Here is a 72,089-nt window from a genome sequence, read left to right as displayed (position 1 = left end):
GAGATTTTCTTCGCAAATGGGAAGAGCTGGTGTGCTAGGCAATTTTTGTCATTTCGACTCTCTTGTGAAGGGCTACAGAAAATGTAGTTCGGTGTCACGAGACGTGGTGGCGTGGAAGGTGACCGGACCAGAACGGAGGCAGGAGGCATGAAGGGAGAACTCAAATGCGTTGACGATCCATAGGTTTTATTTAATAAAATAAAAGTCGCCCAATACTCCGAGGCAAAACAGAACAATACAGAGTTCCTCCGGCACGAACTCAACAGGACAAGGCATAACAGACTAAAACAGGACAAGGCATAACAGACCGGGATTGTGAATAATGAGTAGTAATGAACCCGCCCCCGCCAAACCCAAAATCCAGCCTTAAATAGCAGAACAGCAATCAGCTGATCTGCTTCAGCTTGAGTTCGGGGGCGTGGCATACTGGTCGTCATGGCGACCGTGACAGAGCCCCCCCTCTTAAGGGACAGCTCCCGAGGTCCCAAAAAAGAAAAAATTACTACCTCGCGCCCCGGAATGTTGACGATCGCGATTGGGGCAACCCTGCTCCCTCCTCCGAACACGCAGGAACGGGGAGAGGCAGGCGCCATCTGCGTCGGGCGGATCGGAATCGGCGCTCGGCAGGGGGGGGTCTGGTGGCCAACTGGACAGGGGATGACAGACAGGCAGAACCGACGAGAACAGGACAGATAAACAGGACAGGCAAAATCAGAACAGGTAAACAGGACAGGCCGATGCAGAAGAGTCGCACTCAGGACAGGCCGATGCAGAAGAGTCGCACTCAGGACAGGCCGATGCAGAAGAGTCGCACTCAGGACAGGCCGATGCAGAAGAGTCGCACTCAGGACAGGCCGATGCAGAAGAGTCGCACTCAGGACAGGCCGATGCAGAAGAGTCGCACTCAGGTCAGGCCGATGCAGAAGAGTCGCACTCAGGTCAGGCCGATGCAGAAGAGTCGCACTCAGGTCAGGCCGATGCAGAAGAGTCGCACTCAGGTCAGGCCGATGCAGAAGAGTCGCACTCAGGTCAGGCCGATGCAGAAGAGTCGCACTCAGGTCAGGCCGATGCAGAAGAGTCGCACTCAGGTCAGGCCGATGCAGAAGAGTCGCACTCAGGGGGGTCAGATTCAGAAGAGTCGCACTCAGGGGGGTCAGATTCAGAAGAGTCAGGCTCAGGGGTTCAGGTTCAGAAGTGGCGATTCAGACAGGACAGGCGGAATCAGAACAGGCAAGACATGAGAGGGTCAAAATCAGAACCGGCAAAACAGGAGGAGCGGAGTCGGGCTGGCAGGCAGCGGAGTCGGAGTCGATCCGACGGGCAGCAGAGTCGGAGTCGGGCTGGCACGCAGGGGGGACGGAATAGCAGGCAATCGGCACGGGAGTCGGGCAGGCAGGCATGAGAGTCGAACAGGCAGGCGTCAATTCTTCCCGGGACCCCATTCGAGGCACAGCAAGGGCCACGACGGGCGGGGCCGTGGTTCGAACGGGCAGGGAAGGCCAACTCAGTAGGCGCCTGCCGAACTGCGCTCTCCAGCTCTCCCCAAGTCGCGCTGGGATCGTTCGCTGAGTTCAATTGTTGGCGGGTTCATTCTGTCACGAGGCGTGGCGGCGTGGAAGGTGACCGGACCAGAACAGAGGCAGGAGGCATGAAGGGAGAACTCAAATGCGTTGACGATCCGTAAGTTTTATTTAATAAAATAAAAGTCGCCCAATACTCCGGGGCAAAACAGAACAATACAGAGTTCCTCCGGCACGAACTTAACGGGACATGGCATAACAGACTAAAACAGGACAAGGCATAACAGACTAAACAGGACAAGGCATAACAGACCAAAACAGGACAAGGCATAACAGACCGGGATTGTGAATAATGAGTAGTAATGAACCCGCAACCGCAGAGCCCACCATGCAGCCTTAAGTACAGACCCACCATTAGTGGAACTGCTTTCAGCTGTTGCCCAGGGGGCGGGGCAGACTGGTCACCAAGGCGACCGTGACAGTTCGGTAGCAGGGGTTGGGAACCTTTGTTGACCCAAAGATCCATAATTGTCATGAACCGGAACAGGATCAAGACCCAAATGCGTGACGTTTCTCACACAAGCCTTTTATTTAACGGTAAATGGGGAGTCATGCACGTTAGGCAGCAGTCTGGCGTGGAATGATAGGAAGCCGGAGGACGGGACAGACAGACAGGATAGATAATGAATCAGGATATCGAAAATAAACTGGACAGACTAGACGGGAACGAAAACTGGAGAAAATAATAAACAGGACGAAAATAGACGGACATAAAACTGGAAACTGAAATTAAAAAGGACAAAACGGGAACAATACCGGACATGAAATACCAACAGGAACAGGAGCAAGTCAAAACCCACGTCTTGCGGGGCAGAAGATCGTTGACAGGCTGACAAAAGGAGAGTGACAGGACTGGGTTTTAGCAGGGGAGCCAATCTGTCAACGAGCCGCAGCTGGCGGCACACGAAAGGGGCCAATTGGGCGCCATGGCAACCGTGACAATTTTGTATGTTTATGGGTTGTATACGTTTGTTTAAGGCTTGTATAAGTCACCTGTAATGTTTTGAACTATGAAAATAAACATTTCATAAAATTATATGCTCTATAAAGATAAATAAAGTTGAACTTACTTTTGGAAGATAAGCTTCAAGAGTTAGGCGACTTCCTCCCTCGTGGTAGAAAGTGAACGAAAAAAAAGCGATCCAAGCATTTTCTCAACCGCATCAAGCTTTATTATTCCACTTTAATTTCAAAAGAAATGGCTAAACTCTTCTTTACACTTTACACCAACCGTATTAGATGGATGCACGAGATATTAAACAATAAAAATGTCAACCTTCTTTGCGCGCTGGAGATACGGTATAGAATGTTTACACAAGAACTAGGAAGAGAAAGCGGATTTCTTCTTCTGGGGGGATGCTGGGTGACCTCTCACAGGGCCACACACCGGTAGCGGCGGAAAAAAGCATTACAGTACTGTCCTGTACTCAGAAAAAAGTGCACAATACAAAATCTAACTTACTTACTGGACATTTTTCGACATCCCAATTTTTTTTTTGTTTCTGGCGTTTTTCGTAAGTTGAATGGTTTTAAGTAAGTGAGCGTCTGTACCACTTTAAACTTGTCTCCCTCTTGAAGTTACTTAAGATCGTTGAGGCCAATTTTGACCTTTCATAAACAATGCTTTCAAAACTAAGTGCAGGCAGCATGTTTGACACCCCCGTTCTAATAGAATATGGTTGCTCTACAATGTTGTGGGAATTCATGAGTACAATCCCATAAACTTTGACCAATCTTTGTGCTACAATGTTGTCCTTTTATGTTTACAGCCAATGTTCCCTCTAAGCTGCGTGTGTGCGCAATTGCGCACTACCGAGAGATTTTCCGCGCACAAGAAAATCTAGCCAGCTCACAAAAATCAGGGCTCGAAATTGCTAATTAAGAAGCGAATTAAGTCAAAGTTACAGTGCATGAAGGTAAAAAAACACGGGTTCCCCTGACGCTGTGTTCTAAATGCGGTATTTTGAAGTCAAGGTCAAAGTAGAACGAAGTTGAGGAAAGTCAGTAGAGTTTTTCCAGAACCGGCTTCTTCGGCTCGGCTCACTAAAATGAACCGGCTCTTTCGGGTCCTAAACGGCTCTTCAGGTTGTTTTTGCTTCTTTCATCCCTATATGTCCAAATATTATGTAAAATTATGCACAAAATGACTTAAAGGAAGGGGGAATAGAACAAAAAAGAAAAAAAATACCAAAATGAAAAAGTAGTGAAAAGCTGAGAAAAAAAGAAACATAAGGAAGAGAAAAAAGAAGGAAACTTTCAGAAAAAAAGCCAGAAAAAAAAGAAAGAAACAAAGGAAAAAAAGTAAATAGAGGACAAAAAGAAAAAAAGTAACAGCTAGGAAAAAACAAACACGACGAGATTTTTTTAAAATAAATAAAAAAAAAAAGGGAAAAAAAAGAAAAAGTTTGTGTTGCATTCAAATACTTTCCAATTATACCAAGTCAATCTTAAATACAGTTGTGTATCGTGCCACCGACTGAATAAGCCTCCAAAAATGTTAGTATTATGCGACAAAAGATACCAGGAAAAAAAAGAAATGGAAATCTTGTGAAAGAATTGTTGTAAAAACAAATGACGTTTGTAGGCCGTACAACCTTTGCAATAATACATGAGTCAATTCATTCAAAAGTGAAAAAAATGTTTGCATTGCCGGAAACTCAGCAAAATGTAACTTGATGTCAAGTTTTGACATGTTTGATAATGACGTAGTTGCCACACTTGGGATTGCTGTTGCTCATTGTTGTTTCAAGCGTTGCTCACCGACTTTGTGTAAACGCTCAGACCCATGGAAAATTACAGGGAACATTGTTTACAGCACACTAGAATCTTAGATGTGGTCGCTCCACAATGTTGTGTGCGGTCAACTTTAACATGGTGCCTTCACATTGTCGGGTTGCTCCAAAATGTTGGGTTTTTATGTATGCATTCCACTACGACTTCACATGTGGTTGCTCCACAATGTTGAACAGGTTCCACTGTGACGTGTGGTCACTCCACAATGTTAGGTACACTAATATCTAGACTCAAGGATGCAGTTGCTCCCTAATGTTGTGTAGAGAGTATACTACGGTGTGTTGTCACTCCACAGTGTTAAAAAAGTCTACCGTATATACCGGACTATAAGCCTCTACTTTTTTCCCAAACGTTCAACCCTGCGGCTTATTCAGTGATGCGGCCAATTTATGTAGTTTTTCTAACAGCCGCCAGCGGCGCTCGAGTTCAAGGCACACGACGCAGCTTCCAAGCTAAACGCAATTGAGCAGTCCGATATAGAAGGAAACAGAGCTACTGCACGTAAACTTTACTTTGCGAGCGTGTTGCTAGCGTGTTTTGGAATAAGGGAGCGAGGGACGACGTCTATTTGACAAAGTCTCTTTCCCATACTGAAGGAAGACGACTCTGATGACGTCAGTTATAATTAGGAAGACGAGGACGGTTTACCGTGCTTTCTACACGCACGCTATGTTTTTTTAACAGTGCTGTTAACTGTGATGCGAGCGTGTTGCTAGTAGCGTTTTGCTACCCTTCACAGGCACGGTTTGGGATGAAAGTTATAATATTATTATTAAAGCTTTGAAAACTCTCTCGGTGTACCGTCTTTCTTTGTAAATATGTGTAACCATGTATAATATGTGGGCAGCACGGCGGCGCAGTGGATAGCGCGTGTGCGGCACAGTTCTAGGGTCTCGGGAACCTCCTGTGTGGGTTCAAATACAGCTATCGGACTACCTGTGCGGAGTTTGTATGTTCTCCCCGTGCTTGCGTGGGTTTCCTCCGGACACTCCAGTTTCCTCCCACATTCCAAAGACATGCATTTCAGGTGGATTGGCTGGTCCAAATTTTCCCTAGGTGTGAATGAGCGAGCGAGTTGTCTGTCCCTGTGTGCCCTGCGATTGGCTGGCAACCAGTTCAGGGTGTCCCCTGCCCGCTGCCCGATGATTGCTGGGATGGGCTCCAGCACCCCCGCGACCCTACTGAGGATAAGCGGTGCAGCTAATGAGATGAGAGATGAGATGAGATGTATAATATGTATTTGCAACTGTATATTTTTGTAATGTATTTATTTGTATTTATTTTGGACACTTATTCTGATAAGTCTTGCACTGACCAATTAAAAAGAAGGGGCGTAACAGACGTGGGGGATGACGGGAAGTGGGGACCGGTAAAGGTGAGTGTTTGTGGACACGGCAGACAATAGTGGATATATATTTTTCCCACCCTTACCTTTGGAAATATACACTTTTTTCCTTGGATTACTTTTAACGGGACCCAGACTCTGCAGGTCTGCATCATATCTTAACTACCGGTATCATTTTCCGTTTAATTTGCCGGCTGTGGTTTTTAAACTGGCTAGGACCTTGACTCAGCCTCTTGGCTGGGAGCAAGTGTCTCGGCCTCTTGGCTTTGTAGTGTATTATGATTTGACCGATAACGGATAATTGATCAAGAATATAAAACAATAAACCTCTGCAAAACCCCCCCTCATTCAAAATCGCGGGACTCAAAGTAGGGTTTGAGTTAATTTTATGATTGTGTTACTTGTTTTAATGTGCGCGGATGCGGCTTATATGCAGGTGCGGCTTGTGTAAGTACAGAAGCGGTTATCCTCTTAAAATGTGGTGGGTGCGCCTTATAATCAGGTGCGCTCTTTAGTCCGGAATTTACGGTAATCAAGTTTGCTCAAATTTGACTTGGAACAAGCGCTGACCTTCTGTGCTCAAGCGTTGTGGGTCAAGAACAATAGAACATGATCCTAGATACAAGTGGCTGCCATATTTCCCCCTGCTGCGCTTCAACATTGTGAGGAGCTAAGTGAAGTGGCCCAAGGCATCAGAGAAACATGCCCCCCTGAATGATCCAAAATCGTTGTGCAGAGTTTACTCTGACTTATGGTCTCTCCAGAATATTGTTCACCTTTGCAGTTGACTCCGACATTTAGTTCCTCCACAAAGTTGCGTGGAGTAGACTGACTTTTGCTTCAAGGGTGTCTAAATAATGTCGCCAGGGTTATTTGCAACCTGTGGCCCTCGGCACACAATATGATACTCACTCCTATGAAATTGAGTACAAATAGGTTGTCAATGTTTATAGCCTTCAATAGCAGTGAGTGAGTTCAACGCCCCAAAATGCAAATTAATTACTACAATGGCAGAAAAAAGACCTTATTATTATTCTTATTTGACTACATTCTAAACCAGTGGTGTCAAACAGGTGGTTTGTGGGCCAGATCAGGCCCGCTAAGGGATTGAATACGGCCCATGAGACAAAGGTCAGAGAAGCACAAGAGAGAAATGAGCTGCAGGTTGAAATATGTCCACTTGATGTTGCCAAAGTTAGGTGCCTCTCACAAACGCTGTACTTGTATTTCTCTTTCTCTCTTGTCCTCCCTTTTTCTCTCACTCTCTATCTCTCTCTCTTTTTGTCTTTCTTATTTCCTTTTCTCTCTTTCTCTTGCTTTCTCCTTCTGTCTTTCTCCCCTTCTTTCCTTTTCTCTCCTTCTCTCTTTCTCTTTGGATTTCATTCTTTCTCTCTCTTTCTTTCCCCCTTTCTCACTATTTCTCTTTTTATCTCTTTTGTTTCCCATGCTCTCTCTCTCTCTCTCTCTCTCTCTCTCTCTCTCTCTCTCTGTCCCTTTCTCTCTTTCTTTGTTCCACCCTCTCTACCCTTTTCCCCTTCTCTTCCTCTTATTTCTTTCTCTCTTTTTTCCTTTCTCTCTAATCTACTAGTCCAGCCCCCAAGAGATTGTTTGTTCTATCGTGTGGCCCCCGAATTAAAATGAGTTTGACACCCATGTTCTACCTTCTACTGAAACTAGAAAATAATACTGAACGTATTTATTTGTATATAAAATAAATAACCATTAAAAGTATAATTTTACTAAAAAATCACAATGATCCAGTACTGGTGAGATATTTTCTGAACAGGTCCACGGGCACCTTACCTGTTCATAGGGGAGTTTGTTTTAATTAGGCTACTTGAACTTTTTGCTTGTGGGCTCTGTCATACAATCGGCTCCACATCCACGTTTCATGATTGTGTGTGCACAGGTGAAGGTGTGGTTTCAGAACAGGCGGACCAAGTACAAGCGCCAGAAGCTGGAGGAAGATGGTCCGGATGCTCAGCAGAAGAAGAAAGGCAACCACCACATCAGCAGGTGGCGCGTGGCCACCAAGCAGACCAGCTCCGAGGACATCGACGTCACCTCCGAGGACTAAAAGATAAAAAAAAACAAAGAAAAACACTGCTGCCTCACGAGGACCAACAATACTATTTATTATCTATGTACGATGAAGTATAACGTAGATATTCTGGGAACCAGCAAGACTTTTGTGTGGACCAGGACAAGGTGGATGTCCCTATTGTGTTCTCATACTGTTGTCTCATTAAAGCTGCTGTGTAAATCATCCACTTGGGTTAACATTTCTCCATATTTATCTACAGCAGACCAAAACACGTTGTGACTCCACAATATTGTGAAAATTGTATTTTGACGTGGTTGTTTTTTAAGATATTTCTCACATTCTAGTTGTCCCCAACCTTTTAAGTACCACAACGGACCAGTCTAATGTCTTACACTATTCTAACGGCCTGGCCCAATAATAACATAGTGATAATACCATTAATAAAAATCCCAAATCCACTGTGTAATCACTAGAATATTCTGGATGTAGATGACATAAGAAAAGCCATTAGGTTTTATCTCCTCATCACACTTGGCACTTTAACTACCGCAACCCGGGTTCGATTCCTGTTGCATCTTATGTTGTGCAAACGTAGCAAGCAATATTTTTCAACTGATCAATCAGTGCTCAAATACCAGTAATGTTCAACCGTAAAATCTCAAGTATATTGCCACCCAAATTTAGAGGTATTTTGGGGATTTAAAAAAGTGTGTTGTTCATGTATAAATATAGTTTAAGTAGAAAATAAGGCAACCATTTTTTTCTTTTCCATGCGGGCCGGTACCAAAGAACCCACAGTCCGATGGTTGCAGATCACTGTTCTAGTACTGTACAGTGTTTCTCAACTGATCTGACTTCAAGACCCTCCAGATTCACATTGATTAAAAGCTGCGGCCAAAATCAAGAAAACAGAAGGTTTAATTTTCTTTTATTTTATTGTTTGTTGAGTTTTTATGATTATAAATTTGAGGAAAATTGTATGGAAAATTTGCATTTTATCAAAAAAACTGTTCAAAACAATTAACTATCTAGTTATCTGAATATTTATGTTCACGTCAAGTCGGTAACGATTGCGTATCTGAAATTCAGCTTTCTGAACAAACGTAGTTGTCACGACCGGAACAAACAGTGGAACCAAATGCGTAAAGTTTCACACAATGCTTTATTAAGGGATCGGGGAAGTCAGGGACAGGGGAAAAGACAGCGATCTGATGCTCGCTGAGCAGGAGGAGCAGGAAGCCCTCGCAAACGAAGCGAGGTCGAGGATGGGAGGAAAGTCGGGCAGCCGAGACGGGAGAACGGAGCGTGGTCGGAGATCGAAAGCAAGTCAGTTAACTGGAGGAGATCGGGAAGTCAGGGACAGACGAGAAGGATACAGGACAGGACAGACAGGAGCCAGACTCAAAAAGTGCTCGCCTTGCATGTGCTAAGGTTTGCTAATGGACTGACAAGGAATGAACAAGAATGACGTGTTTAAATAGGAGGAAGACAAATTAGGGAACGAGTGGCAGTTGGGGCTAAACGAGTGAGCGCAGATGAGGGCGATAGGCAAATCATGAGTAGTCCAACGTTTTCAAATGTATTCTTGTTTTCTTTTAGAAAAGATAATCACGAGCAAATCCAAAATGCCCTCAAGTAAAAATTTTCCTTTAAAGCGACAGTGTGTAATATTTAGCTTCTCCAATGGTAAAGTCTTAATTCTTAATTTAAAAAAACAAAACAAAAAAAAACAGAATCGATTCAAACAACAAGCAAAAATATGTAATACATATAAACCTGCATTTTTTCCATGTACTTGATGGTATAAAAATGTGCATTGATTTTACATGACATACAAAAAAGCTCCCAGGATGGCTTAGCAAAATATGAGAGGAAAAATTATGCAGTTTGGTCACTGATTTTCTGTACTTTGTATTCTTCCTTGGCCTTTTTAGCACTCATTTTCAGTTGCACTACACAGTACACTAAGGTACTTTAGTGCTCTATGAGCTGCATTTTGAATGAAATCCAAAATGTTTCACTTCAGGAGCTTTTTCTTCAACAAAATAAAATCCGGGCAGCACCGCGGCGCAGTGGTTAGCTCGTGTGCGGCACAGTTCTAAGGTCTTGGGAACCTCCTGTGTGGGTTCAAATCCAGCTACTGGACTTCCTGTGGGGAGTTTGTATGTTCTCCCCGTGCTTGCGTGGGTTTCCTCCGAGCACTTCTGTTCCCTCCTAATTCCAAAGACATGCATTTCAGGTGGATTGGCCGGTCCAAATTGTCCCTAGGTGTGAATGAGCGAGCGAGTTGTCTGTCCCTGTGTGCCCTGCGATTGGCTGCCAACCAGTTCAGGGTGTCCCCTGCCCACTGCCCGATGATTGCTGGGATAGGCTCCAGCACCCCCGCGACCCTACTGAGGATAAGCGGTGCAGCTAATGAGATGAGATAATAAAATCCATACCTCTGTTATTCTCCATGGCATGTATGTTTGGTTCATACTCAACACGTGTAAAACACACTTTTCCCGTCTTTTTCTGTAGTGAAACTGGTGGGTCTCATTTTGCATTTGCAGGGCAATATCGCCATCTACTGTTAAGGACCATAATTGAACCCCAGTTATATATTTATTTTCGTAGCATCAGTTTGCCAAGACAAAGGCCCGCGGCCCGCAGAAAAGGAGTTGGCAGCTCACTTTTGGGTCCCAACCCACTAGTTGAGAAACACTGTTCAGAAGACTTCGATAAACGACTATGTTGTGTGCAACTATCGTAATGTTTTATTGCACTCAATGCTCCACAGTGTTGCTGTATTTGAACCATATTCATCTCCTCAGTTTCAAAATTAATTTTCCCTTGACAGGATTTGTAATAGATCACGAAAAATCCAAATTAAATGCTCCCTTCTAATTTCACGTAACACCCCAGGCCACTATTGTTGTCAAGTTTTGTTATCTCCCTCACCTATCAAGGACGATCAAGGTCTTACCGCTTCCAAAACGTTTTGAAGAAATTGACAGGAGGAGACAAAACAACACAAACGTGGCAGGAAGTCCACCTTGTTGTCGGAAAGCGCCTATCCCGAGAAATGTGTCAGGAATGCGACCGGGCAGTTGCGCAGGTGTCAGGTGCGATACCCGAGTCGCCACGCACACAAACCAAACAGACGGAGAGGGAAAGTAGCCGGCCATTGTGAGGTGAAGTCTTCAGTAATCACCTGTCAAAAGAAACGGAAGGAATCTGTCGCTAATGACCGCCAGGCTTTGGCGATGAGCCGTGATGTCCGACCTTGATGTCTTGTTTTGTAAACAAAGAGGAGAGAAGGCGAGGAGGAGGTGGGTGGAGTGGGCAGTGGGATGTAAAAACATCCAGTCTTTTCAGTTTTCGGGACAAAGAAGACAAAACGTGTGTTTTCAGGGACTGTTTTGGCTTTGAGCCTAGCCCCATTTTACACGCACAAAGTCTAAAGTTTTGTTTTTCAGATAGATAACTTTGCAGGTGCTTTCTCACGCTCACCTGTAGAACCTCTGGTAGACATCTAAAGGGGTGGACACCAACCTTTTTGAAGCTGATAGCTAGTTTAACTGATTAGTGCAAAGGGCTACCAACTTAATTTGCATTCTTTAACTAACTTAATACTATGTGGTTACTGTGTTATTATTATTATGTTATTCATGGTTCACAGATCCCTTAACCACCTGGATCGTCGGGACACCAATGAGGACACAATCATGGACAGCTTTCTCTACTGTTGATAGTTCCTGCTGTGTTTTCTGAGTCGTGGCAAAGTTGGCACCAGTCCATCCCTAAATGTTGTTGGCTCAGTTCTTTTTCGGTCTTCTTCTCCTGCTCCCTTGGACTGTGCCCTAGGGGATTACCTTGGCTAGTCCTGATGTTCTTGTGACGTGACCATACCACTGAGGTTTTCGTTTGTGCACAATTGACAACAGCTCTTTGTAGAGTCCAATGTACACCCTGATGGTGTTGCACACCGTTTTGTTTGGGCTATGTAGCTGATGCCTAGAAGTTTCCTACAGCAACGGATCCCAATGACCTGTATTTTCTTCTCCAATTTTGCTCTGAGAGACCATGTTTCGTAAGCGTAGAGTTAGACGGATGTACCCAGCGCTTGCATGAGTCTCATATTTGATTTCACTGCTATGTTCTTGTCCCTCCAAATGGGTTTAAGTCTGGCAAGTGCGGCTGTGGTTTGAGATATCCTCGCCATGATTTCTGGTTCTGACCGCTCTCCTGATAGGACAGCTCCAAGATATTTATATTTGGTCACAGGTTCAAGCTCTTGGTGGTTGATGGTGATACATCTGGGGGTTGTTGGTCACTTCCTGTGCTGATTCTATCCCATACTGGGTTGATACTTTGTCGAGCGATCGACCAGATCTCTGAGTTCCTGTTCTTCTCCTGCCAATCCGGCAATATCATCAGGAAAACAGAGGTTAGTGACATTGTGTCCCCCAAAGCTGACTGTACCCTCATGGTGGTCCAGAGCTTTGGTTATGATCCTCTCCAGGAAGATGTTGAATAAAGTCTCCAATTGTGGTTTGAAACCACACTCCAATGGTATCATTAATCAGTATTAATAGGTTGTAATAATAAAAATCAGGGTTAAAATAGGCTCAATCAATGACTAAAATACCGCCTTGTGTAATAATTTACATATATACATTTTAGGATTGTTTACAAATGATTTTGGAGGAATTGATCATGTATTTAAAGTCACCAATCAAGTCAATAAGTTATTATTTCAGTAAGAAATCAAATAATAAGTTTCAACTTTCGTAGCCACTCTAAATGAAGACGAAGGACTTCAATGGATTTTGGACTTGCAAGAAGTACAGGGAGGGAAGCCTTTAAATAAGGAATTCCAACCCATTCTAAAGCCCTCCCTAGAGCCCTTTGTTTTTATTACATATCCTAGTTTACAAAAGCAGAGCTGCCTTAAAGCAACAACGATATAATAGTCAAAACAATAAACAACAGTGCGTCATTTAAGTAAGAATACTGAACTGGCATACTATGAAATCTTCTTTGCATGTGTCCAATGTTAAAACAGAAGAGACTAATCAATCACAATGACCCATCACTGGTCAGTTATTTTCAGAAACTGTCTGCGGGCTGTTTTTAGGGGTTACCAACATGGGTGAAAGGATTAATCGTATTTCAATATTCGGTTGGGTAGATTTAAACACTGTGTCATTGGTACAGTCAATGTAAAGCCCCATACATCCATATATGGACAATTCCTCTTGATCCAAAAATCAATACTATTGGTCTATCCCAAAATGGTCTTCTGATTTTATTATATTATTTAAGGGGAAATTGAACAAAAATATTGTAACACATTTTACTCAAATAAATACAGCCCTGTTTTTCCACAGGGGGCAACTGTTTTACCACTTTTTGTCCTGTAAAAAATATTCAATTCAAAACAGGGCAGTTGTAATTGCTGAATAATAAAATGTATACTGTATTAATATGTTTATTTTCAAATATTATTTTGTTGTTTTCTTTTATTGTAGGAGCCTTTAGTGAAAAAAAGGTATGTATTAGGGTAGATGACAGATAATTTAGCACAATCTAAGTATTATTGTCCTTCTTATGCTAAATATATTTCTTAAAATGATGAATGCAAATAGGATGTTGTTGCTCTTTTAGCTCAATTTGAGAGGTATTTTAATAAAAATAATAAATAATAAATGATTTCTTATAATAAATGCACGAACCTCCTGTGTGGAGTTTGCATGTTCTCCCCATGCTTGCGTGAGTTTCCTCCGGGCACTCCGGTTTCCTCCCACATTCCAAAAAAACAAGCATGTCAGGTTAGTTGGCCGGTCTGAATCGTGCCTAGGCGTGAATGAGCGAGTGAGTATTTTGTCCCTGTGTGACCTGCGACTGTCTGGCAACCAGTTCAGGGTGTCCCCTGCCAAGTGCCCGAAGATAGCTGGGATGGGCTCCAGCACCCCCGCGACCCTACTGAGGATAAGCAGTGCAGATAATGGATGGATGGATAATAAATGCAATCCTTAAAATTAATGATTTAAATAAGAAATTCAAAAAATATATCAGTAAATTTTAAATGTAAAGGTAGTTATATATTTTCCTACATTTGTGAAACGATACTTTTTTGTATTATCAGTCAACACAATTTACTTTATCAAAATTTTTCTTTGACAGTCTTAGATGGCCAGATTTTTTTCCCACTTAACTGAATAATCGAGCACATCTGCTAGTCTTTCATCGTAGTATTGTTTGCAGTTAATGGTCAAAATTAGGTTTAGCCTTTCCGAGGTGGAACTGGAAGAAATCTTCGACAGAGAGCCCTCGCTACGTCGCGCTTCAGTTATTGCTTGTTCATAGCTTCACAGATTTTGAATTGAATTGTCTTTATTGTCTTTGATATCAATGTATTGTACATTGGGTTTAGAACAGACAGCAGACAGCAAATGCGATTACTGGGGTGACTGTTTGCGTGCGTGACTGTCATAGGCTGGTGTATGGTCAAACAGCAGGGCGAGCGCACAAGTCAATGTGTCAACCAAACAAAACTAACTGGGAAGCATGGAAACAGTTAGCTTTTAGTGGCTAGTTACATTGAAAAGAAATTCATCTACTAAATCGGACTCTGAGGAAAGTCAGAGGAGTGCAAAGGAATTGTGATCATCAGCGTGTTCTCCGTGGATTGTAATCGGGTCTGGGAAGCAACTTAGGCAGCATCTGTCATGTCCTGCACGGTTGTCATGGCGCCCAGCTGGCCCCGCCCCTTGACTCCGGCTGAGACGCATTGGACTGATTGCTCTTGGGACTGCTCGTTGCCAGATCATTGTTTAACCCTTGTTGAAACCCTGTTCATGCCTGTTTGATACCTGTTTATTCTTGTTGTGCTTGTTGGACTTTGCTGCTTTTCGGTGTAACATTCTGAGAGATTCCTGCGAGTTCTGTTTAATCCCGTTAAATGCCTAGTCTGTAGTTTTCCCTGCATTTGAGCCTGCTTTGTTTTGTTTTTGGTCCGTTTGTGTGTTGGACAACTTTTCTTTCTCAATTAAAGTGACAGATCGTCTACGCAATTGAGTTCCAGCTTCCTGCTTCCCGGTCCGTTTCTTTATAGCATCAGGTGAAAAGCAATAGACTCGTTGGAAATGGCTACATTCGGGATGGTTGTATTATAATCATTGCAAAGACCTGGCTCAACAGGCAATCCCCTATGCTAGTGTGCAGCTAAGCAGCCGCTCTCTAAATAGCTTTTTTACACTGAAAGAACTTCAATTTTGTTCTACGTTGATATCATGACAACAAAGAACATCCAACTGCAATTCTGTGTTCTGTGTTTTTATTTGTATATCCATAGTTTTTATTTTATTAGAGTCGTATACTCTCAGTCGGTAAGGGAGTCATTCTCGAAGTATGTTTCACCCTCAGGGGCTTTTAAGAAGGTGTGATCTTCACTTTTTACAGGGGGTTTTGGTCCCCATTAACTGTGATAAACGAGGAATTACTCTACCTTTAATTTAAGATGTTTTAGGAATAAAGTTCTGAAATAGTAAAACACTTTAGCAGAAAATCAAACAACTCATGTCTTGTTCCTTGTGTCAGAAGTCACAAAGGAATTCTCAGCGAAAAACAAGAACTTGGGTATGTACCTTTCAATGCGAGACACCATGGCGGAAAGATGGAGAAAGTAAAATAACTGTTTTCTTTACCCGTCACTGGCAGAAAGCGTTAAAAAACAGATGCTATTTCCTTCCTCCGCTGTGACAAAACATCACCTCACCCGACAAACGTCACTTCGTGTCAGTCACACGACAATAAGTGCAATTAAAGTCGGATTGATCCCAGCATCGTATACAGACACTTTTTGGGATTATTGTGCTACGGAGAATTTAGTATATGATAAACAAGCACAACTCTGGTTAATTTGTTCAACACGGACTCATTCAGTATAACCTTTCTTTGTTCAACGTGATGATAATGATTTTTAGGATCTTTTGCTGCATGTGGCATCTTGTGCAGTGTTGCCATGGTAACCGTACACACACTACTGTTGGTAACAGGGGGGGGGGATGAAGTGCGAACACAAAGCAAAGGTAACTCTTCAATGTTGTCATTTGCAGGGCACCAAATATAAATAAATGTGGTACTTTAACTTTTTAAGCAGTTAGGTTCTTAGCTACCCAATTCCATTATCTGCACCGCTTATCCTCAGTAGGGTTGCTGGGGTGCTGGAGCCAATCCCAGCTATTTTCGGGTAGTGGGCAGGGGACACCCTGTACTGGTGGCAAGCCAGTCGCAGGGCACACAACTCACTCGCTCATTCACACCTAGGGACATCATGCATGTTTTTGCAATGTGGGAGCAAATCAAAGTGCCAGAAAGAAGGCCGCACAAGTACGGGGAGAACATGCAAACTCCGCAGAGGAAAGTTGGTAACTGGATTTGATCCAATGACCTCAGAACAGTGCCGCAAACGCGCTAACTACTCAACCGCCGCGTTGCCTCTTAGGTACTCCAGAATGCTAAAATTATGCTATTTGATGTCTAAATTAGGAGATCTATAGTTATAGCTAAAGCAGCTAACTCGGAGTTCAATGCTGCTCATTAAAGTAATTGCTCTAATATGTGGTTTACGTTTAGCTCTTATTTTGTGTACATTGTCTTAGCATCTAAGTAATCAGTCTTTTTGGACAGTTATGATTTTAATGGATGTTAAACAAGAAAAGCTAACACGATTTATTTATTTGAAGGGTATTATTTGTCTACTAGACACTGCTGTATGATGTAGTGCAACAAAAAAGAAGTACTTAAAAGGAAGACTGCAAACTATGGTTACTTAAATTGACCAGAATGCACCATTCGCATTTTTGAGCTTTTTAAATACTCGTAGCAGTGAGATGGCGGACAATTTGTCAGCTCCCTTTAGGTGAGGTTCATCTCATGTAAAATAAATGCCAATTTCTTTACCTACAATATTTTAAAAGCACATGTTTTGTCATGATCACTGATTCTTTTCACCTGTGCCCGCTCGTTTGGTGCCAGCCGCTGCGGGCTTTCTGATTGGTTCCCTGTCCTACCTAAGCTCCGTCCTTTCACCCGCCTGTCAGTCCGTCAGCGAACCTCTGTTTCTACAAGGCAAGCATTTTGACTCTGACTCCTGCTTTTTCACCCGTGTGTTCCTGATTTCCCCGTTTGTCTCCGACCACGTTTTGATCTCCCGTCCCGGCTATCGACTCCTTTTTTTCACCCCGTCCACGTTTTTCTCTCCCGTGCCGACTATCGACTGTTTTTTTCGTCTTCTACATGACGATCTCCCGCTGCGGATGATCCACTTCCACATTCGGAACACGTTCCAATTCTGTGAGGAGCTTGATTCCCGCGTCCTGCGAGCACTGGATCAGCCTTTTCTCTATACCTCAATAAACTAGTGGTTAACGTTGTGGGTCCTAATTCCGTACTGGTCGTGACAAGTTTTTATAATAGTTGTATGTTTGTGTATTGTTTAAATTAATATTTCTTACAAAGTTTTTTTAACACTACGTGGCACTAAACAGTACACACTGTATTTCAAAATGTTGTATTGAAAAACGATCAATAAAAATACCCGTAACTTGATTGAATGCCACAATTATTACTTAGTAACTATAGCCTGATAAATTTCCCCATCTTTGAGTGATCCCGAAATTATACCCCTTGACTTCACGTTTTTGCACATTTTTGAATAGATGATTTTTAAAGTGACTCATTAATCAAATTAATTGAATTAATCTCCCAGGCTTTGGTTCATTTATTTGCTTTGGATGAATTCAACCTCTCTCCAGCACCGCAGACACTCACTTACAGGTGTTATTGGAGCATCAGCTTGTTTCCACGGGGATTACAGCCTCCCTGACATTGACCCAAAGGTACGATGCAGGAAAAAAATAACAGTTAAAAGGCAAGATGTTAAAGCCTTACCAAATAAATTGTGCGAGCTTTAGACATTTTCAAACGTGCTGCTAATGTGCAAAAAAAATCAGAGACTTGGCACATTAAAAGTCTGAGTGGAGCTTTGCTAATAGTTGAAGCAGATGGCAGAACCTGAGGTGTGAGGTAGGGAAGCGGGACGATTGTGAAAGTGGGGCTGGTGTATTCAAGTGTCTCAAGGGGGGGTGGGTGAATTCTCTTATTTGCGAGAAAGTGCAAAATATGCTATTCCATTGAAACGGAAGGCGTCTATTCGGCACATATGTCTGGAGTTTGTCGCCATATGGTTGTGGGCGCTATTTCAAGTTGTAATTAAAACCTACGGCAAATAGAAAGACACAATTTGTGTCATTTGGCGAGTGTAAAACAGGGGAAGAACGCATGTGACAAAACCTTTTTTGGACAGACAAGACATATGTATAACACAAACAGGCCAATTAGGAGGGCTAATTTACTATAAAGCGCACTGGATTATAAGGTTCACACCTCAAAAATAGTATTTTGTGATATTTTTCATATATAAGGAATGGAATGGTCTGCATCTATATATATATTTTTAAGTCACTGAATACCTCCCAAAGCGCTTTACAATGTGCTTCACACTTTCCCTTTTACACGCACTAACTAACCGATAGCAGCGTCAGCCACCGGGAGCAGTAGGGATTCAGTGTCTTGCCCAAGGACACTTTGACATATAACACGGAGGAGCCGGGAATCAAACCTGCGACCTTTTGATGCTGAGCTACTGCCCACCAAGGCATACTGGAGTATAAGGTGCAAACAATTAGAACTACAGTAAGGGCTATGGTTGCACAAAAATAAAAAAGTATCATATTTGTGCATCAATTGCTCTGTCAGAACATGTCACTGATCCCAATTGCATAACAATTGATGCAACGGTAATCGAACCCGGATCGTGGCAGGGAGCAACAGCATATCCTATACACTACAGATGACACATTAAAAGGCTTTAGAATTCTCATCTCTCATTTCTTATCTCACTTTTTTAGTCATGGTGAAGAATTTTTGATGTTATAATTGGGCCGGACAGCGAGAATATCTTCAGACATTAAACCGGTTCATAGAACAGAAAAGGTTGGGGCACTCAAATACAACATTGTATCACCAACTCTTAAAGTCTTTACGAACCGCTCAAGATTCTGAACTGGATGAAAAGAAAGGCATTATGGGAAGTAGTTCAGTCATCCTGAAACATAGCCACACATATTTAAAACCTTTGTCACTTACAATGCTTAGTTTGAGATAATTTGATTCTGCTTTTTTAATCACTTTCTGTTTTCTCATTTCACTAACGTTTCGGGTGCTGTGACCTAATGCCGATTTATGTGTGGTCTGTGTCCTTAAATGTCTGGTGCAGGGGTTCCCACCCTTTTCTACATGTGATCTACCTACCATAAAAATGCAAAACATATTTTTGAAATGTAGCCCATAATGTTACTGTGTACTGTTTATTTGTGCTATATATGTTGAAACTTAGTACATCTTTTTTCATTTCTTTATTGTGATGACTTGTAATAAACGGAATCAGACAGGGATGCGTAGTCTGAATAATAGCCGCTGAACGCAAGCCTCAAACAAACTTCCAAATGACCATAGCCATGATAGAACGGTATTTGGACTTAATAATTTTCATGTGGGAAAAGGCTGATTCTCAGAAATAAGTTGAGCCAAATAATGCAGTCAAGTAGGTCGAGCATTTCCTCATGGTGGGGTACTTTTCCTCTCTTAGTAAGTCCCAGAACTGTATATGAGCCTTCGACTTTAGCTCAAAGTCAGGTTGTAATCTCAAAATCTTATCTTCCCCTCCAGAAAAATTCAGATGAAAAACTTCTTTTATTTTTGATGTCAGTGACTCAACCTCAGAATCATCCCTGAAAACAGTAGAACATGAATGTGGCGACTGGGTCCAGTAAAACAAAGTCTTGGAAGTGTTTTTCAAACTCTGACAGACAGTTCTCAATCTGATCTGTGTAGCATGCAGTGTCCAGTACTTATTTGAAGATTCCCAAATCAATTCGCTCCAACTTTGAGAAAAATGCAGAATTTTCATTTAAAAGAATTACCTGAGCTGATCATACAGATCACGTTCTTGTCTTTCCCTTTTCCCTTGCAGCTCTACGTTAAGATACTTGTTGTTCAGATTTGTTAAAAAGTCGAGCAGCCACAAACTGTCATGTAATTGGTTGTTTAGACTCACGGAAGATCTCCTTAATCTCCAGACAGAGCTCTCTATTTTTTTCACGCATCCATTTCACAATAGTGAATAGCAACAGCTCCGAGTGGTTGGAATCTGCCTTCCCCAGATGCAAACAAAATAGCTGTCTCTGAAGAGATCTGGCGTGAATGGAACAGTCGATATTTGTTGACACTTTCATTATCTGTATTATGTTGAGCATTGTTGCGCATCGCGGTTGCTGGCGTAGCATAGACTGCTCAGTAAGATTTTTGGCGGGGTTGCATGCCACAATGTGTGGTGACCCGTGCGTCTGAAATGGTCAGATGTTAGACTGGCTTCCCTGCAGATCAATCAAGTTACATATTTTATATTGAGGATATGATAGGCTGAGTACTATTTTGTTAGTGCTATGTGCCTCGAAAGGGTGCCCCAGAATCGGATGGGGCCAAGCTGCCAGACTTCTCCTGTGTCGTGCCGCACTTGCTTTGCTTCAGAGCTGTAGTCACATGGTAGTCATATTTTCCTCTGGAGGAGAACAATGTGTTTTGCTTTGATTGCGCGATGATTACTTAATACACCTCCATTATCTAAGCCGCTTATCTTAAGTAGCGTCGCGGGGGTGCGGGAGCCCATCCCAGCTCTCTTGTTGGTTGCCAGCCAGTTGCAGGACACACAGAGACAGACAATTTACTAGCTCATACATACCGAAGGACAATTTGGACCAGCCAATTAACCTGACATGCATGTTTTTGAAATGTGTGAGGAAACCGGAGTATTCGGAGGATATCCACTCAGGCACGGAGAGAACATGCAAACTCCGCAAAGGAGGGCTGGTAGCTGGGGTTGATCCCATGACCTTAGAACTGTCCCGCGGACGCTCTAACCACTCAGCCGCTGTGCCGCCCTCATTCCATCCAAGTACTTAATTGCCTCACGATCTACCCACATTGTCATCGTGATCAACTGGTAGATTGCGATCGACGGTGGATAGGATCTGGTGCACTCACTGCCATAATCTGGGTTTGATTCCCGTTTTAACAGTGTTTTTGCAATTGTAGGCAATAGTCCATGTCTCTTGTGGCCAGGTGGTTGTGTTGTGGTGCTCTTACCGATACTATCCGGTTCGATCCCCGTTGTCACCATTGTTACGCAATGTGGTCAGCGATGAAATTCATCAACTGATGGGGCGGCAGTAGCTCAGGAGGTAGAGTGCTCGTCTTGGGATCCCGAATCCCGGCTCGTCCGTGTTACATGTCGAAGTGTCCTAGGGTAAGACACTGAACCCCTAATGCCCCCAATAAGCAGGTTAGCGCCTTACATGGCTGCACGGCCGCTATTGGGAAATGTGAAGCACACTGTAAAGCGCTTTGGGAAGTCTTGACTTGAAAAGCGCTAAATAAAAGCAGATCATTTAATTTCATTTCATCAATAATTGCAGAAATATGCATTTCCAATTTTGGCTGCATACAAGGTGCCTATTCAAATTACTGACAAATCTGGGGTTTTCGGGTATGCCTTATAGTCCGGAAAATCTGGTAATTTAAGGATAAAAATGTGACTTAGTGTGAAAGGGAAAAACTACCAAAATGATGCGAACACACCAAGCATGTGCGCAAATCCACTTAAGCGACTTTGTCCAAACTCTGGCTGTCTCTTAGAGTGTGTTTTCTTCACCTGAACCGAAAAAGATTATGAAAAAATGGATAAAAAGAAAAATTCAAAAATAATACTTCCCCCCCATCATCTCCATATAGGGACGGCTAACGCAGCAGGAGTCCCTGAGAAGGCGCTCACTCCATCGCTCCTCCGCCTCCCTATCTAACGAGGAAGAACTGCTGCCTAATGAGGGAGCTCATTAACACGTCGGGCTGCCTTGTCTTAATTAAGCTGCTCACATACACATCTGAACCTGAGAAGAGGCGGTGTCTCAAAAGGTCAATGGCAGTGAGTCAGAAGAGGATTTTGTTGTACTAAGATGCTAATGTGCTAATTCTGGCGCTATTTGATTGACTGCATTGCATTTGGCATGTTATCAATGTGGGACGGGATGCCTGTCATGTAAGATTTAGTACGCTCATTAGCTAATGCTAGGTAACTTGCTAGCTTTGACTCTGAATCTAGACTATTATATGCGAGGTGTTGACTGGAGAAATATGTTTGATTTCACTACCAAAGGTGGCACTGTTGGCCATTTGAGCTCCTCTGTATGGATCTTTTTCCAATTTAGAATAATGACATCAAAATATGGAAGTAAACTCATGAAATATGGAGAAATATTTGTACACTTTCCAAATTACTTTTTACCACAATGAACTACCATCTACGATAGATTTTTTGTACTACTGCCACTAAGAGTAATCCCTTGCTGTATTGCGTTTTACTTATCGTGATTTTGCTACTTTGCCGATTTTCAGTGTCCATTGTTTTCTGCATTCTGATTGGCTGAACAGTTGTCCCACCCTTTTCTCTGTTTGTCTGCCTCCACGTCAGTGACTGTGCGATTTGAGTTGTACGTATATGTAAAACAGCAAAATGAACCTACACTATGTGCAAATCTTTTTCATTTTTACGTGTATCCGTCATATCAACAAAATGCTCTGTACCCACAAGGGCACCAAAAGGCAGTAAAAGATGCTTTCTATCACCAACAAAGTTAGACTTCTTGACCCGCTAAACTTGCTCTAGAGACAAAGCGGGTATTTGGTGCTCCCTGGCGCTTTTTCAAAACGTTTGATAATTGAAAAATATATGGTTTCTGTAGGACAGAACCGGATGGTAAATGCAGTTTTCCGTAACGTCCACATAATGGTGAAAAAAGTATCATGTCAAGTGGATTGTGTCCTTAATCCAAAAGGTTGTGCAGTAGAATGGCAAGACTATTTTTTAGAATACAACTTGACGATACAGGAATTTGTTGTAAAATTCTTTAAAGTGTACAATACTTTTACTTAAGCCTGTAAATTGGGTTTCTTCTTGAGTAATAAATAAATAAATTAATTAATAAATACATATTTCTGCTTAGCAAGTTTTGACTGTTGCAAGACATTTTTGGAATGCAACTGTGTACACTAATTATTACATACAATAAATTTATTGTATGTATCTTGCAATCCTACTTGTACTAACGCTTGATGACAATGAAGGCCATTCAATAATCAATTAATTCATTCATATCATAATAATTTTATCGCATTTTTGACAATTTAAAAAAAAACCTGTTTCAATTATTATTGAATTTTTGGTAGTACAACTTAAAGGTATTAATCTTTTGTTCTTAATGTTGGATAACGTTATACACATTGTAACTATACAATTGAACTGAACTGGAATAAATAATTACATAAATAATCGACTATCAAGTCATCGCTTTGTATCTTATTAGTCAATTCATTGTTAAAATACCTTTTTGGATCAGATTTTCTCCAAGCCCTCAGAATTTTAGCTACTGAACAATTAATATTCACCAATTCTCCTAATGTCTTTCAAGAAGGAAGACAGGATTTCACTGACATTGGTATGAGAGTGATGGTCAAATCTTGTTAAATGTAATGTTTTTTCAACGATGCTTTAAATATGCTAGCCAACACTCAAGTGTTATTTTTTTTAATTAGATATTGTTGATTGACGGTTTGATGAAAAGATTACTTTGAAGTTGGATGGTTTTGAACCGAGGAAAACAATTTGAGTAAATAAAGGTCTACGTTTTGAACGAGACTATAAACTGTTTGCTTCTGATTGATAAATACATTTACTTGGTGTTAGAAGGAGTCAAACTACTACAGAGACCAAAGTAAATATGTTGATGATGAACAATTGCACTTGTGAACTTCTTTCTGGGAGGCTCAGTTTAGGGCATTAACAATTGATCCAATTAATATAGGCTTTTTAGAATGATATATTAAAAAGCTCTTTTAAAATCTCATCTCATCTCATTAGATGCACCGCTTATCCTCAGTAGGGTCGCGAGGGTGCTGGAGCCCACCCCAGCAATCATCGGGCAATGGGCAGGGGACACCCTGAACTGGTTGCCAGCCAATCGCAGGGCACACAGGGACAGACAAATCGCTCGCTCATTCACACCTAGGGACAATTTGGACCGGCCAATCCACCTGAAATGCATATCTTTGGAGTGTGGGAGGAAACCGGAATGCCCGGATGAAACCCACGCAAGCACGGGGAGAACATACAAACTCCGCACAGTAAGTCCGGTAGCTGGATTTGAACCCACACAGGAGTTTCCCAAGACCTTAGAACTGTGCCGCACATGCGCTAACCACTGCGTCGCCGTGCTGCCCCTCTTTTAAAATAATGGATTGAAAAGAGACATATAAAAATTTACCAGATTAATCGAGAAAATAATCAGCAAATGGATCAATTGTCAATAGATGCCCTTAACTGAGCCCCCCAGAAGGAAGTAAACTAGTGCAATTGTTCTCCATCAACATATTTACTTTGGTCTCTGTCGTAATTTGATTCTTTCTAACTAACACCAAGTAAATGTATTCATCAATCAGAAGCAAACAGTTTATAGTCTCGTTTAAAACGTAGACCTTTATTTGCGTTTTGACGGACTTTGCTGATTTTGCACTCAGCATGGCGATTCATCACTCAAGGGGCCCCTAGAGAAGCATCTTGTCCTCGCTCTGTTGAACACCAGTGAGGGCGATCTGACATTGAGAAGAGTGGCTGCAACCTTCCCGCCGCATCACCACCCCCTTATTCACTCTGCACTCAGTAATCCCAAACACACCTGGGCAGGGGACTAATGCTTGTCAGGCTTTGACAAAGATGGTTGCATTCCACGAGAGCCAGTCGAAAGATGGGATTTATTTTGCCCTACACGACAGATGTGAATAACATGATTGACGTAAGAGAACAGTCTGAAATCTCTGCGTGTTAAAGATATCTTCAGGAGCCTGCAACATTCTTCTCAGGCACAATACAATTAGCATGACTGCCATATTGTGCAGACAGCCATGAAGCTTTTTTATTGTTCACAAATGAGTGAATTCTAGATTGTTTTATTTCATCTGAATACCAGTGCTTAGCTCTACCTATGAATTGGATTCAATCATTGCCCAATTTTCCATCCATTTACTGCGCCTCAGTAGGGTCGAATGCCAGCCATCTTGGGGCAGTGGGCAGGGGACACCCTGAACCGGTTGCCAGCCAGTCCCAGGGCAAACTGACAGACGACTAACTTGCTCATTCACGCCTAAGGACAATTTGAACTGGCCAATTCACCTGACATGCATGATTTTGGAATGAGGGAGAAAAGAGACGCAGGCACAAGGGGAGGCTGCCGCTGGAATTGAACTCTTGGTAAAAAAATGTTAACACAGGACTTTTATTTGTTAAACCAACACTTGAGACCTATAAACATTGATTCTTTTGTTCCAGTGTATAATAGAATATCTAATTTCAAAATAATTGTTTCTGCTTCTTGCTTATCACGCTATAAACGAGTGATCCATGTATTACAAATCCAAATAAGAGTGTACACAGTTTTTTGTTTGCGTTTACATAGCCTTACAATCCTGGTCGTAAATTGAACATTGCCTGTTTGCAGTGTTCTCGTTTGCCCGCGCCCCTGCGTCCTAGATGCATCATTTTTGCTGGGGACGCATCGTGTCAAATCAACGTGCGTCCCCGGGACGCAACTTTTTTGACACAAAATTGTCATTATTACCCGATTACTTTTTTTTCTAACAAAGATTTACCGCACTCCAAAGTTTTCGTCAGGTAGATCCGCCATCGTTGTTTTGGTCTCGCGGTTCGAGTTACCGTCTGCACGCCGATCTGGGTAAACGAGATCTTGTTGCTTTGAGATTACGTCATTGTTGTGGTGGTTGTTGTCGAGTGAAGGTGAAAATGAACACAAAATTTGTAATATCTTTATTGTCAGTAATAATTCGAAACATAATGCAGAAAGTGATAACAACGGCAATAATTCCGGCACGAAAAAACAGCGGAGGAAAACACGTGTGTTAAAGCCAACGATTCGACCAAAGAAAATAAACAAAAGAATACTAGCAAGAAAAGGACTTTTCTGCCAAAATGGACTAAATTATATTCCTGGTTACGCTATGAGGAGGATGATGATAATGGATTGGACCTTGAGAAGCCATTACAACTGTGGCGGGACAGCAAACCATGAAAAATATATGAACTGAACAATCTGAAATGATAACTTGCTTTGTATTACTAATTAACTGTAATGAATAAAACTGCATGAATATATAGACTAATATTTCAGCAATATTATCTTTTATAATGAACAATATTTTTGCGACCTGAAAAATCTGAAGTGATAACTGCTTTGTATTACCAATAAACTGTGATGATTAAAACTGAATGAAAATATAGATTCATATAATTATTTCAGCAATATTATTTTGTGTAATGTACAATATTGTTGTGAACTGAAAAATCTTGAAGTGATAATTGATTTGTATTACCAATAAACTGTGATGATTAAAACTCAATGAATATATAAATTTATATTATATAGTTGTCGCCGAATTACAATTTTAACCTCGATAACACTAAATTTTGGGGACCCATAGATCTCTGTTGGGACCCATAGATTTTTGAGCATGCGAGTCCCCGGGACCCATCACTTTTCAGAGGTAAAAGGAACACTGTGTTTGTCATAGTGAGTACAATGTTTGCCAATTGCAATCATCGAGCATAGCCCCGAATCATGAAATCAATTAACGAAAATGTTGCATTCATTTGGAATGATTGGAACCTGTGGCGTTTTTTTCACGTGCTAATTATCACGCGCACATTTGAAAGTGCATCAAACAGTTGCACGCGGTATTCACTTTCGAATGGCCGCGAGTCGCAATCCCGACAAACGGCAAACTAATCACGCTAGCTGTTGCCTCAGCCTCCGGTCGGGCTCTTTATCATCTAATTGATTGACAGGCCAGCGCTTGATTAGGTTATTACAAATAAATATAGCCCTAAGTGCGCAAACAAACAAAATCCAAACGGCACTTTGCTCGCGCTCCATCCAATTAGCTTTTTTTAATTACCTATTATGCCGAGGCCCACTGCAAAACCACAACAATGCGTAAACCCAAATCGGCAAAACGAGCCCCTGACATAGATGCCACTTTAAGTGTAATTACCCAATTTATTTGCGGATGCAGAGTTCTAACGAGCAACCAATTACGGAAGAGAAAGGCTGCTGCAGTAGAAACCTGTTGATTTAATTAGATCATATGTGTGCTAAGGCGCACAGAGGCAGGCAAACAATTTAATTACCAGCCGGCGGCCCCGGGGTACCGTGGGACCACGGGTTCGTGTACCCACGAGGGCCCACGCTGCAGAAAGACAAAGGAGACGCAGTGACATCAACAGATGGATTTGCTGGCTTCTGAAGTCTTTTTAGAGGCTCCTTTGGCACTGGTCTTCTTTAAATTAGCATGTCTTGCAAAAGTATTGCCCCCTCAAGAATCGTTTGACGTATTGCTATATTTCAGGATTCAAATTTATAGATAAATAAAACGAAATATTATCGAAGAATCAACATGTGAGACACGATCTTTAAAAAAACTACATTTATTCAACTTTTTATATTATGCTACCATATAAATGAAGAGTGGGCATTACAAACATTGTGGCCCCTTTGAGTTAATACTTGGTACAACCTTCTTCATGCTGCGATCACAGCCACAAGTTTTTTCAAGTATAGCCTCTATAAGTTTTGCTGACCTTGAAACAGAAACACTTGCTCATTCTTCCTTACAAAACAGCTCAAGTTCCTTAAGGTTTGATGATGATTTTTTTGTGCACAGCATTTTTCGGATCTTTCCACAAACGCTCTATAGAAAACATAGATCCGACAGTGATCGGTAAGCCACACCCACCATAGTTACAGTATCCATAAGTCACAAGCAGAGCAAATACGGCAAACAAACCAACAAAAACAAGTGACTTTTTAGTCCCTATTCCTGATTGCATAGCTGTATCAATTCTTCCTTATTATGCAAACTTATCTGAAAAATCCGTAGAAAAGGGTCTCAATTCTTATGTGCGGAGTTCTGTTGATGGCATCGAGGTGTCAAAAGACGCTAACCTTGTAATGGTGAATGCAAAATGTTGCCGATCTATGAAAAAGTTGTCAGCCTTGTACCAACTACGGATAGAAATAAATTCAGGTTTGACAGTTCTTACTGCAAATGTAAAGCAGGGTTTGTACACTTTATTGTTTTCTCCTCTAACAGACCCTAATGAGTTTTCCATATGTCACCTCACTCTTATTTATTCGGCGCAACTAATGCTTTAAAAGAAGAAATGTTTTTTTAGGCTGTCTTTGTCGATAACTTTACAAGTTAATAAATTATGATAGAACCAACCCATTCTGGAAATTGTTAAGGCGTGTCCAGGTTTCTATTTCACGGTAGTATATCAAATTAATGTGGCAGGGAGGAGATATACGTCATGCTGTAAGGCTGATAGGATGCTGTGTTATAACTGACCCAACAGAAGCGTAAACTTCAATTTAATCAAAATAAAACCCCTACTTTAGAAAAAATAACTTTATTCCTGTCTTGATCAATCCTCTGCACGTTCAGTTGATCGTAGGGGTGCTTGCATGCCTTTATACATTTCAAACACTTCTCCAAATTAGTTTTTGGCGCTACCAATCATTCCGGATACCTCTGATAAACGTTACAAGAACCCCGGATACATTGTCGAACCATTTGGATACAAAACACTGTATTTACAAATGTTTCAGGTCACAAAGCTACACGCAGAACAAAATTAATTAGTAAGTAGAAGTATCACTCCACAAGCGTGTGTATTACGAGTGATACAAAGATGGCCGACCTAAATCAGCAGCCAAAGGCTGTCGTCTGCCTCACATTTGAATGGCAGAGATCCATTGAGGTCTGGACTTTGGCTTGCCCATCCTAACACTTTTATAGTGTTAGTTTCAAAACATCCCATTGTAGATTTTGCCTTATGTTTGGGGGTCACTGTCCTGTTGGAAGGTGAACATGTGCCCCATTCTCAGGTATCTTGCAACTGGTAGCTCCTCATTGTAAATAGGCTTGTAGTGATGGGAATTCCGTCTCTTTTACGAGAAACGGCTCTTTCCGAACACTAAAAAGAGCCGACTCTTTTAGCTTTCAAAGTATCTTCGGTTTGTTTTTGTTACTTCTATCCATATATAAAAAATTATTATGTAACATAATGCTCAAAATTACTTTTGGGGGACAAACAAAGCTAAAGAAAAAAACAAGATACAACCATGGCAGAGTATGTGTGAAAAGAGGCTGAAATAAACACAATACAGAAAATAAATAAAAAAATGAGAAAATGGAAAGGAGTAAAATATTGAACTTTTCCATTATTTTTTTATTTTATTTTAAAAGTGGGTTGTATCCTGTGTGTCCTTAAATTGTTGGAAGTTAAATATTTTCTCTCTTAAGTTCAAAGAGTTTTTATGTGTTTATCTCACCACACCTATCTGCTTTTATCTTACTTTTAGCAAAGCTGTCTGGGGCGGGTTATGCTCGTTCCCGCGTTTTTTATTCTATTTGTTAGTGTAGCATGAAAATGCTGAAATTAAGAGAAAACGCATGTTCCAAGTGCAGTCCAAATGCCAGCCAAACCCCAAAGAAAGACTCAATAAAGAAGAGTTTATTTGAGCATGTCTAAAAAAAATGTACATACTTCCACCATGAAGAAGCTCGACAGAGGCTGCAACGTAAAGTCTGAAGATGCGTAGACTTTCTCAATTTAACAAAATAAACACAAATATCTTCATCGAGAAGGCAGCACGGCGCCTATGTGGTAAGGCAGAGCCACACGGTACGGATGTCCAGTGATCAACTCTAGCTACCAGAGCCTCGCTGTGCAGAGTTTGCATGTTCTCCTCATCCCTGCGTGGATTTCCTAGGGCACTCTGGTTTCCTCCCACATTCCAAAAACATGCATGTCAAGTTAATTGGCCGGTCCGAATTGTTCCTAGGTTTGATTGAGTGAGTGAGTATTGTGTCTCTGTGTGTCCTGCGACAGGGCACAGAAAATGGACGGATCTTCTTTAAGGTACTCCAAAGGGGTTGCAAAAGGTCTTTGTCGGTCCCGTGTTCAGTGCCAAGTCAGTAAATGTCCTTTCATTTTTGAAACCAAAATACTTCTCACTTGTGGGCAGCGCGGCGGGAGACAAATCTTAATCAGCGAATGGCCCAGAGTGACCTTTTCAAGGTCTAAGACAACCTGACTTCGAGCACCGCGGGACGGCAAAGCTACCGGAGCGAACCCAACCGGCCCTGTTGGACCACATGACACGTTCGCCGATCTACAATAAGATACACAGCAAGACGCCGCCAGTGCCATTGAAAGGTGATGAAAAAGAGGAAGACAAAAGCTAAGTATGCACAGGCCAGTCTTACTAATTAGACCTGATTGTTTTTGGGCAGGAAACTGGGTTGAATAAACGTATACTTTACCCATCAATCGACACATTGAACACTCTAATGTGATAAAAATCTATCTCTAATTTTGGGGTTTTTGCTTTTATGGTGTGTTTTCAATTTAATTGGGACATGTGGTAAAAAAACAAAAAACTCACAAAATGGGTTTATTTTATCTAAGATTGGGTCATCAACATTATATTGAGGAAAAAAGAGTCAATAATGACAAAAAATGGAGATGCTTTTTTAAACATGCTAGTGAGGCATATGGGTCAAGGCAGTTAGTGTGAGAGCACAAGTAGATTATGATAATAAAATTTGATTTTGTGGCTTGGTGTGGTGCTTTAGATTAGTGTAGTGGTACTCATATTTTTTTGGTGACAGAACACTTCTGAAATAATTATATCAGCCAGGTACTGCAAACCACTGCAAAAGGTCAACACTAATGACTTTTAGAGACTTATTGTAATCCATCCATCCATCCATCAATTATCTGCACCGCTTATCCTCAGTAGGGTCGCAGGGGTGCTGGAGCCCATCCCAGCCATCTTCAGGCAGTGGGCAGGGAACACCCTGAACTGGTTGCTAGCCAGTTGCAGGGCACACAGAGACAGACAACTCAGTCGCTCATTCACACCTAGGGACAATTTGGACTGGCCAATTCACCTGGCATACATGTTTTTGGAATGTGGGAGGGAACCGGAGAGCCCGGAGGAAACCCACACAAGCATGGGGAGAACATGCAAACTCCACACAGGAAGGTTCGATCTCATGAACTCAGAACTATGCCGCACATGCACTAACCACTGCGCTGCCGTGCTACGTATTTGATGTAATTTCATTATAGATTAAAAAAATAATACCCCATAAAATCTGTAAAGTGCAACAAGCTAACAAAAAAATATTAAGGGAAAAAAATAATTAAACAAAAGTAATCTTTCCAAGTAAAATGTTCTGTCAGCAGATAATTTTGTTCAATTTAAATGTTATTACATCCGTTAAAAATTTACATTCAGAATTAGTTTTAGAGAAACAAAATAATTGTCATGGTCACCTTGGTGACCAGTCTGCCCCGCCCTCTGGGCAACAGCTGAAGCAGTTCAACTAATTGTGTCTGCTATTTAAGGCTGGATTCTGGGCTTTGCGGGTGCTGGCTCATTACACAATCCCAGGTCTGTTATGCCTTGTCCTGTTTTAGGTTTAAACATTGTCCGTTCTGTTATGCCTTGTCTTGTTTAGTTGAGTTGGAAGAAACTTGTTTGTTTTGTCATGTCCCAGAGTTATGGACAACTTTTATTTTGTTAAATAAAACCTATGGATCGTCAACGCATTTGAGTTCTCCCTTCCTGCCTCCTGCATCCGTTCTGGTCCGGTCACTCCTTCGACCCTTCCACTTCGTCCCGTGACAGAATGAGCCAGCCACGACAGGAACTCAGCGAACGATCCCAGCGCGATTTGGGGAGACCTGGAGAACGCAGCTTGGCAAGCGCCCACTGAGTCCGACTTCGACTCCCTGCCCGTTCGAACCACGGCCCCGCCCGTCGTGGCCATTGCTGTGCCTCGAATGGGGTCCCGGGAGGAATTGACGCCTGCCTGTTCGACTATCATGCCTGCCTGCCCGACTCCCGTGCCGCTGCCTGCCAGTCCGACTCCCCTGCGTGCCAGTCCGACTCCCCTGCGTGCCAGTCCGACTCCGCTGCCTGCCAGTCCGACTCCGCTGCCTGCCAGTCCGACTCAGTTGCCTGCCAGTCCGACTCCGCTGCCTGCCAGTCCGACTCCGCTGCTCCTGTTTTTCCGGTTCCGATTTTGACTCTCTCCTGTTTTGCCGGTCCTGATTTTGACTCTCGCCTGTTTTTGCCAATTCTGTCTGTCCTCTGTGTTTGCCGGTTCTGATTCCCTGTCTGTCCTCTGTGTTTGCCGGTTCTGATTCCCTGTCTGTCCTCTGTGTTTGCCGGTTCTGATTTTGACTCTCTCATGTCTTGTCTGTTCTGATTCCGCCTGCCCTGCCTTGCCTGTTCTGATTCCGCCTGTCCTGTCTGAATCGCCACTTCTGAATCTACCTGTCCTGAGTGCGACTCTTCTGAATCGGTCTGTCCTGAGTGCGACTCTTCTGAATCGGTCTGTCCTGAGTGCGACTCTTCTGAATCGGTCTGTCCTGAGTGCGACTCTTCTAAATCGGCCTGTCCTGAGTGCGACTCTTCTGAATCGGCCTGTCCTGAGTGCGACTCTTCTGATTTTGCCTGTCCTGTTTATCTGTCCTGTTCTCGTCGGTTCTGCCTGTCTGTTATCCCCTGTCCAGTTTGCCCGCCGGACCCCCCCCCTGCCGAGCGCCGATTCCGATCCGCCTGACGCAGATGGCGCCTGCCTCTCCCCGTTCCTGCGTGTTCGGAGGAGCAAGTCCAACATAAAATTCTTTGCTTCATTTTTACGAAGTCACCAAAATGTATGGCTTCAACAATTAGTCGATATTGACAAGGAAAAAAAACGATAATAGAAATAGTCGACAATAAGTTCCATCATCGAGACATGTTTTTCCAAAAGAGTGAGGCATCTTACATGATAATAGTCTGCTGAGAGTCACATACCAAACTTCTAAAGTTTGGCAGGCTTTTAGCCTGGATGGGGCAGATTAAAAGACTACTTGCAAAGCTTGCAAAGCAGAACTTGTGTATCATGGCAGTACTTTGGTGATGCGCTTACATATGAAGAGAAATGAGGTCGGATAGTTTAACGAAACGGAGTCTGACTCGCCTTGGTAAGATTCAAGTTACATTCAAGCCAATACGGTTTTATTGACATACCTTGTACATTTTATACGCATATATCTATCTAATCTATCTAGACTACAATATAAATGCTGATTTGTGTGTGTTTGTATGAGACTTATAGGCGTTGAAACGGCAGAATCAATTTTCGTGAAAAGTAATAGAGTTGTACTTTAGGCCTCCGTGAGTGTCTTTAGCTAGGTTTTTGTGTCAAGGTATTCCCAATAAATGCCAACAAAATTGCTAAACATTTGCTTTTGCGTGGTCTGCTTTGGTGGGGTATATAACACCCTCTGGTGGCAATATTAAGTCATGCATCTCCGGACCACCGACCAATCTTCTATCGGGCTGGCAATGCCAGGCCATTTTGCTTGTTTCGCTATCAAAAAGAGCTTGAGTGTTAAGCCAGACTGTGCCTGACAAACGTCTCATCTCATCTCATCTCATTAGCTGCACCGCTTATCCTCAGTAGGGTCGCGGGGCCTGACAGACATATTTTAATTCAAATGCATCGCATCCTAAGAACAGAGTCACCTTTCTGTGAGGTTTTTAAAACGGTTTGATTTCAAGCTGTTGAGAATCGTCAAATTCTTTTGTTACCGACTTTGCAGTCCGAACGTACTTTAAAAAGAAATGCTCATAATTTTTGTTTAATTTATTGTTTTACTGCTGCTAATGAGCATGTTCTTGGTTTACAGTGACACAAAATGTTTACGTGATTTTAGTTTAAGGTCTATTTAAGTCTCTACTGACAGAGCAAAGCTCTTAATTTTTATTTAATCGTTGAACGAGTCCGCAGTATATTTAATAAAAGATGCATTTTTCATTGTAGCTATTTTTCTTGTGTTTATTATCAATTACCACATAATGAAATCAACTTCATGCTAAATTTCATAGAAAATAAATAATTATCTGATTATTTGACTACTCGTTTCAACAGCCGGTTACTAGTTGACTATTAAAATATTTGTTAGACTGAGTCAAAATGGTGGCGCTTAAAACTGACTTCATTTCCTGTGTTTGGAGCTAGCTTCAGAGCCGTGACAAAGTCGGGATGCTGGGTGAGAATTTTTACACCCAACATAACCTAACTAGTCTACCCACCTACTAAAACCTTTCACACTGAACGCCCAGGTTGGCTTTTCTCTATATCTGTACTGAATTTGAAGGTGTCAAGCTCAAAGCGAGCTAATAAGTTGTCCTTTAGCGGCTGCCCTCAGGGTTTCACGACAGCGACATAGGTGCGGGAGCAATTGTGGGGGCGCTTGGAGGGGGCGGAACCGCAGGCCGAGACCCGGGAGGGGGTCAGGAAGGCTCCAATTAAAGATCTTGCAAGGAGCCCCTGCCCGGCTGAGATTGGCGTCTTATCAAAGAATTCGCTCTTTGTACCTTGCTATGAAAAAGTGAGCTTTAAAAATCTGTTTTCGGGATAAAATGAGCTACACCGAAAGCTATCTTGATTTAATTTGAATCCAAATGACTTTGTAATTAGTGTGAGTGACATCCTGCCATGTTAGTATAGCGTTTAGGTCATGATGGTTCCCCGCAGGCGTGACTGAATGAGAGGCGGTGCGTGCAATGTGCTTCCGGTTGCTCCGGTTTCCCAGCACGCCTCACATTTGCATAGGCTCAATGGCAATAGTTAACCAAGGAAGCTATTCACGCGTCACTCTAATTAACTTGCTGAGTGTGCGTGATTGTTGGACCTGGTCACCAACATTTATTGAAACATATGAATCATAACAGAATTTAGGCCAGCAGCCTAAATTCAATCTCTAGTTTACAGGCTCGAAACCCTTAATCGAAACTTTAATCAGGTTTTAAAACTGGGGTCAGGAACCTTTTTGACTCGAAGACCCACGAAATAAAAATATATAATTTTTTTTCAGTGAGAGCCACGCCATATATTCTAAGAAGAAAATTAAACAAGCCATTTAACATGATCTCCAGATAAAAACGAATTCAGGGTTTGTATACTTTTTTCATGGCCAAATTAAGGCAGTTTTTAAGGACTTTCAAAGACAAATTTCCAAATCCGGTGTGAAACATGTATTTTGCAGAGCCCCAATTACATCTGCAATTTACATATGCGATTTTTAATCTCGCATGCACGTTTATCAAGACATAGGAATTTTAGATTGTGAGAAAATTCCAAGTGTATTCGTTTTTCAGACAAATCTCTTTACCATTTAGGTGTTGGGTAAAAATGTAATGTTACTTTATTTTGCATCTAGGTAAGGGTTTTCAATACAGAATTCTAAAGTACAAAATGTTACTTTAGAATTCTGTATTGAAAACCCTAACCTAAATGCAAAATCCAAAGCTTCTCGCGAAACCCTACGTCCAAATGCTAACCCAAGTATTAGACCCGAAACTAGGACTTTTTTATTTGAAACTCTGGATATGTACACCACTGTTCAGAAGTTTAGGGTCACCCAAAAAATCTTGTTCTTTCCATTTAAAAATCACACTATTATTTACTAAATGAGTTGTCCAATAGCCGTGTTCTTTTGCAAGAAATATATTTTTCCTTTTGTTGGCCAGTCTCAGATATGTCTTTTTTTCTTTGCCACTCTGCCTTGAAGGCGAGCATCTCGGAGTTGCCTCTTCACTGTAGATGACGAGACTGGTGTTTTGCGGGTGCTATTTAACAAAGCTGCTAGCTGAGGCATACTTATTAAGTCATTAAGTCTCCCGATTCTGTAGGGAGTCTCCCAATTTAAATGCTTAATTTCAGTCTCCCGCCACCAGATTAATTTGTTTTTTAACAATTATGTTACTCTTTTATCAGCGCTTCATAGTGTGGTTACATAAATGAATACATTTTAAGGGAAAAAAACGCCTTTCTTTGTTGATAATTTTCCTTTATTAAAAGATTCAACAATTTGTGGCGCTGTGAAGGGGGCGTGGCAGCTCGGGGAAAAATCTCCCGATTTCAAAATGCTGAAACTTAATAAGTATGGCTGAGGACATAAGGCGTCTATTTCCCAAACTAAAATCTCTAATGTACAGTACTTGTCCTCTTGCTTGGTTGTGCAGCGGGGCTTCCCTTCATACTCTGGTTACAGACAGTTTCTGCTGTTATCTGAATGGAATAGTACGCACTTTTGTAGAAGTCAGGTCAAGTCAAGTCATGTTTATTTGTATAGCCCTTAATCACAAAGAGTCTCAAAGGGATCTTCAGTTTCTTGGCAATTTCTTGCATAGAATAGCCTTCATTTCTTAGAACAAGAATAGATGAGTTTCACAAGAACGGTCTCTTATTGAAGCTATTCTGAAAGCGGAATGACACCCATATATGTGTGCAGTAGATCAGAGGAGAGCCATAATAGCAAAATATATAGATTATTTTTTGAGAGAGATGTACCATATATTTTAAGACAAATTTGAGCGAAACCGTCAAACCCGCTCTTCAGATAAAATCCAAATTTTCAGCGCATTTTATTTCACTGTGTGACATAAGATGATATGATAAAATCTATAAAATAAAAATGATGCCAGAGCGTGTTTACCATATCAACAAATATACCACTTTAAACTTGTCAGCCTTCTGCAATTGCTTACAATCGTTGAGGATCATTTTGAGTTTCATTTTTTTCATAGTGTTTTCAAAACAAGACGTAAGCAGAAATCTTTTCTAAAAAGGCCGCAAAATACTGCAAACGAGGATACTGACGCATTTTCCTTTGATGCATAAAGAAGTGCGCTGTGAGCATAGCTCCGCCCACCCCTACCACTCACCCAATAAAATAGCTCTGAGTGCTGGGCTGCCATTTCTGTCTGTTTTTATCATAAAGTGGCTCAACATTTAATCTAAATTGTTTAATGAGTTTTCATATAAAGGATTCCTTAGCGATGTGGGGTTTTTAAGGGTTATTGTTCTATCTTCGTTATTCATTATCCATTATCCGTTATCGGTGTACAGCCAAAACGGGGTCTGTTGGTGAGACACCTGTAAACTGCAGTGTAGAGTATGCTCTTTATATACTAGACCGAACCATTCTTATTATTGGTGCAAGTCAGTTACAAGCGCAATAGCCTCGACTTCATGCATTTCAGAATTGGAACGCTGTAGATGAGAATTGCATGAGTATATTGTTTATCTCTGAGCCATATGTACTCATGAAAAGAGCCATACATGGCCTGTGAGCCATAGGTTTCAGACCCCTGCTCCAGCTACTTGACGAGCTCAGAGATGGTCAGTTTAATAACTTTTCTAACCAGTGATACTGTTTTCAGCTGTGCTAACATAGTTGCAATAATGACCATCTCTTAGCCTCCTAACGCAATTAGCAAACACAATGTACTATAAGATCACTCGAGTGCTGGTTGCTGGAAATGGGCCTCTAAACACCTATGTAAATAATCCATTAAAACCAGAGATTTGCAGCTAAAATAGCCATTTACCACATTAACAATTTATAGGCTGTATTTCTGATTAGTTTAATGTTATCTTTATGGGAAAACAGGATTTTTCCTTCAAAAGTAAGGACATTTCAAAGAGACTCCAGACTTTTGAACGAGACTGTACATAAGCACTTGATCAGAAAACTCTTGAACATCGCCAATAGTTTCTCTGTGAATTTTTGTTTACAGATAGCACGAAATTGTTTTTTCACAACCTTCTTTGAAAAAGAAAAACGCTAGGTGGGGCGAGCGTGTGCTAGCTTGGCCCGCCGGCCGCTCCGGTGAGGTGACAAATGAGTTTCCTAAAAGGTGATGAGCGCCACTCTATGGCGCCGTCACGGCAAAAATACTAGCGCCCGCCGTCCAATTTGCACTAATTAGCTTGACATCGGGTTGGGAGAGCGCTGCGGTCCCCGGCCAGACCCTTTCTGCACCCGTCATTAGGAACAAGTCCAGGCGAGACCCAGCCCAGCGGGGTGCAGCCGCTCTTTGTGTGTATATGTATGTGTACAATTGTGTACCCACACCTCATCATATTGCCTTTACTGTCAGTGAAGAGCTCCCGATCCACGGTTTCAGTAGAATCGTTCCTCAGAGCCCTAAAATAACTACATAACTAGAAAAATTAGTAACAAAGGAATGAGGCCCAAACCAATTTTTCAAATATGTTCATTTTATATTAGGATCTACACAGTATATTAGGAATTGGTGAGTACTGTTGTAGTCATCTTTTTCTTCTTCCATGTGTTCGTTTGATTCCGTATACCAAGGAGGTAGGTTTTCAAAATAGTCTGAAATAAGATGGGCAGTTCCTGGGAAAGTTTTATTACAGAATATTCTTGGGCCATTCATAAAATTAAGTTATAGACTTAACGATGGCCACTTAATGAAACACAAATTAAGTTACATAATTACTACTAAATAAATAAATTACTTAAAAAGAAAGAAAGTATACAATCATGACTAGATATAGGCAATAATATATTTCAAAACTACTTCAGTGCTTATACAAAGTATATTATTTATGCATATACTGTACTTAACCTTTTCAGGTATCTTTGCTCAGGACGGAGTTCGATACCAGCTGCCCTCTAGTGGCTGTTAAACAATCAAGAACAAGAAATTAAAGATGATGACAAATCAACTGCATTAATTAATTGCAATATTGCAACCCTAGTCGGGATAGGGGTTTGACAACAAATGAATAGATAGATGAATGGATGATAAAGTAAAATACTATACAGGGATTTAAGTGCAATTATTCAAAAATACCAGTCAATTTCTTGGAAGAAATAAGGAAAAAAACAAGTTGCCTAAGATTGGGGCTAAAAAGGATATCAATTCACTTGCATGAGCTTTTGAGGAAAAGAGAGGTCATAACTACAATTTAACAAAACAAAAATAAACTGATCACGAGTCACAATAACTTGTTTTGTAACAGAATACAGGCGCTGCCCTACTTACGAACGGTTACGGTTACGTTCCGGTAACCTGTATTGTTTTGTACTAAAAAAAATAAACATCTCATAAAATAATATGCTGTATAAAGATAAATAAAGTTAAGTGTAACTTATTTCTGGAAGATGCCCTTCAAGAGGTCCTCCTCCGTGTTAGAGTGGCTGAAAAAAGCGATCCTAACCATTTTCTCAACCGCATCAAGCTTTCTTTTTCCACTTGCAATTTAGAAGAAACGGCCCACCTCTTCTTTACACTTTTCACCAACCATAATGAATGGATGCACAAGATATTAAACAATAAAAACGTCAAAGTTCTTACCGCGCTGGTGATACAGTATAGTATGTTCACACACGAACTAGGAAGAGGAAGCCAGATTTTTTCTTCGGGGTGGATGCTGGGTGACCTTTCACAGCGCCACACACCGGTAGTGGCCGAAAAAAGCACTACAGTACGGTCATGTACCGTATTTTCCGCACTATAAGGCGCACCGGGTTATAGGGCGCACCCACAAAAAATAGTTTTTGGTCCTATATTTTCCATACATAAGGCGCACCGGATTATAAGGCGCTGCAATGGGAACGTCAACAAAACAGTCAGATAGTTCAGTCAAACTTGTTACCCCCTTAACATTCCGAAAGCTTGCAAAGAAGCAAATACGTGTCTCAGACATGTACGGAAACAGTCTCTGTACGATGTCACCAATCACTCAAATGCATCGTTCCAAATATCATTCGGAAGGTTAAAGTCTTGGGATTCAAGAAATGCCAAACATTTCTTAGTTTCCATTTTATTTTTTGCTGGCAACTGTGTGGACAGCAAAGTAAGAATTTTATTGTGCAGGGAAACGGGGTTCTTTACTGTGCATATGACAATAAAAACACTTTGAATTGAATTTAGTTTAAAAATAGACTCATCACAGAAACATCAAGATCGTTCTAAAACGAGATACCGGAAAAATATAAAGCAGCATAGCTCACCTAAGTTCTCTTGCAGCCATCACGTTCAATCCTGGGCGGCAGTAGCTCAGGAGGTAGAGCGATCGTTTTAGGATTAAGGGATCCCAGTTCGAATCCCGGCTTGTCCGTGTTACATGTCGAAGTGTCCTTGGGTAAGACACTGAATCCCCAATACCCCCAATAAGCAGGAGATGGATTATTTTGAACAAACAAAAATGTAATTCAGGGTGCAGAGGTCGAAGGTTTAATTCCAGCTACCACAGTCTCCCTGTGTGGAGTTTCCTCTCACATTCCAAAAACATACATGGCAGGTTAATCGGCCGGTACAAATTGTCCCTAGGTGTAAATAAGCAAGTGAGTTGTATTTCTCTGTGTGCCCTGCGACAGGGTTGCAACCAATTCAGGGTGTCCCCCACCCACTGCCTGAAGACAGCTGGGATGGGCTCCAGCACCCCCACAAACCTACTGAGGATAAACGGTGCAGATAATGGATGAAAATGAAAATCAGATCATTCTTTGAGAGTCAAACACTCAGGATTTGCACATTATGCTGTAAAGGTAAACAAGTGTTCTAAAACAAAGACATTTTTAAAATAGGCACTTATTAATTTGTTGGACCGCTACGAAACAAAGATGTTACACTTGAAGGATTTTTTATTTTAATAGTTTATTTCCTAACAGACCATAAACTTGATGCAAGAACACCCAGATTTTTCCAATAATTTTTCTAAGAAATATTTGGTTTGTTTCCTTCTGTTTAGCCCCCATTCACTCCTGTTTTATGAATTAAATGTTTCTGCATATTATACATATACGGCACAATGTTTTTGTATAAAGTATACGTTTTTCATATATTGAATAGGAATGTTGAGTTCATTTCATGGGGTTGCATCTCCGAACACAATGTTCAACTTTGCAATACATTTTATATAAAGGACATAATGTGAGATTCTTGACCTCCAGCTGTCAGTCAGTCAGCATATAATATCATCATCATATTAGCGGCAGCCAGATGTTTCCACACGCCATGTGGCTCACGCTCATTAATGCTTTAACAAACTGTTTCCTGTCACCCTCTGTCAGGAACCCAAATCAGCTCGCACCATTTGCAATTAAATCCGTAATGACAGTGCCAGCAACGTCCCTCAAATCAAGATTATTATTAATAACGCTGTATAAGGAATCATTTCAGAGCGGTGAGCTGCTGCCATCCGTTCCTAACTTGACTTTAATTGCAGCAACTGTTAATTTGGATGAAAATCTGCTCAGTGAGGATGTCGACATATGGATGCGTTTGGGGGGAAAATGATAGGTCATCAGTTTCAGATTTAAAGTCCCTTATTAACAAAAAAACCCAATTAATATTTCTAATAACATGTTCAGCTTGTTTACCAGATAAAACCATACATATGGCTGGAAAAATCCATAAATATCAATTATAAAAACGTACTTTAATTTAAAATTATTACACATGTTGATGTGGCAATTACTTTTTTACCTACATAGATTGATGGGATGGGAGGTAAACAACTTTAGGTGGATCATGCTGTTCATCATTTGTTACTTTTGGTTCCATATGCTTGTACTTAACTGGGTAAATAAACTCTACTCTGATTCTTGTACCTTGTGGGAGTCACATGGAAAACAAACTTTTTTCCTGAAATGAGTTTGAGTTTGTTAGTGATCTAAATCGTCCCTTAATAGTTGATCAAATAGTAAATAGTTTATTCATAGAGTAATTGTTTCATCCAAACCTCCATTATCCATCAATTATCTGCACCGCTTATCCTCAGTAGGCTTGTGGGGGTGCTGGAGCTCATCCCAGCCATCTTCGGGCAGTGGGCAGGGGACACCCGGAACTGGTTGCCAGCCAATCGCAAGGCACACAGGGACAGACAATTCGCTCACTCATTCACACCTAGGGACAATTTGGACCGGCCAATTAACCTGACATGCATGTTTTTTGGAATGTGGGAGGAAACCGGAGTGCCCGGAGGAAACCCACGCAAGCACGGGGAGAACATGCAAACTCCACACAGGGGGTTCGATCTCATGAACTCAGAACTGTGCCGCACACGCGCTAACCACTGCGTCACCATGCTGCCCTCCATCCTAACCTGTCAGTATTAAATGTATTGTGATTAAGGGCTGTACAAATAAATCTGATTTTACTTAAAAAAAAAAAGAATTTTATACTTATCCTATTAAAAAAAACACGAAATTACAAGTTGTTTTTTTCAAATCCCAAAATAGCCAAAACAAATAAGTAATTTTATTTTTCTTTAACCTTCCAAGCCAACTTTGAGTTTTTGTTTTCTCCTAAAACAATTCTTGATTTAAGACATTTAGGGATTTTTGGTTACTTGAACATATAAAAGTGGAAAAGATGGAACGGTTGGTTTATTTTCATCTCAAAATCAACAGCTGTCTTGCCAAAATAATTCGTTTGGGTTTGAAGCTGATGAGGTAAAAAGTATTTTAAAAATCACCGCGAACAAATAAAATTGAATATACTGTATCTAACGCTACCATTAATATAGTAATTTATATCTAAGTGATATTATTTTACCTGTTCATTCATAGCCCAGAAACACATTGAGCGTCTCACCATCTTTAGCTCGAATAATGAAGCGAGTTTTTACTTAGTGTCCGATGAGAATTGTGGGTAATGTTTTTTTCAGCCAAACTTGAATTATGATTTGTTCAAAGTCGTTCAGATGTCGGACATTTATAAGAAGATTCAACCCAATGGCTAACTATTTTAGTCCGCGTCTCCTTATGTGTGGATGTAAAAGTCACTGTTTGGCAAGAAACTTAGCATCTTAACATGAAACAACTTACCTTCCCCAATAAGCAGGTAGGCGCCTTGCACGGCTGACTCCCTATTGGTGTGTGGGTGTGTGTGAATGGGTAACTGTGAAGCACATTGTAAAGCGCTTTGGGAGGTCATCATTGACTTGAAAAGCACTACATAAATGAAGACCATTTGCCATTTACCTTTGGATTTTTACAGCTTACATTTTTCAAAACGTGTTTTCTCAAGTGTATAGTACATTTTGATCATTAATTTAAATATCATGTAGGGACTTCCTCATTTCTATTTCCATGTAAAAATAAATTAGGCTACACTTTCCATGGACTATTGAACTGTGTCATGGTAACAAGGAGGGTCATAAAAGAAAATTAGGAATTGTGATTTTGAAAAAACATCCAGTAATACTAACCGTATTTAGTTATTTCTTTGGTTTTACAAGTGTATGATACAAAATGATACTAGTTAAGTCAATAAAAGCTGTGATTATTATGAGTTTTTGTTCAAAATGCAAAAGGACAAGATACCAATGACGCAAACATGCAGTGAGGAAAACACTAAATATTCTTTATTAAATTTACAAAATTGCATGAAACAGAATTGCATCATCACGGCTTGTAAACTCTTCTTTCCGTCACCGTCCATCCATGACGAAATACATTCAGCTCAATAAAAAAAAAAAAGCTTTCAAAATGGAAGACATATATGGAGCACATCTGGAAAGTATTTTAAGCATACCAAAAGCGTTTTCCATTATTGCTTAATTGATTTTATTCATGGTGCAATCTATTACCTATTTTCAGTGCTTTTTGTTCATCATTGCATTTCTAAAGAAGAATATTTGAAAAAAATCAATTGAAGTGCTTTCAAAAACTTTCCAGATGCACCCAAAATATTTAAGTGCAGAGTACTCTTGGGGATTGCGACGTCAAAGCGCGAGTGCGATACAGCGTACATCAGGACTCATTTTTTAAAGGACATTTCCCTCTGTTACCTTATTATTGTGCAGTGAGCTATACCAGTGCTTCTCAAACCCAGTTCTGTCTATTTAAATTCTTGTGGCATGTATTTATGTGTTTTGAGAGGTCAGGTGTATGAGAGGATCTTGAGAAATCAAGCCTATCCCCACATAAATTTGAAAAACCAACCAACACAACAACATTTAGCGGAAGTGCTCAATTTAAAAAAGAAAGGAAAATCAAAAGAAGATACAACCTAAGGCGCATTTGGTATTTGGGTATACTCTGTATGCTTAAACATGTTATTGACGCCGAGAAGCAGCAGTGGTTGCGGTCAAAGCTAGCAACGCTAGCATTAGCAAGGTAGCATCGCGTCTCATATGCACACTTGAAAAACAAAAGGAAAGATTCATACAGTAAATGGGAAAAACATTTAAAGTAGGACAAAAACATGAACTCACTGGCTAGAAACATCTCAAACTAGCAAAGCACAGCCTCAGCTATCCGAGCAATTACAACAGCAATCTCGGTATTAATGTAACAGATCCAACTAGATATTTCTGCTGCACATTTTCTATTTCATACAGAGCAGATCTTCAACAGGGACATTTATATTTCTTGAATTTGCTAACAGTGCTACCTTTGGACACATAACAAACAGCCGAGTGATCGTACTAATTAGCTTTTATTCTCCTATGGGGAAACAAGTGGTATAAGAAATGAGTCAAATGACCAGCAACAATCACTGATCCACATTAGCTAGCACATCTGCTAACAAACTACCAGGGAATGTTGGTACCATATAGAAGAAAAAAATGAATCGGAATCTTTATCTTTTTTCAATTAATTAGAAAAAGTGCTATGTTCACAAGGAATTAAAAATTACTTCACATACTTTTCCGATATTTATTCCATTTAAGTGACTCCAATTTGTTTTTCTCACACATAAACAGGGAACTTTTATTGCCTTCAGTTAATCCGTTTTCCACACACCTATGTAGAAAAAATGAATATATGATCCAAGTCACAAGAACTTTTGAAAATTCTGAACTTGTTGAAAACAAGCAGAGTGAAGCAAAAGAGATCTGTGTCAACTTGGGTGCTCACAAGCCCATCGTCTTAAAACAACAAAGCAAACCTGGCTGAGCTGAAAACAACCTGAGTAGGAGCTAGCACATTCGTAACAGTTCTGCATCACAAAGGCAGTGGTTCTCAAACCTGGGGAAGATTCGATTGGATATTGTCCAGCGAGATGGATTGTTTTGCCAAGTTTATCAATATATATATAATGTGAGGGCTCCCACTGACAAACTATTTGAGTAATTTACATGAAAAATAAGTTGATCAGTTTAATCAAAACAGATTTTCCGGTTCAAATGCAAACCCCTTATTCCTGTGATGTTGGTTTTGTTTTTAATATAGAATAAAAGTGGGGGATCACTTGACCCAAAAAGCTGGAAAACCCCTAGAAGATGCTTGCATCAAAAAGGGACAGCCTAACAGTGAAAAGACTAAAAAGCTGTTGTGGTTGTTGAAGCCTCTCCGGGAGGGAGCGTGTCGTCATTTGAGCCTGGATCGCACCTGCAGGAGGGTGGGCTTCTGCTCCATGATGCGCACCAAAAGCGTGTCAATATAGTCCTCCAAGTCCCGAATCTGTGGCTTCAACTTGCGCAGCTCCAACTCCCGCTTTGCCAACAGTGTGTGCTGCTGCTGAAACTCGGCCTTCTGCTGCTCTAGCTCGGCCTCGCGCTGCATAAGGAGACTGATAAGCTCGCTGTGAGTTAGGTGGTAGTATGAGCCGGCGCCCTCGGTCAGGATCTGGACACAGGATGCATTATTTATTCGACTTTTTCTGCAACCCTGAAAAATGAAATGTCGTCGCATTGCGTGATTAAAAATCATATTTGCTAAAAACAAAAGATTGACCTTCTCGCTGGTTTGGCTGCTCCTGCCAGGGTGGATGCTGGACTTGATCTTATCCAGGACCGAGCGACCTTCTGCGAGTGGGCCACTGCTTAGAGGGCGAACCGGGTGGGGGCTGCAAGGGACCGCAAATAAGCTGTGTTACAGCAGGCTGGGTAAGTTTAATAAAGAATTTGCCTGAGGGTCTGCAGGGGTTCACTGCTCTAAACATCCATCCTTTTATTGAGTAACACCTTGGTTTTGTAGCGGTCCAACAATTACTTTATTTGTTAGCAACAAATCAAACATTAAATTATTAAGAGCCTATTTTAAACATTTCTTTGTTTTAGAACCCTTGTTTACCTTTATAGTGTCCAAATCCTGAGTGTTTGACCCTCTCAAAAATGATCTGATTTACATTTTTATCCATTCATCCATTATCTGCACCGCTTATTCTCAGTAGGGTAGCGGGGGTGCTGGAGAGCATCCCAGCTATCTTCGGACAGTGGGCAGGGGACACCCTGAACTGGTTGCCAACCAATCGCAGGGCACACAGAGACAGACAACTAACTCGCTCATCCACACACAATTAACCTGAAATGTATGTTTTGGAAATGTGGAAGGAAATCAGAGTGGCCGGAGAAAACTGCTCTAAATAACTGACGCAAAATACTGAAATATGATTGCAAGGCCAATTATTGTTTATGTGCATGATTTTCGCAACATATTTTTGGAAAATTTATTAACAAGTATTATGTAGTAAATGTAGGCAAATTTGCATTTTTCCCCCAAAATAAATCTTGGATTAGTCAGATAGTAAATAATATTAACATATTTGATTACCGGCTTTGAAATAACATTTGAATGAGGATTTAGGAGATAATGTTTCATTGTAAAATGTATAGAACCGTTTAAAACTCAGACTTTTATAGAAATTTAATAAATACTAAGAATTTGTTGTGAATTCTGCCATTTCTTTCCATCTTCCAATCCAGACTCTAAACACACCTTTTCAGACTTGCCTATCTGTATAAACTTACATCGTCACCCTTTTACTGAAAATTGTTTCATTTTTTGTATTCATTTGTGTTCGTTTTCTTTTTATTTATATCACTGTTTTCTATTCTGTGGACGGTGTCCTGTGAGGCACTTCAAAATAAAACCTATTATTAAATCACATGGAAAGGATTTTCGTAAAATTTTATAAAATTGAACAATCTTGCTGTCCCTATTCAATTTCAACTATTTTTTTCTGCTTATGTTTGGGCTATACGAACCCTGATTGCTGGATTGGCCTTTTTTTGTTGTTTTGGGGAAATCGATAGCTGGGCAAAGAAAAGGGTGTGTAGTTTGAAATATTTTTTTCTGATGTTGAATGGGTCGTTGAATAGTTCATTGAAATATTATTTTTAGCAGTTGCCAAGTACAGAAAATGAAACTTGAAGACTCAGATCCTCTAAATTTAGGCTGAATCAAGTTTTGCAAGTTTGGGAACATATGCACGTAAAATCGACTGAGCTGTTTGAATGAACCTCAATGACTCTTTCCTGTGTAATGACCTTAATTTCATATTGGTCTTATTGTTTCTATTTTTTTCTTAATATATATTGTTCCAGACACCAATTTCATTATGTTAGCAGGCATTTCTACATTCTGAAATTCTACATTCTAAGGACGGCTGCAAGAAGACAACAAAGAAGGTTAGGGCAGGTGCCTCTTAAAAGCGGTGAAAATTAAAAGTTAAATGAGACCAAAGTCGTTTTAATTGCATGCCCTAATGCAAAACAAGTAGACATGTGTTAAGAGTGTTATTGCCCCAGGTTGAAAAGGAAATGATATCGGTGACACAACAACACCTTTTTTATTGGGCAAGAGGAGGGGGGACAGGAAAAGTGTGAGAACAGGTCCTGTGAGGAGGGGGGATGGTGTTTCACTGTGTGAGTACAAGTGTATGTGTGTGTAAGACACAACAGGAAGAGGTGCAGGTGGGGAGAAGGCTTGTGTTAGGAATCGGAGGGCAAAATAATAACTGCTAATTGGCCCGAGGCACTGTTTCCCCTCCCATTACCATGGAGGCAGGACACATATACACACACACATAAGAAACTCAAGGAGGAAGTCCCATCAGGATTAGAGTGTGTGTTAGCAGTAAACTGAGATATTAAAAAATTAAAAAAAACAAAACAAGAAGGTCACACCACCACCATCAGGAGGATCCCGTTCAGAGTCGATGGCACGAAGGAAGAAGTAGGTTAAGGTAGCTGAAAGGGCCAGAATATTCTGGCAAACCGGAAGGAGGGGAAAATGGGCGGGTCTAGAGACGAACAAGTAACCTCACCTGGGCTCCTGATGGGTGTTTTGCTGCTGCCAGCATTTCTGTTCCACCAGAGGGTTCAGTGTGGCAGGCGTCTGCGAGCCATTGGAAGGGGAGGAGAGAAAATAGGGGGAGCAACTACTTTGTCGAGTTAACGGTGGGGCAGAGGCTATTGAAAGGGAGGGGGAAGCAGGTTGCGTAGATACTTCCCGTAAGGCGCAAGACTCTTTCCAGAAGGACAGTGGAAGAGTCTTTTCGAAGTCCAACGGGAATATACTCTCAGACTGTGTGCGGTTCAACATAGGATGTCGTGGTTGTGTTTTCTTTATCATCAAGTCATCAAGGACCTCATTGGACTTAGAATCTGTTGCATTGAGAACTTGGGAAATTCCATGGTCATCTCCAGTAGAACTTGTATGTAGTCTGTTCTTCATCGTAAGAGTCAACCAGTCAGTAATGTGTGTATTAACACTTGGTCCACTGACGGAACTTCTACGGCTTACTGGAGCAGAGGCAACTTCTGGAACCTCTCCTACCACCTCAAAGAAGGAAGAGGCAGTGGTGTTGGATGGACCATAAACATTTTGAGATAAAAGGCTTGTTCTTTGGAATATTTCGGGAAGTTGAGGTGGACGTGTTGTCACAATCATGTCATCAAACTCTGTGGACGTATTGCCTCCATTGGGGTTTAAATCAGACTCTGTAGAAGTTGCAGGGCAATCTTGAGTAATCCCATCTTTCTCTCCTATGCAACTTGACCCACAAATATCAGTGAAGTCTACCTCATTAGCATCTAGTCTATTCTCAGTCACCAGAGACAACCAGTCATCTTGTTTTTTAGAGTCTTTGAGAACAGGGAACTGACTAGCCTCAACAGCGTTTGGAAATGGCTCGGCAGAACCCACAGGTAGGACCTCACAACTCCCATCAATCTTTGCTAAGGAACCAAACTCACAAAAATCTGTGAAACCTGACCCACTGGTAGCTGGTGTGTTCACTATCACCAAATGAGAGTCAGCCTGGTCATTTAGTCCATGAGTTAAAACCTGAGGGGTCACAGAAATATTGGTGGGTGGCGGAATCTCTCCTAGCTCCATATAAAAATCATTAGATACATTGGAAAGGTTTTTGTGGCTTTGCACGTTGCTGCCAAGGCTTTGGAGAAAATTATTGGTGCTTTGAGATATTTGGGCTAGTTGTGCTAAAGGTTTTTTTAAGAACATATGCAGATCTGGGGACTGATTACCACTAGTATCCTTCTCATAAGAGTCTGCATGAGTCACAGAGACGTCTTGAGAACTCTTAAAGCCTGCAGTGGAAGCGAACTCCAAAGTATTAGATTTATCTGTCATCGCAAGCGAAATCCAGTCATTTTGGTTCGGTTCTTTGGCATTTTGGGTAACTGAAACAGTGGCCAACCCTGACGTTTCTTCTGGTTCTTCAAAGAAGATAGATTTTTCCTGGTTCTGAATCTCTGATGTGGAGTACTGGATTTGTTGGTATTGTGAGTTACCATGAGGGTTTTGGAGAAAGCTTTTGGTGCTCTGGGACCTTTGGGGGAGTTGTGGTGCAGGTTGTATCACATATTCTACATCAACAGCTGTGGATACCCCCCCTTGAACATCGTTCAGAAACAAACCCATTGCTGGTTTAACTTGGGAACTACTGTCGTCATTTGATATGGATCTTATTTTACCATCCGGTCTGTTTTCCAGCCTTAAAGACAATAGGTCAGAGTTTTTATTTAGGGCTTCTGGACTTAATGAACCAACTGTGGCTTCTTTGATCTGCCCTAGATCCCCAGTCATGGTCGAGTTAACAGATTGGAAATTGTCACTAGGTATGGATAACCCAGAAGATTCTGAGGGTGGCAGAGAGCAGCAATTTTCATAAAACTGTGAGTTTGCGGTCACATAGGGACTTTCGAGAAAGCTGTTTGTATTCTGGTCAACATTCGGAAAAGTTACGGGAGACTGACAGTAACCTTTTAGCACCTCTGGTCCCTCAAACATTGAGGAACGGCCATTACAAGGTGAGGAGGTGTGGCTGTACAGAGATGGTTGTCCACTGAAATCATCAAGAGGTACCACTTCATTCTGGTCATCAAACTGCAGACCAATTGACCTTTCTTGTAAATCCAGGTTTTCTGGTGTTTTTCCACTAAAATTATCATGAGGTGCCATTTCATTTTCGTCATCAAAATGCAGTGAAACTGAGCTTTCTGGTAAATCCAGGTTTTCTGGTATTTTTCCACTGAAATTGTCATGAGGTGCTATTTCATTTTCGTCATCAAAATGCAGAGAAATTGAGCTTTCTTGTAAATCCAGGTTTTCTGGTGTTTTTCCACTGAAATTATCATGAGGTGCCATTTTATTCTGGTCATCAAACTGCAGAGAAATTGACCTTTCTTGTAAATCCAGGTTTCCTGGTGTTTTTCCACTGAAACCATCATGAGGTGCCATTTCATTCTGGTCATCAAACTGCAGAGAAATTGACCTTTCTTGTAAATCCATGTTTTCTGGTGTCTTGATGTCAGCAGCTTCTAATCCTAAAATAGTTGCGGTAGACATGCTCAGTGGTGGTGTGAAGACTGATGATCCATCTGAATCCCACCATTCTGAATCATCATTCTCAATCACGGTTTGCAGAGTCACAACTTCATTCTTATTGACCGACAGCTGGGTAATGTTGAAGTTGGGCAGTTGGTCGTGATTTTCCGTTGTCTGTATGTCTTCAGCTTGTAAACTGGTCACAATTACGGTCGACATGTCTGGAGGTGGTGGGAAGACGAAAGACTCCTCCGAAGGCCATAATTCAGAATCTTCGTTCTCTATATTGGATTGCTCTGCTGCATTAGTCAAAATATCAACTGTACAAACACTACTATTTGGACTGATGGTGTTAGACAAGATGTCCAAGTCTGGAACAATACTCTCGAAAGTCTGTGGTTCTGTTTTATCGGCAGAAGACCCTGAGAACTTGTATGAACCAGAATATGAAGAGAAACATAAGAGGGAAACCTCTTCAACTGAACTTCCAATACCAGATGAAACAATGGTATCTGGTACGCATGAAGTCTTTTTAATGGTACTGTATGCTTCATGGCATTCAGGGGGAGGAAGTGATTCTAAAGAAATAGCGGAGGGTCGAAAAAATTCGTTACAGGACTCAAAGCTTGCGTCCTCTGGGATAGGGGCCAGAGGGGGCAGCTGGCTACAGTATGTCACATGGTTGCTCAGCATGAAACTTTTGGTATTCGGGCAATTGTCCCTGTCATCACTGTAAATTCCCGCTTCATGCACACTTGTTAAACTGTCAGATGTTTTGCATTTTGGCTGTTGCAACCTGCAAGCAGCAAACTCCTCAAATGAATCGTCCCATTCAGTATCAGGTTCATGTTGTTCTGAAGTCATAAATGGGTTTGAAGACTTGTTGCTTAAAGGGATTCCCCTGCTAGTCGATGAAGTTTTACCCAAGTCAGTGGTGTTATCAGTAGCAGTTTGACCATCCAAAGTCTGGGGGACTAAATTACCTGCCTTTGGAAAGAGTTGCTCTATAGGTGGCCGAGAACTAGATAGAAATGGTAAAGGGGGTGGTAAGACATCGTCGAATGGGTCGTGCAATAGAAAAGGGTTGCTGGGTGAAATTGGTGGAGAGGGACAAAAGGGGTTCGAGTGGTGAAATGGGTCATGGGTTGGCTCAATGGTGGGGTCTAGTTTAGGAGACTCCACTGTCCTGTGGAAGAAAGCGCATAGTCCTCTGGATTAGTTTATCTGTTGTACAGCGAACTAAAGCAAAGGTTTTCTCCTAAATGACATTGTAAATGCGAAAAAGATTATTGCAAACAGGTCGAAAGTATGTGTAAGGCACAATATATTGGTACTTTTGCAGCTCCAGTGGATGTGTGAGGCACAATCTATTGGTTCTTTTGCATTATTAAAGATTTTTGTAATTGAAACATGATAGCTGAGGAAGCAAAACTTGAATTAGGCGGAAGACCCATTAAGACAGTCAAAAACTCACCTGGGTTTGCTGTGCGTCACCTCAGATCCAAACCACCCTCTCGATTTGCTCTCTTCTTCAGGCTCATTGCATTTGTCTTCTCCTCCTAACACAGGGAAGTTTTTCTCCATGGCTGCTGCAATGGCAGCACTTTCCTCTTCGCCGGCTTTGTCAAAAGACCATCGGCGTCCATCACCCACAGTACCATGCAAGAGGTCGGCAGAAGCTCGTGGGTGAAGGTTCTGCAATGATACGGAGAGAGGCAACGTCTTCTGCAGGTGGGCCAGGCCCAAAGAAGCTTCCGGGGTCGCCAGGGCCTGATCCTGGGGTGGCAGCTTGTCTGTTCCATTGACACCCACGGGGAAATGTGGCACATCTATAGTGATTTCATTGATCTCATTATTAAAGTCACAGCGGATTGGAGATAACTTTGGTGACGTGTCTGCAGTGTGCTCTATAAAAATAGAAAGAGACAAAAGCGGGCATGTTGTTAACTACATAATGTCAGAGAAATATTCAAATATTCAATCACTTGACTTTCACAGAATCATAGCCAAAAAGAAATAAATGGAATCTTTGAATTTTCTCAAAAGACAATTTAATTTAATGCCATGAATTTGCTCCATGTCCCAAAACAGGTCAAATTTGGAAAAGTATAGAGGTGCCATTAACTACATGATTACTCAACAACCGATCAAGGTAATTTAACTAAATTGTCATCTATGTATGTAATTGATTAATTGCTTACAATTTCTTTTGCACTTTCTGCTCAACAATAAATATTGAAAACGTTTTCATCCATGTTTCCTATTGGTGTTGAATCAAAATAAATTATTTTGCTGATGTCAGAACAAAACTAAAGTCACAATATTCTAAATTAAGTATTTATATGGAATTAATGAGATTGGTGTAACTTATTATGTATTTATTTCCCAGTATTTATTTTTGTAGTGCTTCATTTGCATTTGCAAAGAATTGAAGAATATAAAATGTGAAAATGCAAAGTTTATGTTTGGAAAAGCATGCCTTTAATGAGAATTAACAAAAAATATTATATCTGGGTCTTGAAGGGTTAAAGCCTTTTTAAATAAGATTCAAGAGTATTGATATTTGAATTATGAGAAAATAGGTAGCAAAATAATTCTGATTGAATCCGACTAATAAATTGGTGTTTAAAGTACCATATTTTCTGCACTATGAGGCGCACTGGAATATAAGACGCATCCCCAAAAGGAGTTTTTTTGTCATATATATACAAGGTGCACCAGATAATAAGAAGCGTGAAATTGAAATTACAGTTAGAGCAACAGTGTGTACGGCACATGTTATTGAAATGATATGTGCCGCTGACCAAAATCGCAAATCGTTGTATGCAACGGGAATCAAACCCAAATAGCTGAAGTGAGAGCGCAGACACATTACCTGTAGACCACCAGTGGTATGGATTTGATTTAAGTCAGCATCTCAACACGGGTGATGCTCTAATGGCGCATAGCAATTCCAGTTACTGTATGCATTTCTAATCTTATCCGCTGTGTTCTGCGGTATGTGAGGCACACAGGTTGTAAGGTTTTCAGGTGCGCCCTATAGTCAGGTAAATACGGTAGCGTAATTTGATTTGTGTTTATGACCTGGACTGTCAGCAGTCAGGATGCTGCTGTTGCTGGGCGAGTTGGAAAGGTCCGATACCACCACGCTGATGCCGGCCGTGGGGCTGAGGCTGCCCCCTCGCGACGAAGACTCGCTGCTCTCGGATCCGAGCGAGGTGCTGGAGCGCGTGTCCGACGATTTCCTCAGCTTTCCTCGCAGGAAAAAGGTTCTCATTTTACTGCGCCTCACCTCGCCGCCCTCGTCGTCTTCGTAGTCCTCCTCGCCACCTCCGTCGCTGGGTAAACGTTGGCGCACGAGGCACAACGGGCCCGTGCCACCGGGCAGGTTGGCACCGGGTGCAAGAGTGGAGTCATCTTCGCTGGATCTCCTTTTCCCCTTCATGCGTTCCTTCAGTTTGCTGAATGTGGAGGCTCCTTTGTCCTTCATGACCAGGTCGTACATGCTAGCCGTCAGGTTGTTGCGGGTGAACTGGACGCTGACTTGAATGTCGCCACGTTCCTTCTCCTTCTTGCCAGTTTTCGAGTTGAGTCGGTACCACCTGGACACCAAAACATTAGCAAATTTAGGGTTTTGTAGATACTCTATAATTTGTTTAAAAAGTTCTAGTAGAGGTAAGATCCGACTTCAAAAAATCCAGTCCGAAACGACCCAGCAGGTAAAGCTCGACGCAGCCCGAACCCGACCAATGATATCGATTTTTCATATTCTATTTGTGAGGAGGAAGAGGTGTGATTTGGGCTGAAAATTGTAAAAATATAAGCACTAAAAATGAAAATGAGTAGATTTAGTGCCACTCTTGTCCCCGGTGTCCCCAACATTCAAATAACTGGCTACATTATTCTGTACTTGCTATCTTTATCGCCTATTGATTGTATTCATCAAGATATTTATCAAATGTAATGAAAAAACGCATCCGCTATTGCATTTTGAGTTATTTAATGCATATTATCAAATGTTGCCTAGGGGTAGGACGCCCGCCCAAAGACCTGAGGATCGTTGGTTCAAGACTCTCCTGAGTCATACCTAAGACTTACAACATTGGTACCCATTGCCTCTCTGCTTGGTGCTCGGTATTAGGGGGTTTGGTCACCTAATGACTTCTTATGACAGGTTTTTCGACACATCGGTTGGGTACTGTACCTAGTCATATGACTGTTTATGGGAGACAACCCCCGGTAAGATTGGATAAAGCGAGGAAAAAGACGATCATTAAATGTGATGCTTTAAAAATGTACAACTTTGCTTTAATTCTGAGCCAATTAGATTAAATTGTTTTTTTCATAGAAAAAAAGAAATATAACATGTTCTTGTAAATGTCTGCATGTTTGCGAAAAATACTTATCTTCATTTTTTTGGAGTTTTGTATTTTGATTCAATGGAATTTGCAAACAAGGCAAACATTTTTTTTTTAAATTCTATAAAAACATATATGATACATTATCTTACACATACTTCTTTATCTTTTTCCGCTCATGTAGTGAGAGGTATCAGATTCGAGACTGTATTGGTAAATACAAAAAAATAAAATCAATATTTGTTTTCGCCCCGCAAACCGCGATACAAAGAGTTTGCCAACCTGTGAAAAATAAAAAGGTAAAAAATACACTACTGATTAAAAGTAAAAGTTAGTTTCTCGTGTGCACTGCGTTCGAGGTCAATGTACAAATACCTGGCTACATTTTACTGTACATGCCATTTTAGTTTTATCATGTATATATATTATTAATCGGGATATTTATCAAATTTCATGCAAAAAAACACTCAGCTAACCTGATGTCATTGAGTTTTTCAATATGGACGAATAAAGTGCTTAGTAGGGGACATATATTACTTTTGTTTGTTTCTGAGTGTTTCAATATTCGTTTAATACAATTTTCTGTTCAAATTCACAATGATATATAATATGAGCCTGTAGATGTCTGGATGTATAGTGGTTTTATAAATGCATATGAGGAAAAATGAATAGGCCTACATGATCATCTTTCCACATGTATTGCCGAGGTATCGGATTCTGTATCAGCATCAAAAATCAATCATTTATTTTTGTTGCCTACAGGAAAAATTCCAACATATTGCTGCCCTGACTCAAAGAGTTTGCCCACCCCTGCTCCATTTTCTCGTCACTACACCTCCCTCAAGCCATGATCATTTTAAAGAAAGGATAAGGCTCATAACACAAAGTGGAAATAAACTGCACAACAGCTCATTACTTGAAAAACTTGTGCACTGTCATTCTAAATAATACTCATTTTCTCTTCTGCCGTGTTCATTTTTGAAGCAAAACTTTAAAGTGGGTCAGTGGCTGACGTGAATGAGAGTATTGATAGTTTAAATGGGAATAATCCGGGACAAAAACAGCTCGACACTGGGTGAAAGCGAATATGTGTTTTGGCAGGACCACCGAATACCTCACTAAAATCCCTGAAAGAAATAACAAAGAAGTTATGTAAACATTCACAATGTATGACACGAGATATCCTTTGAGACACACACAAAAAATGTTATCTAGAATATATACACATATTTTGTGAACTTTCCTGATATAGTCTTATAATACACAGTAAAGAAAATTACAGGCATGAAAAGGGTCAAGGACCTAAAAAGGTGAGAAGGATTTGGAGAAATAACAGTATGTATTTATGTATAACACGCACCGCTATTTTTTTTTCAAGCAAAAATCGGTGTAAAGTTTTGTTTGACAGTTCTTTCAGCTCAAGCTAAGCATTGAAAGAGACAAACATCGTTGAGCACATGCAGCTATGATTCAAATAACTTATTGACAGTTATAAACACAATAAAAACATAAAATTTACAATGTGTTTATTACATGTCTGCAACCTCAGTGGAAATGTTTAAATCTAGGATTAAAACACACTTCTATTCTATAGCATATGAATAATCTATATTTTATGTTGACAATATCTGTGTATTATTTGCCCTCATGTAGGTTTTAGATCCGGGGATGGTGTCATAAGTCTGTGGTTTGCAATAACCTGTGGTCTGTGCAGCCCTTTGAGACTCATTGTGATTAAGGGCTATACAAATAAACATGACGTGACTTTACTTGACATGTCCTTAAAGTCTGATTCATCTTCAGATACACCAAAGGGTTGTTTTCCTTGTGCTTTATTTGTATCTTTCAGGAAAACTTTCTGTTTCCTCCATTCTCTAACATTTGTCTCTAGGACCGTGAACAAAGAGTCTGATGATAAGCTAGAATCGAATGCGCGTTCCTCACGAAGAAATACAGTACTCCAGCAAGGGCTGCATGATTAACCGAAATCCAATCAATATAGTGTGATTGTGTAATCGCATGATACTGCGTTTTTTTCAAGGATTTATATTTTGTTATTTGATTGATGGGGTATTTGGCCAACTAGAACGGCGCTATACAAGAGAGCAAACTCGCTTGCTGGCTTTTTTTGTCATCTCACTCTCAATTTGGGTTAATTAGTTAAATAACATGTTTTTGTATCCGCCTGAGAAAAAAACATATATGTGCCCAACATTCAATTTGTGTAAAATGAATGATCGTTCCTCATTCCTTACAATGACCAACTGAAAATCAAGGTTCACAGATGCACAATGTTTTCTAGTATCTCGTGACAACTGCCACCATGCACAATAGAAACCGATCCGAGAACATGCACAATGGCACAATAATTGCATGCACGAATTAGTCTGGCATGATACAACTTGAAATAGTACAGTCAAGGATCAGTGGGATGTCAAATCACTGTAAATAAAAACAAGGCTTAATAAAACTCCTGTTTTAAGAAGACTAAATGCAAGAAACAAAACTGAGAGCTGTCGCTTTTTTGTTTTGTCTTCTCGGCTGTTTTTTTTTGTTTTTTTGAATTATTTGCACCACATCGCAACTAAACCACAAAAAAACACTAACCACACCTCATGTCACAACACGTCCTCAAGTCTATGTCATTTACATCACTATAAAAAGGCTGCCACTGTCGGGGAGCTGGAGGATTCCATCAAGTTTAACATGGAAAACAAATCTTTAAAAAATAAGTGAAAATAAAACAGTATATATATATATATATATATATATATATATATATATATATATATATATATACAGTGGGACCTCGCTACTTCGCGGTTCCATGTTCGCGGGTTCAGAGCTTCGCGGGTCTAAAAAAAAATAATAAAATAAAATATATTAAAAAAATATATATATATATATATTATTTTTTTTTTTTTTAAGCATTTTTGAAGGGGCGTCGCTACTTCGTGGTTCCACGTTCGCGGGTTCAGAGCTTTGCAGGTCTAAAAGATAATAATAATAAAATAAAAATTAAAAAAAAAAAAAATATATATATATATATATTATTATTATTTTTTAAACATTTTTGAAGGGGCGTCGCTAATTCGTGATTACATCTTCGGTGGTTCAGAGCTTCGCAGGTCTAAAAAATAATAATAAAATAAAATAATTTAACCGCGATAACCGAGGGATTACTGTATATAAAACCATTCATCCATTATCTGCACCGCTTATCCTCAGAAGGGTTGCGCGGGTGCTGAAGCCCATCCCAGCTATCTTCGGGCAGTGGGCAGGGGACACCCTGAACACCAGTTGTATTATATATATATATATATATATATATATATATATATATTAAACGATTACTTGTAAACGGCAGCATACATTTTCAAAAATATTGCAATTATTTAATCCTATCGTTAATGATTGTTAAAAAGCCAGTAGAGGACTCCTGATTCTGGTATCAGCTGAAACCTAGTGCCATTACCTTAAAAGTTCGGTTATCAGCAGATAACTGGTATTGGCACTCATTAATCTCCAAGATTTCAAAAACTGAGAATAATAATTGGCAGCGCATTTAAGCGCTGAAGGTGAAAAACCTGCCGTTCCTGCCCAGCACTAATGCACCATAAATAACCAGGAAACAATCAACGCTGTTGATATAAAAATGAGGATTGCTTGATATATATATATATATTAGATATATTTTTTTTTCCTGTAGTTTTCATAAAAACATAAATAATTGGCAACGGCTGGTGTAGTAGACTACGGAAGATTCATAGTATTAGGTAGGACTGGGTTGGCTGTTAGCAATTTCTAACAAAAAAAGCTACCAAACTAACATCTGATATACAGACACAATATGAATACCTTAGAATTAGTGCGCTAATTTTGTTTTCACTAAGTGATACGCGAAAGGTGAGTATTTATGCTTCAAATTACACGGATAAGTAGGCAGACATAAGATTCGCTTATAGCTGCTGTTTAATCACTGAGAGAAGATAATGTTTTGCAGTATATTAAAAAACAAACAAGGCACGGTAGTTGACCAACAGGTTAGCACACAGGGCTTCATTTTGTACTTAAAGTACACACCTTATGTGACTTGTTGGTTTGCTTGTGGCATTAAACTTGATCAAAGATAAAATGATACTGTTGAACTATCGACACAAAACATATCAACCATGTTAGCATGTCTTATTTCTATTGATAACTTAAGATGAGGTTAGATACACAATTTAGGCATTTTGAAAAACTATAGAGTTGCGGAACTGTAAAAGAATAACTTTGAAGAAAAAAGCCAAAAAAAAGTAGTAAAACATACCAGGCAGGTTAATTACGACGTCCTATTGTTGACCTCCATAACAGCATCAAGCACTCAACTGGCACAAATACGTCCATAGATTTGACACATGCACACAATAGACTGCCAGAAAAAAAATTCATTTGCCATGAGGTGGAGTCTAACACAAAAATTGGAATGTTGAGAGCTGCACTGCAACCAACACCTTCTACTATTATACATTTTGAATCCCAACCAGCCTCAATCATGTCAACCTTAATCCCTAAATAGCAAATTAACATTACCCTCACCAACTTTTATCCCTAAATATTTTCATATAAAACCCTACCGAGCCAGCATTGAACCTCATTTAGATGGCAGATTTCGGGTCTGGTAAGTTTATAGTCCAAAAATAGACATCTCAATTTAGGTCATCCGGGGTGTACCAAATTTATGCCAACAATAGTCATTGTTTTGTTTATCTCATTTAATTTGTGATAAACTTTATACATACTTTTTACTTTTAAACAAAATAAAGGCTTTTGGTGTTTTTTTTCTTGTCAACCCGTTTTAGCTAGGTGGATAGCAATTAATAACAATCATAATAAATATGCTTATACTCCAGAAATTAGATTTTCAGTTTATAGTACATGTGCTACTTGTAATGCAGAAAGGCTGCCTGATTCTTTCGTGATGGAATCAATCTTTTTAACGTTTTAAGTGTACGGTATTACTTCTTTGGGGGTTTCAATTCAGTACATTTGATTGAATAGCATTCTTTTATTTTGAAATTACACTTTTTATATTTTAAAATTATTTTTTTAGCAATTTTAACATATTTGCCCCCCCCCCAAACTAATTCTTTCCACATTTATATTTATGTGCAATGTTAATTATGCCAGTTAAAGTGGCTCGTGCAAGTTTTGCGCAATTTTTTAAATAAAATGTCCTTTATTTTATATCTGTCTTCCAGCATGATAATGAGATCAAATGTAATGTTTTTTTATTTATTTTATATTTAATCTATATCGCTGGTGATCTAGTTATTAGGTTTGGCCCTCTCACCACTGCAAGCCGGGTCGAGTCTGTTGCATCCATTGTTTTGGGAGTTTGGTGAGCTATATTTATCGGCTGATCAATCACTGCACTAATACGGTAATATACCAATGTAAGGCAAGGCACGGCAAGTTTATTTGTATAGCACAATTCATACACAAGGCATATCAAAGTGCTTTACAGAAATGGCAGACAGGTTAAAAACACACAATAAAAGCCATTGAAAATTTAAAATGTGGTTTTTAAAATGCATTAAAACTACAGATAAAACATAATAAAATCAATGAATTAAAATAAGGTAAAAGTGAAGAGTGCAGTATACACGCACCAAAACTTGGAGGGTTTTTATAAGGTTAAAAAAAGTCAGGGCTTTGTACACAAATAAATACGATAACCCTTTTACTGATTTTGGGGGGGATTTTAGTTTTATGCTTGGTCTAAAAAGTGTGAGAACCACCGCTCTGCTGTTTTAAAGCACCCAGGGGTATAAACTGCAAAATAGTAAATCAGTAGCCTCAACAGAGGCATTAAAAGAAGAGATTTTTTTATATTTTTGAGGAGGCCGTCAGCCGAGAACAGTACAGTGCAAGGCGTGGATTCAAGTTTCCCGTCCAACAATAGAAGCGCGGTAACTCCCATCAGCCAAGGTGGAATTCGCATTCCTAACACAGCAGCCAACTCAGAGCTTTTCATACAGTGGCCTACTTCTTCCTCCTTCCAAGAAAATTTCAAAACACCATTTATTTATTTATTTTAACAAGAAAAGCTGCTGTCCGCAGCTACTCAACACTGCCATTCAAGCAAAAGATGTTGAACGAAACACTAACATCATGAACATTTTATCTTAAATGGAAAAGAAATGTGAGTGAAAGTGGGTTCTTACCAATTATTTTATTTTGCTGATTTGTTTTAGCAGCACAACTTGAAATACTGAAGTAGTTTGGAATTTTTCCAATTAAATTTAGCAGCAATTTGTGCTAGTAAGCACAAAGAGGATTCATCAAGCAATAGATTTACAAATACTATAAATTATTTGGTCAAAGGAGTAACAGCTTTGGCACAAAAGCTAGCAGATTTCCTTCTCACCGCCCAATTAAAATGGGATTCATTGAAGTTTGAGTTAGCATGAATAACATTATAGAAAGATGAATTTACTAGCTCATTGGGACATACGTGTTTTTTTAGCATTAGAAGACTACATATAGCACAATCAAGCCATTTTTTATCTTGAATGGTGTTGTCAGTCGATCATAACTAATTAACGTAGATATTAAAGTTTTTATTAACAACTATTGCTATCAAAAATAATGAAAAACTCAACTAAAAGTTGAAAAAAGTTCAAATAAATTCTGTAATCAAAAGGGCCACGACGGTTTAGCTATTAGCAATTTTTCGATGATTGTAACGAACATTAATGATTTTGCAGATAATATCTACGATAAATGATACTTATAAAGCACCTTTTCATCAAGATGATCAAAGCGCTTTGCATTAAACTGCTCATTCATCTACTGATGGCGCAGTATCAGGGACAACCCATGGCTGGGGCTGTCATGATCAAAATTGCTGGAGACGATTGTCTCACGAATTATCACGATTGACAAATATATAGTCCCCCCGCCTTCAATAGATTAAAAAAAAAAAAAAAGGTTCCCCTCTGCTTTATAAGCTACTATAATAATATCAGCTTAATATTACATATTGTATACTATAAACCTTAATAAAGAAAACCAATGAAATGGTCAAGAGATCAGGTCAAGAAATCATTATTAACTTAACAATATGTTCATTTCATTAAAACAAATGCAACGTTACAGAATTTCAGCCTATTAGGTTAAAACCTTTTGAGGAACAATGTATTGCACAGGTGAGGTAATAGGTCGTAAGGTCTTTGATCAAACTTTTTAGTAATAAAGTGCAAAATTGAACAAAGTGCAAAAATGAGGTGGACAAATGAGAACAAAATACTCTAGTTTCAACACACACACTTAAAGTAAATACAGAAGCAAAGCAGATAGATGTCGCCTTACTTGGCTTCAAGTTTTAAGATTCCAAGACATTTAAAGTGAATGAAGCTAACAGCAGCAGACAAATGTCTCTTTTCTTGAAGTTCTTAGGCTTTGAAAACAAAGACTGGTAAACAGTAGGTAAGTAACAAACTAAACATACAGTTTCTCCTACAACTGTAAACAAATTAATTGCACAGCCTAAACTCTGTTAACATGAAATCAACTTGAATATGAACTTAAAATTATTTTGCTTGGCGGGTCATACAGCTTATCAAACTTGTCCAGCATGTCTCTGAACGCTGGTTTGTTAACCGTTTTCAACGGCAGCATTTCAGTAGAAATGTATTGCGTCATTTGATCTGTTAGCGTGCACCATTTTATACTTTTACACCGTGTAGTGACTTGTAAGTAAACTTCACGTATATCCAATTGATATGCCCCTGGATTGTTTGCCATTCTTCCTCTGCTGAGTCGCTCGGCGAATTATACCGGATGCGGGGTTGCCAAATGCTGATTGAGATTAGTCGTGTTAGCTCCTTGTACTGGCACCTTCATGAAACAAAGTTTTCAGACCACTTCTCTGGCATTTTGGGGCTTAATCCTGTTGCTCGGTATAAACCCAAAACGTGTCCAAAATACTGAAATGGTGCGTGGTTTTGAAACTGATGACCACATAACATAGTGCCGAATTTGTCTGCGTCATATGTGTCGCTAAGCGTTGACGTAATTTCCTCGACATTTCAGTCAAGGGTGGTCACAAATAGGGGTTGAAAGAAAAATGGACTGTAACCGAATGAATGAGAAAAATATTCGCGATTAGATGAAAATATCTTTTTCAAACAGCCCTACTCATAGCTGTTGACATTCTTAAAAACGCGCACAATTGTTTGAAAAACAAAAACGATCATGCGACCAAGTTTTAACTTTTAGCTTAGGTTTCTTCAGATTTGTTTATTTCACTCTTTACAAGAAAAAAAATGAAAGGGGTAGGAATAAGTAAAATGTTTTACTTCACTCTTAATGGGTCTATGTACTGAAAAAGACATTTCGCTTAGGTTAGCGCATTGTAGCCTAACATTTGAGCAAAATAGCAGCGAGAAGCGAACAGCTACACTGTGGCCATCAACATTACAAGTGCACACAAGGCAGAAATGTCTCTTCTAGCGAATAAGTGACCTAAAAAAAGAAAGTGCAGCAGATTGAAAATGTGCAGTTTACTGCACCATTTTGCCCAGGCACAAAAGTTAGCCTGTCATGCTAGAGGGCCCTTTATGGGTTGGCCCCCTTTTTTCCTTTTAAATGTTCCAGAAGTTACAGAGCGTGACGGCTTATCTGCGTCCCAGTCTCTCAAAAAACAGGAAGTAATAAGCAATTCAATGTCCCACGGTGGCTGATAAAACGATAAAGAGGAAAGGAATACGACCATGGATGCTCAAAAAGACTGTGGAATGACAAAAAATTCAGGCAGAGTCCTTACATTGCGAAGCTCCATCACTCAAGCAACAATAAATCAGAGCGTTAACAAAATTACAAAGTGACCCCCTACCTTGGTTGTTTTTGCCAATAGATACAGAATGTAGTGGATTGATTTGCAATACAGGGCAAAATAAAAATTACCATGTTTTTCATACCTAAATAACCTAAACACGTTGTGGGCTGCAAAATGCCCCTATGCGATGCTCTGACATTTCACCCAGTGGATTTCTAAATCAAAATTTGTCAAATGGAAAATTCACAGTTCATTCCAATACCAATTGAAGTAAAAAAGTAACTTTTGCAGTGACTCTATGGCGTGGCCCTTACCAGGTCAGAGAACTATACTCATCTCATTATCTCATTGGCTACACCGCTTATCCTCAATAGGGTCGCGGGGGTGCTGGAGCCCATCCCAGCAATCATCGGGCAGTGGGCAGGGGACACCCTGAACTGGTTGCCAGGCAATAGCAGGGCACACGGGGACAGACAACTCACTCGCTCATCACACCTAGGGACAATTTAGACCGGCCAATTCACCTGAAATGCATGTTTTTGGAATGTGGGAGGAAACCGGAGTGCCCGGAGGAAACCCGCGCAAGCACGGGGAGAACATACAAACTCCGCACAGAAAGTCTGGAGCTGGATTTGAACCCACGCAGGAGGTTCCCAAGACATGAACTGTGCCGCACATGCGCTAACCACCGCGCCGCCCGAGAACTATACTAAAGTTTAAAAAAGAAAACTCCACCCACCAGTTTCATAGATCAGATAAAATCAAATTTTGAATTAGGCTATTGTAATTTATGTCAATGTATTTACTTCAGTGCAATTTCCAGATTATCTTTTAAAATACATTTTCAGACTGATACCCAAATCTTGAGAAGTCATCAACACAAATACCACATACCCTTAGTACAATCACTTGCCTTCCCTCTAAACAATCCTGATATTTTATATATACTACTTTAAAGGGACAGTGTGTGTTATTTAACCACCAGGTGTGGGTGTATTTTGCACTGCAATCGAAAACCAGTTCTAAAAATCATAAGGAAGAACAGAAGTTACAAAGGGTCAAAGTGACCAAGAAGCACAATTTTTATTCTCATTTTAGTGCGAAGACTTTAACGAGGTTATTGTTTTTTGGGGAAGAAAGATGGCGGACAAATATGTCAGCTCCCACTGGGTGAGGTTCATGTCATGTAAAATGCAAATTCCTTGACCTGCGATTATATTGTAAATCAATATTGTTGTTTTTTTAAATGCAGTTTAACCACTAAAAAGCGCAAAATGATACACAATTTTCCTTTTAATCACAACACAATATTTTCCACTCAAGTTTACCAGCCCGGATGTCAAGATTTACAGCTGAGTGTCATTACTATACCAGATAAAAACAACTGGACACAGGAGGAACGTATGCAAAAGTCCAAAGCTTTTTTTACTTAAATGTTCTAAAGCAGGCATATCAAATTTACGGATCGCGGGCCAGATTTGGCGAATTGCATGATGTAATCCGGCCTGCTGTAAATTTCTAAGTACGTCATAAAAAGCAAGCTTATTTCTATCAAAAGTTATCATTTCTTTAATAAACAAAAACCAAAAGCTCCTTCCTGTCGCTAGGAGGCAATAAAGGCGTAAAAAAGCTGACGCCCAATCTGTTTTCATGTTAAAGACAATATTGTGCAGCATTTTCTCAGCTTCAATAGGCTCAGCCTAGTAGTTTGACCTGATGTATTTGCCTGTTTACTAATAAAACTCTTATTTTCATTCATTTTTCTATTCATTTCAAAGCAGTATGACAGTTAAGGCAAACCTATTTTTATTCGTGGCTCTAACTCAAGTTTTCTATGTTTGTGATGTTTATGGTGAGTTGGTTTGGATGTAAAGCTGAATTTACTCGACTGTTAAAATTAACAAATTGTTAAAACACTGAATGCAAAACATGAGAATCATTTTTTTAATAGTTTGTGATTCAATATGTTGTGCCTAGAAAATATCCTGTACCATTCATGATTATAACGTGTAGGTTAGGCTACAAATTCTGGCTGAATGATAATGCATAATACTGAAAAACAAAGCTAAATATTTGGCATTGACATTTCTTACGGACCCAGCCCACCTGAGAACATAAAGTCTGGATCCAGCCCCCGAGTTTGACATGCCTGTTCTAAAGAGCTGAAATATTAAGCTTCTAGTCAAGGGAGACCACCAAACCGTTAGATAATCCCTGGAATTGGGACAGGGAACACTGCATAATCCTGTTGGGGAAAAACATCTTTAGCTTCTACAACATCAACACAAACAAACCTGAGTGTTTTCAAAAATATTTTAGTAAATGCAGAATTGTGTGAGAGTTTGAGTGTTTATGATGTTACGAAGGTGTTAATACACCAACAGGCACGCCAAAATAGACGACAGACAATATTGCCATTATCATAGCAATCGTTAGCAAGACATTCCTTGGAATTGGAAAACCAGATCCCTCCTTTTCTTCGTTTTGACTTCATCCGGTGACGCTGTGATTCTCAAGTCACGAAAACCCAAACTAGATTAATTTTGTCGAGTTTGTGTCAGTTTCTCTTTGTAGTATTAAATTATTGCTTTGATGCACTAAGAAAGCATTGCTCATGGTAATTGATTATAACATTAAAGTTATATTTGAGATCTCATTTTAATATTTGATGTCTCTGTTGATTATATTTTATATTATTACTTGACTTGCCCAATTTCTATGTAAATTTACTAATTATTGTAACTAGCTCGGGCTACGAGTAGTCACATCTTTTGGGTTTCCTGACATGTTAAAGTTTCAAAAATCAGGCTGAATATATTTCTTTTGTTGGCCTTTCCTAAAGGCCAGTCTTTTTCCCTCCTAGGAAAATTCTTCAAATCATAGAATTATTGGAGACCTCTGTGATCGGAGTGGCGAGCTACCAAGCCAGGAATCGTACAGGGATCTGATTCATCATAGAGCTTTACATCAAGGTTGCGGTACGAATTGGATTATTACTTTGCTTTGACTATGGATTGCTGAACTTTGAGAATCAATGTGTGCTCATAGCACATACCCATGCATTTGATATCCCTGAATTGGGGAACATCTACATTGTTTTTGTTTTACTTATTTGATGAATCTGCTTGTCTTTTATTTGAATAGTTATTTAAATAGGAAGCGTATTATGGTGTGACTTTAGATAATGACATGAAAAAAGATTTAAATTGATTTTAAAATCATTTTAGTGTGCATAGAAATACATTTTGCAACTAATAGTAGGGTTATGTAATGAGTAAGCGAACTGTAACAAAATTTAGGATCTTTAATCGAACGCTTTAAACCAAATGAAAGTGTTCTGTGACTATGATTTATAATAATTTTGTCTATTTTCTTGTACATTGTTCATTAAATTGACAGATTTTGTGAAAACTAATTTTGGCTCTCAATTAATTTTACCACTCTTCAAACCTGGTATTAGTCCAGTTTTACGTCTCTATGCCTAACAGCATAAGTGCAACATGAGGGTGTGTCGATGCAGCATCAGTGTTTACATCCCCCATACGTGGATGACAGCAAACGCGTGAACGTCCGTGGGGCAAAAATAAGCATACGTACTGATTCTTCACACCGCGGCTCTCGTGGAAGAGCTTTTGCAGCTGGATGACAACCTGGCCCAGGAACACGTCGAGTCCGATCACTGCCCGGTGCATAGCGGTGAGGATCAGCTCCGGCCCGGGGTCCACGTCCAGGACGCCGGGCTGCAGCTCGAAACAGCACTCCTCGCGCCACTCAGGCTCGGTGGTCTTCTCCACTACGCACGTCGAGTACTTTTCCTTAGCCAGCTGGATGACGACGTACACGTCGCTGGTGCCATGCTTGCCCTTGCCCCGCAGCCCCCTGCCTCGAAGCACGGTCACCAGGAGGTGCGTGGGGACCCATTGCTGCTCCATGCCTCTCCTCCCTTTCCTCGTCCCACGGTGCGCTAAGCCTGGTGGAGGTGGCTAGAGTGTCCCCCACCTCCACCGACTTCTCCTTTCCCTTCACATCTGCCGTGCAGGATGCAGCTCGCGTGTTAAGGGGGATTTTCCTTTACTTCCGCGGCTTCTGCTGCTTTCTCTGCCGCCGGGCCGGCCAAAGAGTGGGCCTCTCTGCGGGCAGCTACGTCACGCCTTCTCCATCCGCCCTCATTATCGTCAGCCTCCTCCAGCCGATGCTCCACTTCCGGGTCCTGCGACAGCACGTGCACACCGCAGATACTTAATTTGGTTGCTAAACAACAAAAGTAATGGACAGGGAGGACAGTATGTAAAATTATTGAAAATAATGTATAATCCTCATATAGCTAATTTTAAATTATATATTAATAAAGCATTTCAATATTATTTTTCAAATTGTCACCGAATGGCAAAATCCTCCTAGCCAATCACAATGGTAGAAAGAGAGAATAAGGGCGTGGCCGAGAACATCTTATTAGCCTAGCCGTGAAGCTAAGTTTAGCATGAAAGAGTTTCTACTCAGCAGGTAACTACTATGTGATTTATATATTTTAAAATGTTTTACCATACTATGCAATAAGAAGAACAGTACCTCCAAACGATTACATTATTTGTAAATTACTAAGTGTTTCCTATGTATAACCCGTGGCTAACGCTAATTAGCAATACATTAGCAATTGCTATTACGTGTTGGCAAACATTTAGAAAAAAAACAATTACAAATGATTGAAAATTTGGGGGCTATGAACGCCGAAAATGCGTTGTTTGTGTGTTTTGACTGTTTTATAACTATTTGTAAAATAGATTTGAAAAACGAATGGGTGTCGTTCAAAAAATTGACCACAATACATGAAATAATTACATACTTGTCATCTTCAGCCAATTGCTCACCTTATTAATGATTGCAATTCCTCTAGTAGTTCAGGAGGTTAAGCGCTTGTCTTGGGATCATGAGATCGCAGTTCGAATCCCAGCTCCTCCGTGTTACATGTCGAAGTGTCCTTGGGTAAGACACTGAACCCCTAATGCCCCCAATAAGCAGCTTAGCGCCTTACATGGCTGCAAGGCCGCTATTGGTAAATGTGAAGCACATTGTAAAGCGCTTTGGGAAGTCTTCGTTGACTTGAAAAGCGCTATATAAATGCTCATTTCTTTCATTTCATTATTCATCCACAACTGGGCCCCTATTTACTCACAGCAAGATGGACGACGTAGAATTAAAAACAGAAATGAATACAACGCATACATTTTTTTCTGCATCTTTCTTAGTTCTTTTCCCTTTTGCAGTAAATTTAGTGTTACTTATACATAGCAGTGCAGGATTCCGCTGACTCCGTCTGTTCTACAGTTTGTTTCACTCTGTAACAGAAATGGTCACAATTTAGTTGAACTTGCAACAAAGATGTCAGACTATTGACCCTTTGCCTGTGACGTCATGTTGCCTTCTCTGGCAAAATAAGAGCCATGATGGATGGCAAGAAGCACTTGAGCGCACGGCAGAAGAATAGGCAGTTAAGTTGAAACGAATAAAAATAACCACGACAGAAGAGTATGACCACCACTTTTTACCATGGCGGTTTATACCTATGCAAGCTTCTGAGCCCGATTTGGAATTTTGTCCCTTTGGATGAAGACGGAAGACAGCAATGCTTATCATGAAACGGAGGGACAACACTGGCAGGCTGGCAGCCCTCAAGTATTCCAGAATTTGCAGCAAACATTTTTTACAAGATATGTATTTCCGAGCTAATTATTGTTAAGTAGGTACGAGTCACGTCAAAGACACTCAATATAATAAGTGAGCTAGTGTTAACTAGCTAGGTTAGTGGCTTACTGTTGCCATTTCTTACTACGTAAATGAGATGCTTTTATTGTGATTAACATGGGATTGAAAACAGTAATTTTCCAAATATTACATGTATTGGAAACTGTAATGTGCTCTACCATAAAGCTTATTATGCTGAAATGAAATGCCAAATTACCAAAGGATAACATGAGAGACAAACGGTCAGAATGAATGCATTTGGCGGCTAAACGAAGCATAGTAACGCGTACAAGCTACAAAGAACTGGTAAGCATCCAGATTTTCATAAGCTTTTAGATCAGCACTGGTGCATGGGGATACTCTATTTACAATAAAGTGGTACAGATCGTGTGGAATAAAGTCAGTCAGACTGGACGATTTGTTTACATGTGTGACAGGAGGAAGACTGTATTGCTTGGTAGCTAGCATTGCTAATTATATTCTCATTCAGTCTAAATAGTGCCCTTTGTGCTTTCGGACAATGTGAGCCACAGAGTAACAGAGTAAGATATCAATGACAATTACGACATCTCAATTCAATTTGCAGATCTATATTTTATCTTTTCATAAAAGTTATTCCCTGCAAGCCTCGGTTAAAAAAGAATCAGCCTGCCAGATGCAGAACAGAGGGTAGACCCAAACGTGTAACATTTCACAACAAACTTTATTGCGGAAGCTGAGAAGTCAGGCATGGGAAAGCAAGCGCCAGCAATCTGGCGACCGCTGGACAGGAGGATCAGAGCATGTTCGGAAGGCGGGAACGAGTTGAGTAGCCGGGACGGGCGATCGGAGCGTGGTTGATGGGCAGAAACGAGTCGAGTAGCCGGGATGGGAGATCAGAGCGCGGTCGGCGGGCAAACACGGGTTGAGTAGCCGGGGCGGGAGATCGGAGCGTGGTCGAAGGAAGGAAAAAGTCAGGGAGCCGGAGACGATCGGGAAGCCAGGGGCAGACGAGCAGGATACAGGTAAGGACGGGACAGACATTAGCCAGAGTCAAATAGTGCTTGCCTCGCATGTGCGGCGGTTTGCTGACGGACTGACAAGGAGTTAATGGAAGCGTTGAGTTCAAATAGGAAGGGAACCAATCAGGCAATGAGCAGCAGCGGGCGCCGAACGAGCGGGCACAGGTAAAGGCAATGGGTAATCGTGACACAGACTGGATTGAGGTTCGAATGTCGTCATATCTGACAACATGTGTTTAATGTGTAGGTTAAAAATGGAATGTGCAGATTTCTTTGCTCCAAAGTTGTATTTCTTAGTTATAGAAAATTAAAAATACACCAAGAAATCCCAGATTGCACATTTAGAAAAAGGCTAAGTGGTCCATGCCCCTGTTGTATTCTATAAGACAAAAGACAGTCATTTTTACTACTTGTCCCAGTAGAAAGCAATTCGCTTGCCCTCACAGCCAGCCTCACATTGTTTTTATTTCCAACCCAGTTCGTTCCATCAATTTGCACGCCTGTCACCCACGTTCGCTCAAGTGTGTCGAGAGGAAACCGCGGGGACGCTATACTCGGTGGATATTTTGACACAACCACTTGAGATGTCCCATTTAGGTGTCGACAGAGTAAACCCAACAAACTCCTCATTCTCATTATTAAAATTTTCTGAATGTTTTGGGGATATTTCTTTTAGAGGGCATCAACCCTCTGTGATCTTTTACTCAAAAATAGTACTAATGACATAACAAGACATGAATGTTTTCTTGCCACTTTTTACATCATTTCTGAAGACATTGTTCTGTTCCTTTTGTAGGACCATTGGCCACTTGTAGGCAGACTATCACAGCTACACAAGTAGATTTGTTTTCCATAAATCAGCTTCTCTGATCAAAATAAAATGTGGTACGTTTATTTATCTCAAAACATGATAAAATGTCCCCAAAACACATGCATTTGATATACCGTATTTTTCCAAACTATAAATCGCTCCAGATTATAAATTGTAACAGCCAAAAAAATGCATAACTAAGAGGAATAAACATTCATAAATCGCACCGGAGTATTATGTTGCACTCCCGGCCAGACTATGAAAGAAAACTGCGATTTATAGTGAAAATTAAGAATTTAGCTTTATGTTTAGCATTTTGTGTTCAAATGTGCGTGCTGACTTTTTCCAGCAACGATCTGGGAAAGCATCTGATGTCTGGTCTGGAAACCTTCATTTATGGGTCAGCGGCAGCCACATAATTAAAAAGAAACAATGTCAGGTTGGTAATTTAAGTAAAATGAGATTTGGAAGTAAATTAAATGCAATGACTTTCAGTATGAGATGAGAAAACACAGTTACAGGGTTGGAGGGGGCAGTTAATGAGAATTATTAAAAAAAAAAAAACATCTGACCTTTCCCAGTCTGAAATGAAATCACACGGAAACCTTGCAGGGATAATTGCAGCAATTTTTACTTTGATGGGTTTTTGTGGTGAAGGGCAACTTGGTTTGCTGGCGGTTGTTGGCACGTTGGCCTCAGTTCTTAGATTCTGCTTTTAAATATGTGTTATGTGCTCTAATTGCATTCCACAGAAAAAAAATATGTCAGTATCTAGTCCTTTTTTAGGATTTTTAAATGTTTTGAATTAGCAAGGTTGGGCACAGGGGTTACAGCACCCTCTGTTGCACATGTAGTGTGAGAGCAACTCCCCATCAGCAAGAGGGGAGTGAA

At 40.5% G+C, this 72,089-nt stretch overlaps 2 protein-coding genes across 3 annotated transcripts in view; one reads left to right on the top strand and one right to left on the bottom strand.

Moving 5' to 3' along the window:
• Window positions 1–7,836, top strand: part of emx1 (empty spiracles homeobox 1) — a 14,080-nt gene extending 6,244 nt beyond the window's left edge. The window contains exon 3 of the mRNA XM_088354467.1: window positions 7,628–7,836. Coding sequence (XP_088210593.1) covers window positions 7,628–7,795 — 168 coding nt within the window. The 3' untranslated portion in view covers window positions 7,796–7,836. The remainder of the gene's footprint in view (window positions 1–7,627) is intronic.
• Window positions 7,837–44,363: 36,527 nt separating this feature from the next.
• rab11fip5a (RAB11 family interacting protein 5a (class I)) lies at window positions 44,364–67,828 on the bottom strand. Of its 2 annotated transcripts, XM_088354388.1 has the most exons (6): window positions 67,242–67,828; window positions 53,547–54,064; window positions 51,937–52,369; window positions 47,938–51,648; window positions 45,624–45,735; window positions 44,364–45,515 (listed from the first exon to the last, which is right to left on the bottom strand). In XM_088354388.1, exons 1-6 carry the CDS (start codon window positions 67,574–67,576, stop codon window positions 45,258–45,260), a joined length of 5,367 nt encoding a protein of 1,788 aa, XP_088210514.1. In that variant the 5' UTR covers window positions 67,577–67,828; the 3' UTR covers window positions 44,364–45,257. The 2 variants fall into 2 exon arrangements, with proteins under 2 accessions (XP_088210514.1, XP_088210515.1); XM_088354389.1 differs by lacking the exon at window positions 47,938–51,648.
• Between the last annotated feature and the right edge of the window lie 4,261 nt (window positions 67,829–72,089).

Source organism: Urocampus carinirostris, chromosome 15, assembly GCF_059441175.1.
Source record: "Urocampus carinirostris isolate Australia breed hairy pipefish chromosome 15, RoL_Ucar_1.0, whole genome shotgun sequence".
In the NCBI taxonomy this organism is placed as follows: domain Eukaryota; kingdom Metazoa; phylum Chordata; class Actinopteri; order Syngnathiformes; family Syngnathidae; genus Urocampus; species Urocampus carinirostris.
Note: the sequence above shows the minus strand (reverse complement) of the source record. Positions and strands in the feature narration are given on the sequence as shown.

What these genes read in the sequence shown, in the direction of transcription:
- rab11fip5a (XM_088354388.1), bottom strand. Translation starts at nt 67,576, where the DNA reads ATGGAGCAGCAATGGGTCCCCACGCACCTCCTGGTGACCGTGCTTCGA. An exon ending in GTGACGCACAGCAAACCCAG is followed by an intron (nt 51,649 to 51,936) that starts GTGAGTTTTTGA and finishes TTTCTTCCACAG; the next exon opens with GACAGTGGAGTCTCCTAAAC. An exon ending in AACACCCATCAGGAGCCCAG is followed by an intron (nt 45,736 to 47,937) that starts GTGAGGTTACTT and finishes GGTCCCTTGCAG; the next exon opens with CCCCCACCCGGTTCGCCCTC.